Genomic DNA, 72,089 nt, shown 5'->3' with positions numbered 1-72,089 from the left:
TTCATTAAAACTAAATTATGACTGGTGTGTTGACTGCATGCCACATTAATGACCACATTGCCTCCTAAATTACCATATGACCGGTTGCTGAGAAGCAATGTAGCATTTAAAAAGCTATTCTCCTATAACTCCACATAAAACAGTTTTAACTGAATATTCTCTGGTTTAGCTAAAAACACAGAATCTGTCAGCAGGTTAGAGTGTCATTCTCCTACCTAGCCCGTTTGTAACCTGTAGCCAAAACGCTATTTTCACTTGACCTGTCTCCGCTCAGTAGCGGTGCACAATGAATACAGGGGGAACACCGAAATGTACATTCTACTGTTCACCTATCAAAAGTTGAGTTGGAGGATAAAGGGATTGTTGGCTTCACAGTATTACTAGCCATGTGTGCGTAGTTTACATCTGATAAGCCTTTAAACTCTTGGATGCATCATTTCCTGAAGTCATATAAGCTACTGAAACATCATGATCAATGTGCATTTATAGTGGTAAATAAAAATCCAAGACAAAGATTAATAAGATTTCACTGGATCAGATTATGTTTTTAGCCATGTAGCTAACCAGCTTACTTTGACTTCTTCTCTTCTGCTCTTTTAATGTCAATACTTTACAAAGCTGCGTGTCCATAACTGTCCAACAGGCGTGGATCGTTTTTGGACCGTGTGCACCTTTGGATGTCCTTGTTGCAACTGTGAAATCATTTTTGAATTATGAATAAATAAGTACATTGGTTACTATGTTTGTCCCAAAGTACTTCACTGGTGCACAGATGGGCTGATGGCTTGATGGCTTGGCACGTTAGGACTGATTTCCCTCTGACTTGATGCAGGGAAAGCTTCCTGAATTAGTGATCCAGTAAGTTGTTGTTTTTTGGCCGAGATGATTTTCTACCTCCACCCAAATAGTGGACAATTAACCAAGTATGATAGTATGATTAAATAGTCTTGCCTGCACTTATTTACCCCCACACTTTCCTACTTCCAAATATCCCAAAAGGGCTTCAGGGTGTTTGTGTTTGGCCGAGGAGAGGAGGAGGAGGATGTGTTGAGTGGATCAATGAAGGTGAAGTTGATATGGAAATGAGCTCGTCTTTGTAGTGGAGGCTGGGGAGTTGTTTAGTCCTTGGCGATGAGCTGAGCTCGCACATTCAATTATGTTTGGTAAGTGGGGCCTCGCTGTCCATCTGGAAAACTAAATTATGCTTAATCACATCCATTAGGTTTATGTATCCTTTGAAGAGTGAGACGTTTTGCTGTTGAATCCGTTCACTTAAGTCATATGTCACCATTATTTGAGTATATTTGTACTGTTAATAATACAGCTGAGGGTAGTACTCCAGAGGTCCTGGCAATTTGGTTATTGCTGAATAATGTGACATTTAATATCCCTTAAAAAATAAGATGCCTCTTTTTCCTGTGCTGCTTGACCTTCAGACTAAACTTCCCCTTTATTATGATCTGAGGTTTTGTCTTGATCTAGTTCAGATGAATGTCAAAGCTGTTACTTCAGTGTATCCACTTGATTTTTGCAGACCGTACTCATATTATTGGTACATGGTATTAGATGTGCAGTTGTTAGCTGCAGGACTTGATTGTTCTTAGTGAATTAGGGTTTATTGGCAATTAGGTTAATTACATGTATGATGTTTGCCTTGGTGTTTGCCACCTACAATAAACTAATTAAAGATGTTAAAATACAGGCAAAATGCTGCCAGGAACATAAATACAGAAAAGAGAAATTACATTAAATATTAAAAAAGATGATATACAAGAAATTCGATACCAAATATGTACAACACAACTGTATTTGGGTGTGAGAGCTGTTACATTCTATGCACAATGTGCAAAAATATTGATCAGCGGATGTGCAAAAGTTCACAAGTTCACGGTGAAGAGTCAATAAATAATTCAAACGCAAAAATGGATACATCATGACTTGTCAACTTAATTTTTTTTAATATCTACTGTGAGTTTAATTATTTCTTCAGCTCTCATCTAAAAAACGTATATTGGGTATGAATTATTAAGCCCTAAGAGGCAAAGTGTTGGGAGTAAATGTACTTAGAAAAAAAATCTTAAAATAAAAGCCAAATATAGCATGAAATATCTTTTTGCCTGATGTTCTGCAGCTAACTAATATGCTAGAGTAAAATCATTCTTACTTATTACATTTTTGAAAATCATAGCTATGTTTATAGATATTTGAAAACGCTTAAGTCCCGCCACCTTAAAAAGCATTTATCCCAAAATTAACAATATCTAATTCTGACCCTCTGGCTCTTAAGATTGTCGGTTTGACATAAAGTCCTCAGGATGAATTAAAGACGGAGGTAACATCTGTGTTTATGGAATCGCAGGGGGGGGGGACTACAATGACTGCACTATTTTTATCAGGGCATTAGCAGATTAGGCACTCAAACTAACAAGGTCATCAAACTCTGATGGCTGAGAGCAGCAGACCTCTGCTAAGCAGCTGACAGAGAGAGACAAGGGAGCTTTGGTGCGTTATTAGTGGGTTTCACTTCACTCCCTCAGTCTGACTTGTTAGTGCTTTTAATGATCCGAAGGTCACGGAGTTATCATTTCTTTAGATTCCCTACACGAGCGTCTGCATTGTGCTGACACGTCGCTGCGCGTCCTCTGATTTAAGCAAGCGTCTCAGGAACATTTCAATCTGCTTTTTTTGTTGCCCTGCCAAAGTGCATCTACTGAGTAGTTTTCGAGCAGCTTTTAGATTGATTTGATACTCGCTAACAGAGATTTATTTCCAGGTCAGCCTGTTTTTGGCGTGTTCAAGTCATCTCACTTAACTCCCTGGATTACACTCCAAGTCAGCTCCACGCTATAATTATCCAAAACAAGTCATAAATGTGCTGCGCGGATCAGAAAAATAAACCGCAGCGTAGCTCACCATGCTGTGAGACTAATAAAGGATTATCTTATCTCGTCTTATCTTATCTCGCGCTCTTCCAGTGACCTGCCTCTTGAAATATATTCTTCCCCTCCCCACCAGTAAGTGGATTTGTCATAAGGTGGCGAGCTGCGGCGTTGGTTGCGCCCAAAGGTGTTTTTAAGGTGTGAAAGTCTACAGGGCTTTTGAGGCGCTCAGTAATGGTTCGCCATCAGCGTCCATTAAGATAGACACGGTTCAATAGGAGCTCTGTGAGCAGTAGAGGTCGATCAGAGTGGCAAGCCCGAGCTCAAGCAGTATCTGCAGAACAGAGCTCAGTGAACTCCTACACATGTGCACACACACACACACACACACACACACACACACACACACACACACACACACACACACACACACACACACACACACACACACACACACACATTACTACAGCCACGGCCTTAACCTCTGCACCTTTATCACCTGCTATCCATCTGTGCAGCTGAAACCTCTGCTTCAGTTGCCGTGAATGGATTTTTGGAAGCTCATAAAGTGATTCCTCCCGGCTCTAACGTCTAGTTGTATTAGGCATTTTATTAGTGTTTAATCATTTACAGTTGGTCATATTCCCAAATTCTTACTTAATATATCATCCAATATATGTCACGTTGTTTTCACAATCTGGCACCTGTGTTGAAAGTGACAAGTGTATTTTGTGCCAAGTATAATATTCATGGTTTTCTGTTTATTTTTGTCAGCCCAAGTAACACAAAATAATAAGGCATAATTCTGTTTTTAGTTGGTTTTTTTTGGAGAGTATTCATTGATGTGTGTCTTTTGGATTGTCTTTTCTAATGTTTTGGGGAAGGCACCACCCACAGAAAGAGAGCCTCAACACAAGGGAAACAGACTAACGGAGAACAGCTATTAATAGTTTGAGGTTAGGGACTCTGGGGAACTCTCCCAGCCTGAATAACAACCTTGTTTTTTGTAGAATAATACGTGAGACTAGTAAAACATCTTTTTGTTTCATAGATGATAAGGTTGGTGTGTCTAGGAACATTTATTTTAGCTCGAATGCTTTAGGCTTCAGGAAGGAAGGTAGGTAGAGCTGGAAAAACTGGAGTTTTGGGTCACAGCTGTCAACGTTATGATGAACCGTTTGCCACACAAGGAACTAGATTTTCTTTCCAGCCCGATCTCAGAGCCTTGGTCAAAGCCTCAGACTTGTAAGACGTCAAAGAGTGAATCACTGGTGTTTGAGTGGGACTCTGGGTGGCTGAGCTGTTGATGACAGCGTCTGAGTTTGTTGTCAGGTTTCCCCTTGCCGTGAGATAAGGTTTATGACTATGGAGAAGGCTGGCGGGAGAGAAATCCTTGTCGGCTCAGCTCGGTTTTATCTGTTTTTTTCTAGCTGGCGGCACACTCTCTCTCTCTCTCTCTCTCTCTCTCTCTCTCTCTCTCTCTCTCTCTCTCTCTCTCTCTCTCTCCCTCCCAGTCGGACGCATGTGGGTGACCTTGACGAGAATGTGGTTTATTGTTGTAATAGATACTGTTGTTGTCAACTGACCTATGGTCGGAGTGGGAGGATGAGAAATGGGAGAAAGGAGGGGAAAAAGGGAGAGAATCACCAAATGGAGCGTAGCAGAATCAGAATCCGGATAGGATGAAGTTCTCTACCTATTTACAGTGAAACCACAGATGAATTCATTTGTCGATCAACAGGAAATTAATCAGCGTTTATTTTCTTTATCAAACAAACATTTAGCTGCAAAAGTTCCTTGTTTGCAGCTACTCAAATGTGAGGATTTTATGCTTATCTTTATCTTCCATGACACGTATCTCTTTGAATTTTGGACTGTTGGTCGGACAAAAAGACAGCAGCTTTAATTGTGGGAAATTATTGCAGGAGTTTGTATGACATTTTACAGATGATTAATAGGTTGAATAAAGAAATATCAGGCAGATCAAAGGATAACGAAAGTAATCGTCAGCTACAGCCCGTCTTGCCAGTATTCGATGTTGCACTGAATCTTAAGTGTTGTTGTCTCTTGTGTGCGTGCATTGTGTTGCTGAACATCCAGCCACTAACCACTAACTGTCAAACCACAGACAAACTTCTAAACCAACCAGGCAAGAAGAGAATAGTTTAGTTCCTGTTAATAAAGCACAGCTACAGAACACACAGACGCTTCCTCAGGAAGGCTTTCAACACCTTTTATCAGCAGTGAGCATAAAGGGACGCTCGGGTTGCCCTGCTGCTACGTGGAGATCTTTAAGTCCTCATAATACCTCCGCCCCAGTGCACTTCCAACCCAACCCCCACCCTGTCAGCTAACAAACAATACCAGGCGTAGGCTGAAGGCAGCCGGCTGAGCAAGGGAGGGAGGAAGGGAAGGAATTAAGGTTGACAAGGTCAAGCTGAACCAAGACAAGAGAAACGTTTACCGAACCAACGGAGTGTAAGCCAGTCAACCAACCAAGTTCACTGGCCAGATACTCTGAGATAAGCAGGTTTTTTTTAGAAAGGAATATTCCAATTCTTATTTGTCTTGAGATTTACCATTGCCAGAATCAATGGAGGAAAGATGGCGGACTTTTCATTTCGTGCCAACACAACGTTGATATTTGTGGTTTTCAGTAAAATGTCTGGACAACGATTTAATTAATTACTGTGAAAATTTGGTACAAACATTCACGTCTCTCTTAGGATGAAGTGTAACAACATAGTGCTAATAAGCTAATGTTAGCATGCCAACACACATAAGTAGCGTTCTAATTGTGAGGTTGTTAGCATGTTAGCATTACGCAACACATCCTCACAGCGTTGCTAGCGTGGCTGTCGTCCTGTTTGAATATGTGAAGGGAGAATGTTCAAGCTTAAACGGATTAAGTTCCATTTTAATACTCTTTTTTTTATAATACTGTGGAAAGACATTTATAGCTTCTTCTTTTTTTACAACTTGGGTTTTATTTTAATTGCTGAAATCTGGGGACGCAGCGACTTTGCCAACAGCAATACAGCGATTACGAGCACTCAAACAGCCAGAGAGGTTGTAAACAAACCCCCTAATTTGACCAAATACTGGTCCAGTTCCACTTTACAATTTCATAGTTGTAGTAGAGAGAGAGAGAGAGAGGAGTTTTTTATTTATTTTTTTTCCTCTCTGTAACTTTTCTTAAGCGGGAAAATTAGGCCACTGTTTCATAAGTGAGCAAATTGGTAAGCTCCACTTATCTTGGCTCAGTCCTCTTCCCCGCGGTCCCTTGTGCCTTCTGTCTTTTTATGTCACTTTTTACTTCCCTAACCCCATGTTGCTGGGAGCTGCAGGAGCCGTCTCTTGACTAATGTATGTTGTCCTTTTCATCAGGGAGTTGTCTCCACAGGTAAAAAAAACCTCCCACGCTGTCTGAAGAGGTTTCTCTCCGAGGAAGCTTTGTGTACACCCTTTTTTGCCTTCAGTATAATCAACAGGCCGCGGTTGAATAGCGGCTCTGATGAATGTGTCGCACTAAAAAGATATTAAATTTGATTGCTACTGAAATTTACAGCAAATGTGGAAGCGTTCCCCACCGTCTATCTAACCGTTAAAGCTGTAATTCTCAGCTGTTTCCAAAGGGACGCGAGATGAAAGTTTACTCAGTGCGGCGTGCGAAGCTGCTTTTGTCTTACAGACGTTTTTCATGTTTATGTCTCGACTTTCAAGGCTCTGTAGCCGAACGTGGAGGCTCTGTTGCGTCATTAAAACGAGCTGTAACGCTAAGTGCCAAAACGTGTCAGAGTTTCCTGGAGCCATTTAGAAAATTACATGTTGTGGAAAGGTTGAGGTTTTTTTTATTTTGTAGGCTTTAAAGTTAAATACAAATGTGTTTTACATTAATTCAAACTACATATTCTAACTGCTATATTGAAAAATGTGTCATTTATATGCCTGTAATGTCAACAGTCATATGGTAAACTGCATCTTTTTTAGACAATAACTGTTTACAGTGAGAGCCCGGCTCACTCGTTACGGCTCCAAAGAGATTGCAGGTCATGTTTGACCAACTTCATCACCGCTTAGTTTCCTCTCTGTATTATTTATGTGTGGCTACGCTAGCCTGAAAGCACAAATTAGCAGCTAAAACCAAGGAAGAGTTGCCTAGAAACAGAGTGCCTTTTTTTTACCGGCTGGAGTTTCTACAATAGATGTCAGGTGTTCCCGTTTTCCCTTTTCAGTTTCTGTGATTACTCCGAGCTTCAAAGAGAGAGCGAGTGTGGTTTTAAGTAAAGGAATTAAGCCAGTGTGCAGCGTTTGAAAAGAATCAGGGAAGGGCTTTCACGTCTTGAATCCAGCCACTTTACATCTTTTTTTTTTTTTTTTTACTCCGTCTCCCGGCTGATGTAAGTAGTCAAATTAAATGAGGCTTGTGCATTTGTTTTCAATTGTAGCTTAATGCTAATAACCATGATACTTCAATAACACGGCTCACTTGAAAAGCTGATTGTCTGCTGATCTGCACTGCTGTCGTCTGGGCTGCTTAGAATTTGAATGCTGCTTTCGTTAAAGTCTCAGTGAAAGGGAAGTTAGAGCGTGTTTAGCTTCTGTGCTGTGGCATATTCCCCAGTGAAATAAGATATTTGAGCGGTGTGTACAGGTACAAGAGGTATTCAAATATATTAATTTGCATTTTATTGGACAGTTGAAAAGTGGGCGGACTTATAATGTAGTGCAGCATGGAGTTAGAGAAAACAGTGGCTTTATACGCCTCCCTTGATGCTAAAATTAGCATTTTTTGATTGATGGATTGATGTCATAATATTATTGGTTGGTACTATCTTAGGTTAACACACATTATATTTTGTTTTATGAAGAAAAGATGATTGGATTATGGATAGAAAAATGGAAAGAAATAGTTTTTTATTTTTAATTTAATCTTGAATATAAATTAATTATGTGGATTCAACAATGCCGTACAGATTACAAGCCCCCACATTGTTTCTGTGACAGCCCAATAAAGCAGCTTAGGTCCCTTTTTTATCTACCGTTTCTTAGCTGGGTGTCATTTGGTGCTGAAAGAGGCACCGACCGAAGCCGGCAAGAAGTGTAATCTCCACCGGCCTTTGACCTCAGTAACTCACCAAAGATGTTCACGGGGTTCGCCCCCGGTGTCAAAGAGAATTACATAATTGAAGCGAGAACACAGAACTCGGTCAACTAATAGCACTTCAGCGAGGAGTCCTTTTAACTAAATAATGGCCCCTTGTGTCAGGAAGAATTACATTTTCTCCTTTAAAGACAGATGTTTTCTCTCTTTTGATGTTGGAAACGGTGTCCAATTCCCCCGGGCTTTATCAGGCTGGAAAATCTATACTGCTCAATGGTTAAACAATCAACAGGGGCCAATTTAGATCAATTATAGTCTTCTCATACTGCGGTAGGGGAAAACTCTAAATACGCCAGATTATTATTATTGATTAGATTTAAATTCAGATTGCGACAACTCCATTAAAACCGTTACCCATTTCCCGACTTTTTCTGTTTGAGAACATTCAGAATAGCATAATAATTAATATCAGGCATGAAAAGAAACTGACATGAATGGGCAACCCTTTACTTTGAGCCCCCTATTTAGCATTAATAAGCAGTTAACATTTATTAAATGGTTTCAAACACTCCATAATATAAGCAGATATAAGTGTTTTTCAATCACTTTAAATCTTCCAGTGGGAATCCATACATTGAGGCTGGTATACAAACAGAAAATGTATGAAAATGTAGTAAAAGCCAGTCTTTTGTACAATACATGCTCATCAATAAAACACAGTTGACCCATAAAGTGCTATTTAAAGATGAGATGATAAATCCACATCGGCGGTTAATCCAAATGACCCATTGTCCGTTATCTGACTTGACCTCGGGACCCTATTTCCAACTCTGGTTAAAACGCAGGTTTCCATTTTGGTATGAAATTGTAAAAACGCAGACTTCTGTCAAGCATGGGTATCTCTCCTAATGTTATTTCCGTTTAAACTGCATTTCAATCGAGTTGGAAAGCATGAGCAGGCACACAAAATCAGCATGTGAAAGAAAAACTGCTTATGGTGCTTATTTTATCGCTACTGATGCAGAAAAAGCACCAGAAAAAGAAATGTGATTTAATGGTTAAGCAGTGATGTGTATTGAACTGCCGTTGCAGACATAATTCTCTGTGACTTGTAACAGGAGTCACGTATGAAAGGGTAAATAAAGCATGACCATGAACAGATTTATTATCCTGTGTCAAACTTGAGGTTTGTGCATGAAAGGTCTGCTGTTAAGACTGAATGCTGGAAACGATTATATCTGTGTTACACATCACAAGGTCTCATGGTTTTGAATCCGGAGCCTACGTACTTTTAGCTGGTTAAACAAAACCAGTCCAGTGATTTACTAGAAGTCTATTAAAGTCTAATGATCCATGATAACAGGTGTTGGCTCACTAACATGTCCTTTTGTTTGCATTGTTTTTGTCACTCCCCAGTATTTCTATGACTAACACGCTTGTTTTCATGGAAAAACTACCATACAAACAAATCATCAAGGTAATTCCTTGTGACATTATTTTATTATTTTAATGTTGAAGTTTAATAGTAAGTAGAGTGGAAGAGTAGTATTGCAACAACAATATTACTTGTAATACATGGAATAAAAAAACAGATATCAAGGAGTATTCAGTTCTGCATTTCTGCTGATTTCAGTATAATGCTAAAATACAACAAATTGCTTGATGAATTAAAAAAAGAAAGATGGGGGAAATTATTTCCAATATTCTTTTATTGGACATTATGAACATTTATCTGAATACAAAAAGCATCAATTAAAAAAGATAGTTATGTTTTAAAGACCAGTTTATTACAGATACTCTCCTTTAACCCTGAGTGCAATATCTTTTTTGCAATGTAGTTCACATTACTATGACTATTAAAACTAACTATACATTATGCAGCCCCACAATGCATTATGTGGTCAACTGTATTCCAGCTCCACACGAGTACAGCCAAGACAGGTGTCTCCGTATGACACTGCAGAGTAATCCTTTGGTAATCCTCGCCCGAGCTCAGTGCTCAGTTTCTTAATCCCAACTCTAATAAACAAGTTAAAGCCCAAGTTAATGTGTCCAGTAAAAAAAAAAAAGGAAAAAAAAAGAAAAAGTGCAGCAAGTGTCTTGTCCTCCACGGGTGAGTTATTGTGTGATCACTGGAAATCCAGGCAGCGTTCCCCCCCTCCTCTCTGTCAGCGCTGTGAGGCATGCTTGCAGATTCATAGGATTTTTGTCTGTCAGTTCAACATTATTCTTGCCTGTGTGGCTTTTTTTTTTTCTCTCCAGCAGTCAGCATGGGGTTTCAGTTAGGAAAAAGGTTTGCGTGACACTCAGGCATTGTGTGGTTTCGGGGGGAGATTTCAAAAATCCGTTTGTAAAGTCTTGCAAGGAGGGGAAGGAATCGTGGAATTTGGCATCGGCTGAGCAATCGAGTAGAGCCTTGTGTAATTTGACAAGTTGTGTGTAGTTCATTTCGCATGTGGTTTTTACGGAAAAAAAGAACCCGGACAAGACGTCAGGCATTTCACTGTGTGGGTTTACATTCTGCAGCCACAGAGTGAAAGTCCTTTTGTTCACTCCTCCATTGATAGAACTTGGAAATAGAGCACCACTGTTGGCGCACATTGTACACTGGCGATCCTATTCTATTTAATCTGTACNTTTATTTTATACATTATTTATTTATTTATTTATTTATTTATTTATATATATATATATTTATATATATATATATATATATATATATATATATATATATATATATATATATGAGACTGGTTCTTTTTATTGTGTAGTGGAAATAAACTTGACTATCCTGTCTTTCATGGATTGCTTGGTAACAAGGTTAAAGTGGGAAAAAATGAAGTCAAAGCCCATAAAGGAGAAGTTATACTCAATCTGAAAATGTAAGACAAAGCTGTGAAATTCATCAAGATGATTTAATTCACAGAAAATGTATCGACTTCTGGAATATTGGATGAGATTCTTCTGTGAATCCCCAGCGTTCAGTGTTTTTAAATGAAAGTAAATGGGAGAGTTAAAAGGCTTCTCATACGAAGGAAACCAGATGATTCCTTGAACTTCACTCTGCTTGACCACTTGAAGCAAATTGTTTCTTTAATTCATCCAAGTGTTCTTAGCCTCCTGTCATTTTAACTTGGGGTTAATGACTCGTCACCTGGTTATCACAAACATATTGTGACGAGAATGATGATGGCAGTTGGGTCTTTTTATAGTGTTTGGACTTGAGCTGCAGCAATGATTCCATTAATGGAGTACTTGATGGACAGAACATTTGTGATCAATCATTTCAGTAATTTTTTCAGCAAAAATGCCAAAAATTGCTTTCAGCTTTTCTCTATTTTGTCATTGTAATCTGATAAACCTTTATCATTTCAGTTCTGTGCTAGGGCACCAGCTTATCCAAGTGTACTTCCTGTCAGCTGTTGCATTAACAAACATTGTAACAGGAAATACGAAGGGGCCCATTTAGAATGCTAATGTTGTTGAGCCTGAAAAATCTAGTATTGGACTTTTGATTGGACAAAACAATACATAAGCCATTTTTGTAATCAAGAAAAGGGTATGCAGATTTATTGGTTATGAAATAGTTATAATAATAATAATCGTTATTTGCAGCCCTAGCTTTGGCTATAGTCACTCGCTATTAGTGTGCATTTGTTGGAGAAAATACTAAAGGGAAGAAATGAAAGGCTGGTTTGTAAGAGATTTATTTGGGCTTTTCCTTAAGCCGTCTTTATGCGAGTCGCCAACATAGACACTGTATAAATCAAATGCGCTATTGTGCAAGTTTTGTTGTTTTCTGTGGAAATCTGGCAGTCGTCAGCTAAACAATTTCCAGTAAAAGACAAGCAGGCGAACAGATGTAGGCTCTGACCCGACAGCAGATCAACTAAGTCAACAACCCTTCGACATGAGCACTCTATACACCTGGGTCGCCTCTGAGTTTATTGATAAGCACGGCTAAAACTACCAGCTAGCCAAATGAAAAAGAAGGAAATTGACAATGAGCATCTAATAACATGAGCTTACTACCCAACCTAACAATTTCATTAAGGAGAGGGTTATTTCCAGGCCCGTGATTAAGTCGGCCTAAGTTGAGTCAATTTAGAGAAGGCTCTGCGTGAACCTGCGTGCACCTTTCACCGTTGGCTGTCACTCTGAGGGAGGGTTCATTGTGTGGTCATGTCTGCGGCTCTCTGTGTCTGCATAAGGCCCAGGGAACAGTGTGTGGTGACAGCTCGGGTGATTACCTGTCCTGTCTCATTCGCTCAGCCGGCCTGCAGCTTGGCCACATCGTGCATCAGAAAAGTGACACGCGGTGATTACGCCGTCGTTAAGGGCCTCGCTCTGCGTCGCTCTCTGCGCACATTAATTTGCCCGTCCTCTGAGCAACCGGGAGGAACGGGCGCTCTCTCTCTCTCCGAGCTCGTTTTCTGTAAACCATGAAATATGAAGCTTCTGTGATGACAAGTCCTGAGCTAATATTAAATTTCCATCAGGGACTAATGTTTGGTTTTCAAAGCACTTGGTTCATCACGGATTTCCATTTCCTCATTCAGTGATGAATCGGAAATGTGTCGCACAGCGTAATTCCTGGCAGTATTGCAAATCAAATGTTTTGGTTTACAAATCACCATCAATCACATTATCAATGTCAAATAATTCTCGTTTCACTATGACATCAGAATCATATGTTCTCTCAAAATACATCTTAAATGGAGACACAACAGAATGAAAATCAGTAAGATTTAAATGCTTATTTTTATTTTCCATCTGCCTGACACAGTTACTGCTTTTATTTGGAAAGTTATCATAGTAAGTCTTTGCTAGAGTTGCGGGATGTGACTCATTCTTGCACGATTGCAATCATTATGAAACCACAAAACGCTGCATAAATGCCTAGGGGGAAAAAAAGCTAAGTCTAGTCTAAATGCTGCATTAACAGTGCGTGCTAGTGATGTTTGTATGCTACCCTAAATAACATGAAAATGCAGCTTTAATCCAAGTACAGCTGAGGCTAAATGACAGTAGTTTTGAAGGTTTTTGGTCAATGGAACTAAGTAGGATTCGTCATCTGGGAACCATGAATGAAAATGTTGTGCTAGTCAGTCTTGTAAATTCTCGGATTTTTCTCAGGATTCATTAAATATTTGACCTTCTGGTGGCACTAGAGGAAACATCAGGTGATCAGCAGTCACTGGGATACATTTTCTGGAGACCATGAAGTTGTGCCAACATTTTCATCCCCACATTAATCAGAATTGAGCCGCCACTCCGATATATCTGTGATAAATAGCTTTATATCTCCACTTCATGCCCAGTTTGGACCAGTAAGCAGATTAAAACTAATATTTAAAGGGGCGTACAGGCTTATGATCCAATGTGTCAATTATTATTTTGTCTTCTCCGTCTAATTGGATCCAGCATTGGCAGCGTATTTCCTCCGAGCCCTGAGTGGTTTATACCCAATTAATAAATGTGTGGTGTGTTGGCTGCGGCGCGGCGTTCCTCCTGCAGTTCAGTGCTAATGATTCGGAGCGCTTTAATGTCGAACTGCCTTGAATGAAGAGCACTAAGCCTGGTGTCACCGCGGCCCCCTTAAATCACCATTAGTCTTCCTCTCGCTGTCTCTTTTCCGCCTCCACACTTCTCTTCCTACCAGTTGTCTCTCTGGTGTGCTCCCCCCCCTTCACTCGTCTCCCTCGCTTTCCTTCCTTCCGTCCTTTTTCATTTTAAGTTTTTTTTTTTTTTTTTCCCTCGTCGGCCTCTTCGTTGCTGTCACAGTGTGTCAGAACAGGTGGAATCAATTACTGACCCCTTCAGCGGCACCGCTCCCTCGCCACAACTAGCTCTTTAGTCGAGGGGAATTAATGAGTGATCAGCCCGCGAGATGATTCGGTGTCACGGATCTCGCTCGGCGGGCGGCCGTGCGGGGGAAGTGAAAAGCTGGGGGAGGGGATTGTTTGACCAATCCTGCATGACTAATTCCGTCCTTCCACAATGGCACTTAAAGCAGTTCACATGTTCCTCCCCTGCCTCCTAATCACCTCTAAGGTTGAGGGAAGACACGGAAGTATATTACGACACTGAGTGCTGCATCACTCTCGCTCCAATTAAGGTTTTAAGGGCCAGCAGCAAACCAGGATGTCTTCCATCCAGATCCCTCCATTGTGTCACACACTGGCTGCATCTTCACAGAAGCTCTCTATGTGTTTGTACAGTGGTTCTGAAGTGTCTCATGTGTGCTTCTCTCTCTCTCTCTCTCTCTCTGTCTCTATCAAACCCCCACTTCCTTCTTCACAGATGGAATCTCCTGTCTCCACGCCAGCTCCTCCCCCCCTCCACCTCCTGGCCACAGTAGGCAACAGTGAGATCTCCTCGCCGTGTGAGCAGATAATGGTGCGCACACGCTCGGTGGCCGTGAACACATCCGACGTGGCCCTGGCTACCGAGCCCGAGTGCCTGGGGCCCTGCGAGCCCGGCACGAGTGTCAATCTCGAAGGCATCGTGTGGCAGGAAACCGAAGACGGTAAGTGGAGCGGGCTTTTAAAACACGCTGTTAAGCGGCCGTCTTCCACTGTGGAAACAAATGAGTCCGAAAAGGAAGCAAAAAAAAAAAAAAAAAAAAAAGCTACAAATATGTGGGATGTGTTTTTATTTACACAGCCAGTGTGGTCGCACAATGACATCAAAGATGAATTGGGTTTTCAAGGCTTCAGTGAAGTCTCTGTCGTTTAAAAAATAATCATCTTGCTGTCATTATCGTGCATATTTCGTCTGCTAAAATGTAATTGGATATGCCCCGACCGCCTCAGGAGCTGGTGGTGGTACTAATGCGTGCTTTAACAGCCCACATGCTGCACAGTACTGCCAGCAAGAATAGTAGTTGGCAGGCAGTTCTTAGGTGGCCTTGAATTGTTGTTGTTTTGCTCTGGAGTATGCAGACAGGAGTTTGTTGCACACAGATATATGCTCTCTGCAACAACATGCCTCATAACACAAAGCACTTATTTTTTTTTTTTTTTTTTTTTTTTTTGCAAGGCTGCCATTTGGGACTATAGTTGGCTCCTTTCCTGTAATGCAGTCCGAGTGAAATCTCAGAACCCCCCACCCTCCCTACCTCCCAACCTTTGATCGAAGCCACATTCAGCTTTATTTAATTTTAAGATGTATCACTAGCACTATCAGGTTTTTGCTGGGTCTGGGAAAAAAAAAAGAAAAAAAACAACCCTCCTCTTCTGTCGTGCATGTGAGATAATGCAAACACCTAATCTTCAAAGCAGCTCGTGCTCAGTGGCTCTGCGGGCACGCCGAGTACAGATCGCCCACACAGCCTCAGTGCTGCTGGTTGGCTCACTTGGAGGAACTGAAACAGAAAAAAAAAAAAAGGCCCCTGCCTCATCAACATTCCCAAAGCACAGTCGCTGCTATTGAGTGGCTCTCCCCCCCCCCCCCTCTCTCTCTTTCTCCCTCTCTCTCTCTCCCTTTTTGATTTTTGCTCCGGCCCTGGGCTGCGTCAGATTCACCCCTGTTCTCCTCTCTATTGCAACCCCCTTTTTTTCCTGTTACCAAGCATCCAGCAAGTCACCCCTTGACTCTTGTTTCCAAGCAGACTGGGAGAGAACGAGTGCAAGGCAGGAGGGCGGGTTTTTGGGGGGAGGAGGCAGGGAGGGGGAGACAGACAAGGCTACTTCTGTTAGTGACACAAACATGGCTCATTGCCAACACCAGTACTATGTTTGCGCTCCCTCATTCTCTGCCTCCCACCGAGTGATTGACCCTCCCCCTCCGCTCTCTCGCCCTGCCCCCTTCCCCTTTTTCTCCCCCGTCCAAGTCTGTCCTTTGCCTGCACTCCACGCTCTCCAAAGCTGCTATTTTGGCTGAAAGAGGTAGTGGTTTGGCCTGATGGGGCTGTGTTTTCTTCTGATTCTACTCTATCTGGCTCAGTAGGGGTGGAGGCTGGTGGAAGCTTTTTGAGTGGTTATAAAGTGGAATGGTGGAATGGGGGTGGATGGGTGGGGGCACTCTGCAGGTGTAGCGCACAGGTTGTTACGGCCATCAGAGCTGTTGAGACGAGTAGGGTTTTCCAGAAGCTAACCCACTTCCCTCTCTTTGAAGTTCTTTCAAAAAAAAAAAAAAGAAGAGAAACCTCTATCAGGTCGACACAGTCGGCGTAGAAAAAAATCTTGTGATAAAGGATGAAGAGATATATTTGAGACCTGGAACTATGAAGCGTCCCTCAGTTGTCTTTTTTTTATGTTACTACCGTGTCGAGATGCACAACGTGTGCCCGTGTGGCTTTTTTTTGGTTTGAAGACACCACAGCTTGTTCATTGCTGACAAAATCAGTTTCAGTTTTTTTTCACAGAAATCTGTTGTAGCTGAAATGTGTGCTGTTCCACAATCATTACCAGATATGTAATTGTCATTTTTAGCTGTTCATAAACAGCCGTCAGTGTAGTCAGTGCTCCTAAAATATAATATATATAATTGGATCTCTAGTTTCAAAGGAGGCATTTCTCAAATGACCTTTTTGCACACTGCATTGAACAAAACAAAGATGTGTGTTCATTCTACATCGTTTAATGGTACGAGCCCCTAACAGCCCACTGGCTAGTTTTAAAATGAAAGACCTTCAAACTGCACTGCCATTCTGCCGTTTTCCTCCCTAAGAGACCCACGAGAGCAGAGAACCAAATGAGGAAATCAAGCAAAAATCCAGGCAGAGCACCGGTGGAAGAGCAACAAACAGAGGGCCCCGAAGAAATAGCAAAAGGCGTCCTGATTAGCAGTGAGGCTGAGCAGTCCGCCTCACTTCTCTGCATGACAAGTCTCATACAGAGCTGTTTAGGCATGCACTGTGTGCGTGTGCGTGTGTGTGCTCGTTCCATTTAGCATGCCAACCAACAGCTGCTTCATCACCTCCGCCTCTCGGCCTTGTGGGAGTAAATGAACAACAGGCTCCCCAGTAATTGTCTGCGCCTCACCCGGCTCACCGCGTGCCAGAGAGAGAAACAGATGAGGAGGAAGCGGGTGACACCTAACAACAAAAAAAAAAAAAAAAAAAAGCAATCACAAAAGCACCCGCACCTTTTGGTCAGAGCTGACAAGAATCTTGTCTGATGAGGCCGAATCTATTTTATTTTTTTTCTTCACCCTGTGTAATTTGAGCACAGATGTAGCAGCCGTTTCAGCTGAATGTGGATAATGACTAGACTGAATGAGGATTGCAAAGCGACCCATAACACTTAAAACACACACACATTCAAGATGATGTGTTTAGTCCTGTGTAGGAGAATAAATGGATAATATGTGGTGAAGGGGAAAGTGAGTCTGTGTCATTCAAGTCAGTCTGGGGGCGAGTGAGGCGTAGACAGGAGGAAAGAGGGGGGCGGAGCAGAGCCGTGGTATTTTAAGGCCCCGGCATTGACACAAATCCCCTCAGCACAGACGAGGCAGTGGCAGCTCCCAGGGTCGCGTCGGCAGAGCGATGGGCCAACCCTCCCCTCCCCCCCTCCTCCCTTCCCAGGCTTAGCATGCTGATACCTCCAAATGTCATCTCTAAAATGCTGCGGGGAAGTTTATTGCTCTTGAAACGCATCCCAGAACGCCTTGGCTCCCACTCCGGGGGCAGAGGGAACACAGAGGGGGCCCCTTTGGTCTAACACTGCAGCTCCATGCCAGTACACCACCCTCACCCAGACCCCCACCTCCACCCACCCCGACCCAAACTGCCTCACACAACCCCGACCCTCCAGTCCACAGCAGGCTACTCCCCAAAGCAGCTCCCACAGCTTCTTAAGCTCCCTAATAGAAAAATAATACACACTCTTTTTGTGATAAATGTTTGTCTCGTGGATTATTTATGCAACACACATTACATCACTGTAACATTGCAAGCTTTGGCTTTAGAAAAGCGGTTTGGCATCTGACTAGAACAGAGGTCAATCTGAAACGGATATTCCTGTATAAACATTTGAGAGACGTGTGTTATTTTTTTTTTTTGTTGCTATTTTTCTTCAACCCTGTCAGGGGAGTTGAGAAGAGGGAATATTGTATGAAAGGAGCACTTGGCTCTGTAGCTCACTTGCCAGCTATGCCTCCTTGCTCTTTTGAAGACCACCTGTCAGTGGCCTCATTGAAATGTTTTTACAAAGGCGAGCGGTGGCTGCTCCGCGGGAACTCGCCATGGAAACTGTCCTTGAAATAAGAGAGAGAGCATTCCCAGGAAGCCTGTAGCCCTCTGCCCGGCCAATGAGCGAGAAAAGGACTGAGTGAGTCACAAAGTTCTGGTAGCAGTGGAGGACATGTTGAGAAGTAAAGAACAAAAGTTCGACACCTCTATATTCACACTGTAGACTTTTATTTGCCGGTTGCTCAGCCATGTTTACTGTCCTACCAAGCAAATCTTTACCCTCATCAGCGTTCTCTGGCCAATTTCCACAAGGGGAACAACGAACACTCCCATGTTGTAAAGAAATCACCAGTAATCCTTAATATGTGCTTTAAGTACTATGCAAGGATCGTAAAATATACATGATACATTCTTTGAGGGAGGAGACTTGTCTTGTTAGTCACAAATGTAGTCCCTCGGCTGGTGTTACCAAGATGGCGCCTCAGTGAACCCAAATCTCTTAAGAGAGACTCGGTTCCTATTCATGTTAGCCGACGCCTGCATTTTTTCAAGCACTTAAATGGTCTTGAAACGTAAATCATATGCCTCGAGGAACCGCGGTCTTTGCCAGTGGTTGTCATAAGATATCATGTTTGCTATATACACGTCAACGAGAGCTTGAGTAATGCGCCTTTTGGCAGACCTGCCTCTTAATCTGAGCACCATCTCCTATAAGGAAGAAAACACCAGAGGGTTTGTTTTGACAGAGGGATTATAGATTTACCCAGTTAGCATTTGAGGAAACTGCTCTTTGCCCCCCCTACAAATTATTTACAGTAATAAATGCATGTACAGTTAGTAGAGATGTTACATGCATGGCTGCCGTTTTGTGGTCTACTCCCATTGTAAACATGTACTGATTTCTTTCTTTTTTTTTTTTTTTGTTGGAGGGAGAATTGCTGCATGAGGCCGATAATGCTGCGGCGATGTGGACGGCATACTAATGCTTCCCTTCCTTTGCCTCTCAGTGGTTTGAGAGAATTGACCTTCTCACAGGCTGTTATTCTTGTCAGTGAGAGTGACTTTGCACTTTTACCTCTTATGAACCGGAATGCAGCCTGGACTTTACAGATAGGGGCTCAGTGGAACGCTCTAAAATTCAAAATAAAAGCGTCAACCATACTGTCTGTGGTAAACCTATACTTACTAAGATGTGGTCTTTTTTTATGGTATGTTTATAGGATTTTGGTTTTCTTTGTAATACTTTTGCTTTAAAAAGGGCTACAGCTAAAAAAACAACAAATAAATAGATTACAATGCGAGAACACGAAGACACAGGTTATAATCATTGCAGTACAAAAGTCACCAATGGTTAGAAGACAGAGAGACATCTGTTCAAATGTGCCTTCAGAGTGCCTTTACTCTGCGTTTATGTGCAGCAAGCTAAACACGCTCCAAATAACGGTTGAAGACAACAGTTGGCCTTTTGAAGTCTTCACTGAAAGCAGTTGTGAAACTGTGGAAAAAAACCAAACGGCAATTACAAAGCAGAAAAAGATGAAATACCATGTTAAATACCATTACCTACAGATATACTGCCATGGAAGCCTGCCATTCATTGTGGTTGTTATAGCAACAGAATGTCCAACCGAAACCAAAAATAGTTTTGGTCCAACTCGTCCAAAACCCAAAATACAGCAAATCATTTGGCAGCTTTGAGAAGCTGGAATTAGCACAGCTTTGTGTGTTTTTACTTGAAAAATGACTTCAAAAGATAATTTAGTCAAAATAGCTGCCAATCCTATTTATCTTAATCTTATTCACTTCAACTTATCAGCTAATCGACCAATCATTTCCACACTGTAATTTAAACACACACTACAAATTCTGCAATCCACTTTATCACCAGCATCTCCAGTGCTGAAAGTGACTGCCCAGGATTTAGGATAAGGTCGGGTTTAGGACTTTGTATTCTGACTCTGACATAACCGGACAAGCTCGGCTTCATTTTATGCACCACGCGTGCAGTGGCGCTCTTAAAATGGACTGTTAGAAACATGCTCAGACAGTTGAATGCTCAAACGCTTCATTTATCAATGTTATAGTTATTGCTCGTGACAGCACCCGGCTATCTTTTCTATTCTCTCCGTTATAAATACTGGCACTTTTTTTTCTCCTTCTCATTCTCACTTTCTTGTCTACATGCAACTTTGATATGAGTGGTGCTTTGAGTGCAGAGGAAATGGGGATGAGAAAAGAGCTGTTTTCTGGGAGGATACAAAGTAAAAACAAAATAAGAAATCTGTCAATAATTACCGACTGTGTAGAAGACGTGATAATCGCAAGTGCTGGTAATTGTTGACATAAGTGTGATCAAGACTTTTCCTTGTTTTTTAATCAGACACATTTAAAGCTGCTTTTAATTTGGTATTCCCCGAGAGCGGTCGTATAATGTCACACCCAATGATTACACAGAAGTGGGCCGCCATTTTCAAAAGATAACAAAGGGATTTTGACAAGGTCAGTCAGTGAAAATGCCATTAACCCCACTGAATTCCTGTTGAGTTGAAGCAGAGCAGAGGTCAGCCAGTGAACCCGTGGCCCCTCAGCAGCAGCAGCAGAGGACCTGATATTCTGGCCCCACTGCAACCTAATGAAATGTGTTAAGGAGGAGGGAGTAGGAGGGAGGAAGGGGGAGGGGTTCAGGGCCAGAGGGAGCAGTCACCCATGCAGCACACAAACCTACTCCTGACTTAATTTGTCCCCTAACATTGCCCTCTTGTTCAAGTAAACCCCATAGAAGGAGTTCGGTGCATAAGTACGGGCCGCCATTTGTTGTTTCGACGGCATTGAAAAGGAAATGAGTGGTGAAATTACAGGTCAATTCCTCGCAGTAATGTGGGCTTCACTCAGCTGTCATGAGTGACCCTAATAAGGCTGACACAAAGGGGGGGTCGGTGAGGGTGGGTGACTGGGGTTTCTCTCCAAATCAGTCGTTTTTTTTCCCCTTCTTCCCCAGAAACAAACGTAGTGGGTAAAGAGGGAGATCACGGCTCGCACAAACACGGATATGTAACTTCCCCATGTGTAAACAAACGATCATTCATGGAAAGTCATCTCAGTTTCTTGTGTAATTTGCTTGCTGCCACGGGGAAATTTGTTTGGGTTGTTTTGTCAAGAGGCTTTCCATGTTTAGACAGACTTGGCGTTGACATCTTTGTCCCGACAGCTTGGAAATTATTCCTAGGATGAAAGTGAGCAGATAAATTAAAATGTCTCTCAGCCTTCAGCATTGAAACCTAATCTTAATCGTTTTGCATATCCGTGAGCATATTCTTTTAATGATATTGCAAAGAAATTCTATGAATTCACAATCCCCAGCAGTCAAGAGACTTTTTTTTTAAGTAGTTCATTAAAAACAATGTGTTGTTAATTATGTGAAATGTTTTTAGTAAACTAGAAATGTTGTTAATAATTATTTAAAAAGGGTTCCACGTCTGAAAGCATCACATTTTGAATCCCTACCTCCTGTTTCTTTTTCCAACCAATGGATGTTCAATCGAAATATAAATTGTATGATAAGAATCAAGAATTGAGTGATTAATACGTTTCTTAATGAATACCAAGATTGTTTTTGATAACAAAACGACTACGTTTGAAAGGAAGGTGGAACTGATTGTTATACTCCACTTCACTTTGCTCAGAAATAATTATATCAAGAAAATAATCAGTACCATTTAAAGAGAGTCAAGTAGAGATGACGGTATTGCAATAATGATGTTAAAAAATATTTTTTCTGTCATTATTTCTACTTTTGAGAATAATCCAGGCTTTGTCTAGTTAAGCAATGTCATTTGAAAATGAATGCGAGCAGTAAAAACCCTTTTGTCTCAACCCTGAGATGAGGAATATGAAACGATAACTCGGTCTGACGTTTTTGGTTTCAGTAAACAATACAGCATTCATACTCTGAAAGCCTTTAACAGAATACATTTAGCTTTTCTTCTTAAAACAACTTAATAAAGTATGAAGTGCTGCAACATTTCGAGTCAGTAGCCATTTCTTGTTGGGTTTTTTAAGGTCCATTTTCATTTGAGTTAAGATGCACCGCCATTTGAATGTCCTTGAGATGTCCCACATAACGTTCAAGGAACTACTTTATTAGCATTCACAGAAAGTGTTGCAGAGGCAGAGATCTGAGGTGACCCAGAAGCCAAGGACCACTCTGACAGGATTACAGAGCTCCTTGGCTTCAACATGGGTGGGTGGCCAGAAGGACGGCACTCTTAGGGGGGGAAAAAAAGAAAACATGCATAGAGTCTACAAAAGGCACGACAAAGATCCAGTTTGAAGTACAGAAATTGATGAAGTTGAAATTGAGCTATCGACCTATATTATTAAGTATTTCAGGATTTTCCGTAGCACGTTTGTTAGTGATGGTAGATGTGTATGTCCATGGGTGCCCTATCCATGAGCTGTTACATATCCAATATGTTTTATCCAAATAGTTACATTTTAAATGGTGCTTAATGAGTGAGATTAAACATGCATTCTTTTAAAATAGCTAGCAAGGGGCTACTCCTCTGGTTGCAAAAAGAAGTCTGATTGTATAGAAGTCTATGAGAAAATGGCCAGACTCATTCATTTATTACCTCCGTTAACATTTTAAACATGAGTTTATGTTCTCAATTGCTAGTTTCAAGTCTTTTTCAATACATCATGTTGTTATTTTAGTAAATGATGGACCCATTTAGAGTAGAATAGACCATAAAGCAGGGTTTGCTTCAGGGCGTGGCTATCTTGTAATTGACAGGTTGCTATCACGCCGTTGTTCGGTCTGGGAGTTGTCCTTGTTTTTGTCTTACAACTTGAAAAGCCTTCACAGTGTGTTTACAGTTCATGAAAGTTAATTTTAACCCTTTTGGTTGCCTAGAAATGCCTTGTTCAGAGTTTGGTTATAATACACGCTACCCTCTTGTCTCACTTCTGGTTTCAAAAAGCCAAGATGGCAACGCCAAAATGCCAAACTCAAGACTTCAAAACAGGCAGGCCAGAAACCAATGGGGGACGTCATGGTGACCGTGTCCACTTCTTATATACTGTCTATGCAAATTAAGTATTTTGTGTCCAATTATTAAAGAACTTATTTAGAACGTAATGCTTAATAAGATTGACACCCATTTGATAACTTCACATCTTCTCATCACGTTTACATTTATGAAGCAAAGTGTTTGCAACCCTTCTCTGTGGGCTACTTTTTCTAGGGCAGACCCCTGATTGTTGTAGTTGTGGAAAATACAGGGATTTTCCTTTGGAGAACCCGATACAAAGACTCATGTTCCAACAGGACAATGATCCATATCCAGCAGCTAAATACACCATGGGATTTCTTCAGAACAAGATTGTGAAAGTCCTTGATATCTGAACCAAAGGTCAGACCTGAATCGTGTAAAAAGAAAAACCTTTGCAGTGGCTTGAAGATGTTTTTTTGAGATACTCCTCATTCAGCTTCACTGAGCGTGAGTAACTCTGAGTGGCTAACAAAAAAAGCCTGGCTCTCTCTAAAGCTAAAAAGGGGGGGTTAAAATGGGGAGGTAAAAATGTTCTCATTCTCTGAGTATTAATTAAATGCTGAACTATTTGTTAGAGAATAATTTTACTTATAGTACGGGCAACAGAAACACTCAAATTCCATTCATGCTCATCTATTGTCACAGCTACTGAAGTGAGGAGGCAGTCTAATGCTAATTTAAAATCATTAAAAACCTTTAAGAACTCATGGCAGAATTTCTAAACACCCCTCCAACCCCCCCAAGCCCAGAGAAAGCAGGGAGGACTATATCCTGCGCATCATGAAAGACTACTCATTCATTCGCCCTGCCTTGATTTACATCCTGCCACAACCAGCTGCCAGAGCCATTTTGTGTTGGAGTGTTTGGAGAGCTTAGGGGGGGCGGGCTGTTGAAGGCCTGTGTTCTTTTAATGTGACAGAAAGCTGAGCTCGAGAACCTCTCCTCAACGACATTTGCAGTTGAATCCAGCCTCGACCCGGCGCTCATGTTTTTCCGGCCATAGAGCGAAGGGAGAGACGTGTGGCCGAGTGTCAGCAGGTTCCTGTAAACATATATAAATGCCTCATGCACTCGCCCGCTTCACGCCGGAGGCAGCGAGGAGAAAAATGAGGTCTGAACTGCGACTTGTGTGTGGGAGGGGGGGAAAGATTGTAAGCTTGCGGATGGCTATACCGTTGAAAAAGAGGAAATGAGGGTGAGGGTGAAGGAGAGAGGGGGAAACGGGGTGAGCGAGAGAGGTTTCCTAAGCTAATAAAATGCTCCGAGGGACGGAAGCTGCCAGCCAGCATTCCTGTGCCATTAGATAAGTTAGCCCACTGCAGCCTCCAGTTTCTCTGCAGTGCTGAAGTGGCAAGCTGAGGTCACCACCGGGGGACGGAGGAGGGGGGATGGTGGTGGTGGTGGTGGTGGTAGGAGGGCAATAAATTCAGAATGTTTTTGTGCACGGTCGTTGCGCCTAATCCTCTGAAGCTGTTTGGTTGGTGATTTAGTTTTGAATTGGGTGCAAAAGCTGCAAATTACCATTCATCTGCCTCCACCCTGCTTCACACCCTGTGCTAGGCTTTCTTTTTTGCATTGACATGAATTGTATTTACTGCAGTTAGATGTGTTTAAAAAAAAAAAAAAAAAAAAAAGGTGTTGTATTTCACTAGTGTGACTTTGTACAAATATGCATACTTGTGACATTTGGTGTCTAGAGAGTCGTGTGATCTTCTTGAACTAATTTTAGATTTGAAATGCAAGGTCCGGTGTCACACTGAGGCGCAGATCGGATAGTGTAGCTCACACCGAGCACTACCGAATTCACACTAGCCAAATGGCAACACAGAAGCTTCTAAGTGTGACAGATTGCAGCAATACCAGTGAAGTCAAGGAGCTTCTCTTGCACCCTCGGTTACGGTCCGTCAAACTGAACCGCTCACGTCGAATTGGTTTAACCCAGGAGCTTGTTTGTTTGTTTGTTTTTTAAGAAGCCGTAGCGCTAGATACATATTCTCCCCAAGGTAGTACATCTCTGGGCTGCAAAGTGAGATAGAGAACTGTAAAAAAATAAATATTTGCCTCCAAGTGATTCTCCTTCAGGGAAATCTCCTCCACCGTGAGATGGCTTATTTAAATGGAGAGGGTGTTGAGCGAATATTCCCTGGTTCCCTCAGTGTGATCATTCTTAGTGAGACCTTCCACCAGTATCCTACACAGGTTATAAAATACTGACTGCAGTCGAGTCTGTTCCGAGTCATTTAGAAGATATCAGTCAGTCTTGCCCCCTGAGGCTTTACTGTGTGAAGAAGATTAAAAAGGGATCTTTGACTTGTCTAACGGTCTTGCATGTGACACCCTTTAGCGAAGATCAGCGCATTGATGCAGCAGTCACGATGCACTTACTACTCACTGTAAAAACTTTCCTTCTTGTGTAACTATTTTGTTTCTATCGTCATGGTTAACACAATGTAAATGGCCTCTTTGTTTCCTCGTCTCACAGGCATGCTGGTGGTCAATGTTACTTGGAGAAACAAGACGTATGTGGGCACCCTGTTGGACTGCACACGGCATGACTGGGCTCCCCCCAGGTAAGGAGCATTCCCCTGTTTGGTTCTTATTTCAACTGGAGAAAGCAGGGTGACATAAGAAACTATTTAAATATGCATCATCTAATCTACACTTGTTCTATTAATGGTACATCACTCGCGTGGTGTTGCTCAAACTGAAGCTACACTCACCGGTTTTGCAAGGTATTTGCACTTTACAAAGAATTTACTGTCACACATGGTAGTTGTAAATGTCAAGGTGGAGAAAAAAAAAACCTGTCAGGGTTTCCATGAATCATTGATGCAGTCTCTCTATCCAAGCTGCACTTGGTCTCTTAACCTTTTCATATTCCGTGTGATATGAATCTGCTGTAGTACCATCAGCTCAAGGATATACGGCCTAATGCACAAACTTACTTGTCTGCAGCTGGACCTTTCAAAGTACATGTTCGCCTCTATCTGGAGTGTGGGGAAACGGGATTCATTGGCAAACGGCTGGTGTCCCCGGAGGAAGTAGTGGAAATAGAAAGCTACTCTAACAAGCCAGATTGCAGAATCCAATTATTGGACTAATAGCTTTTTCCTCAACACTGTAAAACATTCTCTATCACCAAGGCTGCAGTTTCTTAGATCAGTGTTATGTGAGCAGTAGCTTAAGGTGTTTGTAATTTCCGGGTATTTTCCTTTGTTATGCAAAATACACAGGTTGTGTGAAATACATTGCCAAGCACTTGCTTTGATTTAGGACATCTGCACTGCATCTAAATGTAAATATAAATCTATATTTGAAATGCATGGTTAAGTGCAATAGGAAAAAAAAATTCAAGATTAAAGCATGGCTAATGGAAAACAAGGCGAGGCTGCATCACACTAATGTATCACAGTATATCACAATAATGTTCAGTAAGTGAGGTTTGCTGGGCTTTATTTGGACCAAGATAGTCTTACAGTTTGCAGTACGACTACATTAGGGACACAACATGAATAATTCAGAAAGCTTTCAGCAGACTGAATATAAACTTGGGCTTGTAATGAGTCTAAATTCCTCTACAACTGCCAGACTATGGATGTGTTCACTTCCCCTGCTGGGGTTGAAATTGTTTGGAGAGACTTGTAGAGGAAGCTGTGAGTCATACCAGCCCCGTGTCTCTCTTTGACACAGATTCCTAACCTCCACTGCTGTGCAGAAAGATAATTACATTACTGTTACGGAGAGATAAGGCCAAACTGCTATTTTAAGTATTTGAGTGACTCGCACGTTTGATTACAAAGCAGCTAGAATGTTCACTGCTGTCTTTTCAAATTATGTTTGCATGCCTCTGAGTTGTCATGTAGCTTTGTTCAAAGTGCTTACTCACAAACGGTGTACAAAATATCAGATTAGTATGTTATGAGAGGACAGGGACATTGTCATTCACATTGTTTATTATGTGTTCTGGATTCAGAAAGACTTAGACCCCAGAGTATTGTCCTCTATGGTATTACTGTTATGACTTATTTACTGAATTTCCTATGAGACAATGTGTTACTGTGGCTTGTAATATTGGCATCTCAATGCAGTAAATACCTGTGCATGGGAGATTCCCAGTCAAAATATAACAAACTTTAGAAAGGCCAAGCAGAGAAGTAGCATCTTGTACAAACTGTGCTATGGTTCTGTGTGGTTAGGTAAGGGTCTACACAGCACCTGCGAAACATATCTGGACCTTCCAGATACAAGTGAATTTAACAAAAGATCACTTGTCACCTCTTGATTACATACAGGTGTACTCTCCGTTACACATAAAACAATCGGCTGCACCAATGACAATGTAGGTGTCTAATCTTGGAGGAGTTAAATATGTTCAAGATCATTTCTTGAGATTTGTTGTCATGAAAGACCAATCGTTAGTTGTCAACTAAAATAACAACATTTCTATTGTCGTATTATTCAGTCCTCACAGAAATGTTAATTAAATAAAGAATAAGCAGTTGTTTTTCCATTGTATCATTTAAGACTCTAAACCAAAGCGCTGAGTATGGAAATCAACCATCACTAATTCTTATACGTGATTTATTTTCCGCTACTGCAGATTTTGTGAATCCCCTACAAGCGATCTGGAGATGAGGAATGGCCGTGGTCGAGGTAAGCGAATGAGACCGAATAGCAACACCCCTATCAATGAGAACAGCAACTCGTCAGACAACAAGGGCACCACCAACAACAAGACGCGGGCTGCCTCTAACAGCAAAGGCCGGAGGGGCAGCCAGACGCCATCAGAGCGCCGCACTCCACCCAACAGCAACACTGAGGACATCAAGGCCAGTCCCTCCTCAGCTGGAAAACGTAAGACCAAACCAGCCTCGGATATGGAACCCAATTCCAGCTCAGAGGACACTAAAGGCAACAAACGTATGCGGACAAACTCCAACAGTGGGGTGGGACCAACAGGTCTCCCTATTCCTTCGATTAAGACGGAGCCACTTCCACCTCCCCTCGATCGCAGCTGCCCCTCTCCAGTTCTTATTGATTGCCCACATCCTAACTGCAACAAGAAGTACAAGCACATCAATGGTCTCAAGTACCACCAAGCCCGTGCTCACAATGATGATGACATAAAGTTGGAATTAGATGCAGACAGTGAATATGGAGAGGACTCCACTCTCCACCCTGAACCAGGGAACTGTAATGGAGCATCGATCTCTCAGAAAGGATGTTTGTCTCCGGCTCGTTCAGTTACTCCAAAAGGCAGGAACTTTGATGCTCAAAGTCCTTCGCCATCTCCTGGCAAGTTTGGTTCAAAGCAGAGTAAAAAGAAACTTGCTGAGACCGACCAAGAAATGGGAGGTACCCCGACGGACGGGTGTGAGGATGGGCCATGCCTCACCGATGAGGCCAGTAACGATGGTATGGATGACAAGAGAGGATCAGACAAGTCTAAAAAGGCTGGCACAAAGGCTGATAAAATGGCCCAGAAAAACATGAAGTCACCACGGCCCGTTGGCCCTGGCTCGACAGCATCCCAGCAGATGTACCCTTTTCCTCCAGGAAACCCAAATTCTTCCCCGGGGCTTACCCCAATGATACAAGGGATTCCCAAGAGTCCCCAAATGAAGGGCACACAGCCTAAACCCCCTGCCATTGGAGATCCTGCCTCAAGTAGCTCCAAAGACAAGAAAAAGAAAGACAAGAAGAAAAAGGATGGTGGGAAGGAGGCTGACAGCCCCAAGCCGCCGGGAAAGGGAGGGAAACTGGAGGAAGGGAAGCTTCCATACCCTGAAACGTCTGATCCAGGAAATAAGGGGGAAGGACTCCTCAATGGCTCCTCAGATCCTCACCAGAGTCGCTTGGCCAGTATCAAGGCTGAGGCTGATAAAATTTACAGCTTTTCTGACAATGCCCCTAGCCCATCCATTGGTGTAGCCAGTCGGATAGATGGCAGTGGGATGCCACAGCCTCTCACGCCACTTCACGCGGTGAACCAGAACGGTGCCGACAACTCGTCAGTCAAAACAAATAGCCCAGCATATTCAGACATTTCAGATGCTGGTGAGGATGGTGAAGGAAGAACCGATGGCGTCAAAGTCAGAACAGAGGAACAAGCTGTCAGGGAAAGTGTCAAAAAAGCGCTCTTTCCAACCCAGCCAGCACCCAGCAAAGAATCCCCGTACTATCCCGGCTATGACGCTTATTACTCACCCAATTACGTAAACCCCAGTCCTGGTGGGCCCAATCCAGGCACGCCAGTGGCTGAAGGTCAGGTTAAGATCAAAAGGGAAGAGGACCAGGACCCAGTTGAGGAAAAAGTCAAGGTTGAGGTTCATGAAGACCGCAAACCTGACATCATTACTCCTGGCCAGCAGCAGCAGCAGCAACAACAGCAGCAGCAGCAGCAACAACAACAACAGCAGCAGCAGCAGCAGCAACAACAGCAGCAACAGCAACAACAGCAACAACAACAACAGCAACAGCAGCAGCAGCAGCAACAACAACAGCAACAACAGCAGCAACAACAGCAGCAACAACAACAACAGCAGCAGCAGCAGCAGCAACCGTCAGTCATCCAACAGCGATCCAACATGTACATGCAACCTCTTTACTACAACCAGTATGCTTATGTCCCACCATATGCATACCATCCCGATCAAGCCTACCATAACCACTTGATAAACACCAACCCGGCCTACCGGCAACAGTACGAAGACCGGCAGCGACAGATGGCTGAGCAGCATCGCGCTGAGAAGAAGTCAGACGTAGCTTTAAAAGAACGAGAAGCCTCCATGAAGGAGGAGTGGAAACAGAAGAGCCCAATGCCGCCAAGCCTCTCCAAAGCCCCAAGTCAGTCGGACCTCGGGAAGTCATCGCAGCCCCCAAGCAAATCCAGGGACTCGCCCTCTGAGTCCTCCTCCAAATCCCTTGGAAGCATAAAGGGCGACGATCCAAAGTCCCAGCAAGCTGAGGGGCTAAAGATGAAGCTGACGGAAGGGGGCCACCATGGAAAGGAAGACTCCAAGCAAGCACTGGAGTCCAGAGGTCAGGCAGGGATGGAACAAGCCATGTGGTACCGACAGGTAAACACCAATCTAGTATAACAGTGTTAGACCTTTTTATGAGAGTGTTTTAGATTTATTTAAATATGTAGATGCTGATTTATGCTGACTTGGATCTTCTTTACCGCCTTCAGCAGTACCCCGAGAGCCAGAAGCCCCAAGCAGAAGACGAACACCAGCAACAACAACCTCGATGGAAAGATGAGAGGGACAGAGAGCGGGAACGCGATCGTAAATTAAAGGATGACAGGCCCAGGCCCAAGGACAGTCAGAGTGGGCCCAAGGAGGACGGCAAAGAGGCTAGTGATCCCAGAATCACCTCTGAGGACCACCGGGTCATGAGCAAAGACTCTCGTTCTAATCCCCACATGCAGTTCTCATCACCACTCGCACAGCACCAAGGCTACATGCCCTACATGCATGGTTACCCCTATGGACAAGGCTATGACCCCAACCACCCTGGATACAGGGGCATGCCGTCGGTCATGATGCAGAATTACCCAGGTATGACATTTGAATGGCAATGAATGTATATATGAGGTGGTTTAATACACCTCTATAAGATATAATATGCAGTATGAAAAATAATGTCTTTCTTCCTTTTTTTAATTAGTTTGAACCGATGACATTAGCAAGCTAAAGTCATCCAGTTTGTAATATTCTTCTGGCTAATTAGTTTAATCATTAATTTGGTCATCAGTGGTTTCTTTTGTCAAATACATGCAAGACTAACATTAGCACTGATTGAGAATGGTGATAAAGCTGTTGACCCTATCTTCATTGATAGATGTGTAATATGAAGTAAAGGCAACATACTCCACAAAGACTTTAATATCTTTTTGTTTTTATTTTGCATGTATTGCTTTTTGAGAACACAATGTTTCCAAGGATTTGTCTTTGGAGATTAATATTCTCTCTCATAACTGTATGTTCTTTCAGCAGGATCTCTGTGTGTTTTTTGTGATAATTTCATTCAGAACAGACAGAATGTTCTGCATAAATCTCAGATGTAATTTGCAGCAATTATTTTGTGTTTTCTTTATTAGAAATTGCAGTTATGTTTGAAAATGGTGAAGCAGAAAGAAATCATTAATAATGATGAGGATAATTTGCTGGACCTTGAAGGGGGGGGGGAAACACAGCATGGGAGTAATCTGCAAGGAAGTTGGATAGGTCAGGTCAATCAAGGATTGATTTTGTGGTTCTCAACAGGATTATTATAAATGGAAAATTACATTTACTGAAAAAAGGCATCCTTCCATTCTTAAATTGTGTTCCAGAAATATTAAGTGGGTTGGCAAAATCCTCCTGATATTTGAAGCCCAAAGAATATAGTATCCATGTATTCACCACCAGACCAGGTGTGGCTACCATACTGTTGAAAAATGCTTCTCCCCTTTCCCCTTTGCAAATCAAACGAAAATGCCAAATTCTGCAGATGTGGTCAACCACATTGCAATATTAAGAGTGTTTTCTTTTTCATTTTAACATGAAAATAATCCCATGTATAGATAATAGGCTGGTACTAGACTGTTTAACTGTCGATACCTGGATATTAAGCAGACGTGACATTGCGTCTAGAAGTCAAAACAGACTGATTGGTGACCTGAAATCAATTGTGTTGACTGTTAAGCTTGATTGATGTGAGCATTAATTGATTATAGGCAATAATCAACTGTCACATTTGTGTTCCACATAAACCTGATTTTGAACCATCGATACTCTCCCTCACTCGTAGGTTCGTACCTTCCTGGAGGCTATCCGTTTTCTCCATACGGCAGTAAAATGGCCGGAGGCGAAGAAGGCGGGGACAAATCTCGCGCCAGCCCCACGGTCACCAAAACGGCAGCGGACTCCAAAGCCCTGGATATCCTGCATCAGCACGCCAGCCAGTACAAGAGCAAATCCCCCACAGTAGGCGACAAGCCACCCCACGAGAGGGAGAGGGAGCAGGACAGAGGAGCCGGGGGAGACAGAGATCGGGAAAGGGAGCGCGAGAGGGAGAGAGAAAGGGACGTGGACCGACCACGCTCCTCGCCCTCGCAGCGCATCATGCCCTCTCACCACCACCTGGGATACCCCCTGCTCTCAGGCCAATACGACCTGTCCTACGCCACAGGTCAGTCAGCCCTCCGCCGGCCTCCGTCTCTGCTGTTTTGTCAGTTGATTCTGTACACTAAATGTTATAAACATGCTTAATAAGGCACTATATATGCAAAGTAGATTAATGCCAGTTAGGTTAATACAAAAAAAAAAAAAAAAAAAAGGCCCACAGTCAGAATATTTACTGTAAGTAGATGCAGACTGTTACATTTTGGCAGATGACCAATCAGCAATCTAAATTCAGAACCTAAATAGGAATTTTCCGACTCGCCGTAGGTCTGTCCTCGTCAGCTATTGTTGCCAGCCAACAAGCAGCAACCCCCTCCCTCTACCCGCCACCACGGAGGTGAGAACGGTAAGACCCTCCCCCTTAGTCGGAGAGACACGCAGAAGACAATGATAAAGGAACAAAACACAAGCCCGCTGAGACACAAACTGATGGCAGTGTTTGCAAACCTCGACAAATGCAGGTGGCAGACATCTTGCTTCACATGCAGCTCTAGTTAGAAATATTAAGGTTACGAGTGCTTGCACAGATTGTTGTTCCCTTTGTCCAGGGTTTAGTTGATATGAAGTGAAAAGAACACCCTGCTCTCTACTACATTTACGTTGCAGACCTAGAGGCAGCAACCTGCAAAGAAAACAAATCCTGGCCAAACAAAGCCCTCACTGCTCTGCTGCAATCCGGTATGATATGCAGTGCAGCATTTAGCCCCTCAGCTCATCCATTCTAAGTAGGTCCTCTGAGGACAAGTGGATCACAGTGTTGATAATAGAGATGTGGAGTGAGCCTGACAAGACTCTGAAGCAGAGCAGCCTGCACTGACATCTAGTGGCAGCTCTTTGAAATAACACCTGAGTCTGTGGAGAAAGAAATCTGTGGTGGTGATTCAACTTTTTGATCATTTTTGAAGCATGTACTCTGCTGTTGAGCTGTATTGCATTATACATAGAGGTGTTTCTGTTGTTTAGCAAACCTTTATTGATACAAGCAGGGTGAAACAACTGTCAGTATAGAGCAATACAGCTAAAAAGCACCACCAAATACTTCCTCTAAAATAATCCTAACGTTGAATCCACACCTCTCTAAAGCACTTTCAAGAAAAACTGAATATTATAAACTTCATGAAAGTGCAATTGATTGCAGGATTGTTGTGTTAGAAGACTTTTAGCTAGGCGTACCTAATTAACTAGCAACTGAATGTAGGCTACAGGTCTAGAAACTTTTACCACAAAAATATACTTCAATACAAGTTAAAGAATGGTAGTATTTTCAGGAACATACTTAAAAAACGGCACTAGAAGAGCGATACATTATTGTATATATTATATTATTGTATTACTATTGGGTATCCAATAATGTGTAAACAAGTTGTGGTCAGAGATGATTAAACATTTTATGTATAAAAAAGCACATTTGTTTAGATGATCAAATATTTTGTTAGTAGAATCTTAATTTATAAAGAAACTACTAAACATAGTTCCAAAAAAAAAAAAAAAAAAGCTAACAGAGTTGAAAGTACAATTTCACTCTGAAGTAAAAGTATTAAGTAGCCTGAAATATTAAAAGTACAAATACCTAGAATTGTATTTACGTACAGCACTGCCTGCCTTTTTTTAATATATATATATATAAGTATATAAAGTTTTTATTAAACATCACACTGATGTTATTGTTTCTGTGTTTTATGTAAATGATTTAGTGATCTGGTATTAAATAAGTCTCTCTTTGTTTCTCTCACAGGGAAACCTGACCGCCACACCTCAACCCTGCAAAGATTCATGTGACTGGCTCACATGAGAAGAACAAATCTCCCGGGTGTTACCTTTTAGACATCAGTTGAATGGTGTTTCTATCTATATTTTTAGTTCTGCTGCCCCGAGGCGAAGCAGATTGTCCTATTTTTTTTTTTTTTTGTCCTCCCCTCGTAAATGACCCCAGCGTTTCCAAACCTTGGACTATAAACGGACCGATAATAACCCAGGTTCAAAGCCATCACTCTGCCGCAGCACGCAGAGGAAACACCAACCCGCTGATTATCTAGTCTTTGCACTGTCAACAAATACAATGCAAAAAGAGACTAATGGACTGCCGAAACAGCTTTTTTTGTTGTTGTTTTTTTTTTTTTTTGTTTCTTTCTTTGACTGCATTGTTTTTTTGTCACACGCAGAAGGAAATAAATTGGCAGGGGGACTTTGATGAGTCGGGTGGCTGACGGGAAAGGGGAGTCAAACTAAATTAAAAAGACTGAAAAGAAGAAGAGAATCATTTTGAAATGATTTCTCCTCGACGTCTTTGGCTTATCGTATGCCGTGAAACAACAGTATATCCTTAACTTGACAAATGTTTGGCTATATTTTGTGGGGGAGAGGGAATATGGCGACAGCTGCTTTCTTCAGAGACTTGAGAGCCTGAGACTGAAGTTCTTCATTTTTCCACCATCATTGTCAATTCCCATCCTCTTTGAACCCCTCAGTTCTTGTTTCAGGGATGATGTCGTCATGTTTTTTTTTTTGGTTTTTTTGCGAAGGGACCGCACACACCTCAATGGAGAATAAACACTATTCATGTTTTCTTCTTTTCTCGGTAGTCCTTCACTTCTGCTCCATATCGTTGTGCTCATCCTTGAATGTGTCTGATGCTTGTTTTTTTTTTTTTTTAACCTCACAATGAAAGGGTCACATCTGTCGTCACACTCAAAACGGTGAAGCCACAGCAGCAAGCGATGAATTCACCAGGCGATGTCGTCACTGCATTTGGCCGCTTGTTGGGCTTTTGGTTTTTTTCTTACCTGAAAGATTGTGCTTCATTCAGCTTCTCACTTTTCAAACAATGTGAAATGTCATTCAACTCTGCTGTAATATAGACTTTTAGCCTACTTTTCTGTGCATAAATGTTTATATTTATCCCAGCAAGCCACTTTTTCAAATCTGTCCCTGTTTAAAAAGCTTCGGCCCTCGCAGTGTTTAACAATATGTGCTCAGATCATTTGTTTCCTGGACGTCTGGCTGTGCTTCTTCTTTGCTTGTCTTGCTGCACTTTTGTTGGTTTTGTTTCATTCACTTGGCTTCTGCAACACATTCAACGCATCACAAGTTTGCTCCACGCCTCACAACCATCCCAACATGTAGAATGCAATTGTCATTTTTCAGTGATTCAATGGTGACTCAAACTGACAGATTTAGTTTTAAAAATATGTCAACAGGGCAAAGATTTCTCTTGGTGCTTCACTTGCTCATGTGGCTTCACCATAACAAACGTTCACCCAGGACGGTTAGCATGGGTTTCCAACCAGCGGCTAGCTTTAGAGCCAACTGGGCCGATGAGTCTGGTACCTCAGACGAACATCTTTCTCTGTTCAGTTGCTGCCTGTGCTTTCAGATCAACATACCGGCACATGAAGCATGACATGACCCCAATGTTGAATGAAAATGAAATGTTACACGAACCAATGCGATGCAGACTATGAACCTTAAGGACCAGTGTGTAGAGATTTAGTGGCATCTAGTGGTGAGGTGGCAGATTGCAACCAACTTAATAACCCCTCCCTCTCCAAGCATGTGGAAGAACCGACGGTGGCCTTCAGGTGCATTCATAGCATTAAAAAAAAAGAGGCCCTCTCTAAAGCCAGTGTTTGGTTTGCTCCTTCTGGGCTACTGTAGAAACATGTATGTATATATGCAGGGCTCATGCTAAGCTAACAAAAACACAATGACTCTTAGTTGCAGGTGTTTATACACTAATAAAAACATCTTAATGAGTATTATATACCATTTCTGCTAAGATCAGCCCTAAATCATACGCACTGGTCCTTTAAAGAAGAAGGAGGGTGAGCCAGTGAAAAGCTACACCACGGTTCAAACAAGTGAAACGTGACCTTGATCCCGCACACGTGACAGAAGGAAGAAAGGCTCAGAGTTCAGCTGAGAAGAAGCACGTTGCTCTGGGGCTTTTCTTTGGATCTCTAACTGGTGGTCTGTAAATTCTCTTTAAAACTACAGGAAAAAAAACAAGTCACATGACCTGTTCTACCAGAGGACCCTCTTGGTTTTAAATTACAGTCCTGTTGTATCTCAGGGGTTGTAAGTGAAATTCTATCCAGATCCGATTTGCATTGATTCAAGAGGGCTTCTGTTTATGGGTGTGAAGAAAAAGAAAAAGCACATTTCCTGCTCTTGAGCTGGAAATATGCTTCTGTTGTGGTTTCATTCATAAATGACAAATTGGCTCAGCACGGGGACTTGTTAAAGGTTTAACGCCACACTGTTGTGGGTTGTGTGAACAGTCTTTACGTTTCCTCTGACGCATCGTAATGAGAGCAGAATATTGACCGTGGTGTCATTAAATTAAACTTTATTGATTTTGGTTTTTACACTTTGAATGATCCCATTGTTGTAGTTTTTTTTTTTTTTTTCCTCATTAAATACTGTTTGTGATCAAGACCATAAACCACCAGTTGACCTAATGTTTAACACCCTCTGAAGTTGGATGTTAGCTGTTCTTTTGAGACTCGGCACTCATTTTTTATGAAACTGCTGCAGTTCATTACGAGGTTCTCGGACATTCCCAGTAAATAAGTCGCAGTTTTCACGTCCCACGAAAGTTTGCAAGGATGGTTTATCTTTTGACTTTTGACTTTTTTTTTTGCGCAATTTAAGGAAGAATGGCTGACATGAAAACGCTGAATGTGGTGGTGTTTGACTTGTACTTAATCTGTGAGGGTGATCTAGGCAGCTGTGATGTTGTCATTAAAGTCAGTGGGTTTTAGTACCAGCAGACTGCATACAGTACATATAGTTTTATCAGACAATGGTTGTGACAAGTGCATTTGTTCTCTCTCTCTCTCTCTCTCTCTCTCTCTCTCTCTCTCTCTCTCTCTCTCTCTCTCTCTCTCTCTCTCTCTCTCTCTCTCTGACTGAGAGTAGTAATGTTATCTCAGTAGTAAAGCAAAGCCCAGTGAAAATCATATATACTGAAGTGTATGAAAAGCCAGAAAAGTAATGTTTGCTATCAACATATTGGAAAGTGCTTGGCTCTTGTATTTTGCAGGACTGTATTTGTTTCATGGTGAAGAGTATATTTATTGGCCAGCAGTTGTCTCAATTGGTGCCTAGTTGAACATTCTTCTGTGAAAAACGCAGAGACACTTGCTCGTTTGTCCTTTTTCCCCCTCGACCCCCCCCCTTCTGTCTCACCCCACCCCCACCAAACCCCCCAACCCGACCCCAAAAGTACCGGTTCTGGTGCTTGCAAGGATGTTTACAATGTCTTCATTTTCTTTCAGTGTGAGCTATTCAGAACTCTTCACCCTCTCCTCCTTTCTCCCTCCCTTCAGGAGTTTGTGTAAAGTGTACATTGCCATGGTTCTTTTTTATACAATACTCTGTAACTTGCCTTTGTAAATTTGGGCTGGAAAAAAATAAATCTTTTTATGAGACAATCTGTCCTGGGAACTGCTCAATGGCTTCTGCTCTGTGGAGAATAACAATACTGTTAAATTATTCACATTTTCACCTACTTATTTCAACCACCAGTAAGGAGTCCAGTATGCTTGTGCAGATGTTATCTTGAAATCAACAAAACAAAGTTAAAGTAATTATGTAACAATGATTTTACTTTACAGACTATTTTATTTTAAATAAAAAATTAGGGGTTTTAATAAAGAATAAATAGTTTGCCACACAGGTGGATCTCTGAGTGAGTCGTTGACATTAGACTTAAAATATCCAGAATGTGAGTTTACAAAATTGCTTATTAATTAATATTCCTTTCCGAGAGAAGTTGGATATGAAGATGCTAAAAATGCACATTATAAAATGAAAACTGCACTGTTGCATTTGTCCACAGGAGAGCAGTGTCTCTGAAGAGGCCACACAAACAATCTCAGCTGTGTCAAATGTCAGATTGAGTCTGTTTTAGTGAGTTTTACTGCTGACTAACTTCCTGTACCTGAGCAGGTGTGGTTTAACACAATATACATGCCATTTATTTCACTATATATGCTGTGAACGACACATTTTCATCTTTGTGAAATATTAAGATGTTTATAAGGTTCCAGGTTGAGTATGTAGTTACAAAAGAAAGCGACACATCTGATAAATGAATCTCGTAAAAGGTACAAGATGTGGAGCATTTCAGTTGCCTCTCAACGGCTCTCAACATGGCGAAGGCGAGTCGGCAGCTCAAAGCTAACAGTGCTAACAGTGCTAACAGTGATAACCAGAGGAGGATGGGTGCTACTCCTCGTGATGACGACGTTATCAGATGTAACCGCCACAGGAGAGCAGAGCATTCACCGTTAGCTGCCCAGTGAGGCGTACCAACATGCACCAACATGTAGCGCCCGACTATGTGAACAAAGCAGGGAGCAGCTCTGATAACAACACTGGAGGGCTTCATTCTCTGCTCATGTAGACATTACTCCACTTTATATTTACATAAAACATTGTTTGATGCTATATTTATACTCTAAATGTTAAACACAGCTCCCTAAAAGTCCCATATTTTCTCTAAATATGTGTTTTGCTTATTGTAAACTAGCCTGTTTTCACATTCATCTGCTGAAGGAGGAAAGTTTCTGTGTATTTCTAACCTAAAATCATTTTCTGTTTCCTCGAGCTCTAGCAAACGCTTCCAGTCTGTTTAAATCCTTAAGACATTAGCAAAAGCCGTATTTTTTAATTCTGCATGTTTACCGGCTTGCAGTCTGCTTCATCCTTTCTTTGCTGGTGCATTGCAGCATATCTTAGCGTGTTATGGCCACCTGCTGATGAGTGAAATAGCAAACAATACATACAATAGCACAACTGGAGGTCAAAAGAACACCACAGGGAACCATTAAATCAGAGTTTAACACGTGTTTGCACAAGCAGGATTCTGTGAAAGTTGTCGTTCATATCAGGGTGAAGGGTAAAATGTGATTTTAAGAGTTTGTAGATGTAAGAGTATGTCTAAAATCCCCATCAGACAGATTATTACGAGTGGTATTTCCATACGTCTTGAAACATGACTGTGGGGGAACTTTTAGTCCATAATCATGCAAAAATGCTGCAAATCTGCTGGCACAAGTGTCTCAAATGTAAGGCTTTGTTTATCATTATGAATATCTTTGAGTTTTGGATTGACAATCAGACAAATAAGGACAATTTCCAGATTACCTTAAACTCTGGAAAACTGTGGAGAGCATTTTCAATTTGATTTATGGCAATTTATAGACTGATATAAATTTATAAAATGGTCATTTGTTGCATCAACCCTAGCAGGGCCAGCTGTCAAACAGTCCGCTCTCTTCAGTTCATCATTTTAACCTACATACCGTTACATTAAAACTATCTGCATCTGCTGTGGCATTGACTGCCATCAGTTAGTCAGGATATTTTTAAACTGCCACTAATGCTCGTGAACTGAGTGCGCTCTGTGCATTAGCATAATGCAACATCGGTGACAGGGAGCAGGATTACTCCAGGGATGATTTTGTTGAGTGTAAATGTGAAATCTGATTATCCTCTATGCTCTCAGCTCGGCGGAGGGAGGAGGAGGGCCAGAGAGAGAGAGAGAGAGAGAGAGAGGGAGGGAGAGAGGGAGAGGCTGGCTGGAGGAGAGAGATTCAGAGGGAAGGAGGGGTTAAGACAGCAAAGTGCTGAGCCAATGGCTTTAGCACAGAGCAGCTGGCTGGCATCAGGACAGGACAGGCCGCTCGGAGGAAGGATACCTTGAGGACGGCTCCTCTCTGCTCGCTGTAGGACACTGAGGGCGACGTCCAGGAGGCGTTCATGGGATGCACTATCTACGCAGCCAGCCCTAAGGCCCTGCCTGCCGACGAGGCCCCAGGACAGGACAGATACTACCAGCTCCCCCACTACCGCCTCCCTCATGGTAACTGCAGTCAGAGGATAGCAGCAGCCGGCAGAGCCAGGTCAGTCGATGCACCGCACAGCGGAAGTGCACTGAATGTTTGGCATGCTTGTCATGAGTTACACTGATGAGGGGGGGGGTCCAGGTAGAGGCCGTTTATTCAGTTAATGGTCCTCGATCCAGCTCAACCAATCAGAGAGGAGATGTGGAGAATGAGAGGGATGCTTGAACTGGGCAACTAGATGGGGAAAGTAACTTAAACATCAGGAAGACGTTTCTTGTGATGTGTTTTTTTACATTCAGGGTATAAGTCTAGAAAAACGACTAACAATTATATAAAATTAAATCTAAATATATATGAATTAAAATATACAAAATTAAGAGAGAAATGCACAAGGAGATATTTAACTCTGAAGTCAGCAAAATAAATGTTTCTCTGGAGTGAAATCAACAGATTTTATTTAATTGTTTAACAGTATTTGTTAGGACGTCCAGTTTGAAGTTTGCAATCAAGGCGTTTTTTGCTTCTGGGTATCAGATTGATAAATGCATACAGGGATTATATAATGAATAACAAATGAAAAGCCACCTCTAAAAGACGGGATTAAATCGGTGCTAAGGTGGGTCGTTTGGGGCGATGAGCCAGCCAGCTGCATCCGTTGGTTCTTCTTTGTCAGCAGTTTGGGATATTTCAGCATAATGTTTTCAGACTGCTTCTCTTCTGCATAATATACATTTTTGGGGCAGTTTTTCCACACCTGCAGTTTGGACACAGTGGGTTTAACTCATTATTGGAACTCTGTCTAAAAACCACCAAGAACTGTGACCAAAATTGATGCCATCGGACTTCCTCTCATTCAATATTTTAAGACAACAAAAAGACACTTATAATATTTACAGATTTTTGTTACCAACATAATTATGGATCCTGCGGTTTTGTTTTGGGTGCCTTTTTTTCTTCCTCAATGTTAAGAGAATGGTGTCTGCATTATTTTTGTGCATTCTCTAATTATCTTCATATTACTGTTGTACATTCACCAATAATTCTTCATTCATATATTCAGTAATCATTTATGCATTTATACTGACTCCACTCTCAAAAATAATGTTTCAACAAACAAATAAACACATAAAACATCAGAAAGAATCAGGTTCAGCTTTATTGGCCAGTTAAGTGTAAAAATACAAAGAATTTGACTCTGTTTTTATTGTTGCTCTTAATAAACAGAAATAGACATACAGCTAAAAACAAGGACATCAAAGATGAACAAGGTATAAACATTTGTCTTATCTACAGATAAAAATAAATAATTTAAAAAGTATCTATATGTTTTTATTAAACACACAATTAAATATGTAATCATTAGGACTATAGTGCGATGGTGTAGAGTGCAAAGGGTGCTGCAATAAATATGGAATGATTTATGTAACAGGTGGCTTTATAAACAAGAGATCGGTGGTTATGACAGTCTGTACAGTAGAAAGGGTACTTAACATTTATATTTGAAGGTGATGAAATTTACATGTTAAAGATACGAAATTACGAAAGTCAGAGCTATCTGGTGGCAACAGCTTGCTGGTGGCTAGCAGCTAACGGTGCAAACAGCGGCAACAGTGCTGACAGAGCTAACAGTGTTAACCTCACAGGAGACCCAAGGTGGGCGCTACGCTTCTGTGAGACCGATGTCGGCCAGGACGCCATTATCAGCTGTAACCAAAAGCTAAGAGAAGCTTGAATTAAAACACACGGAGGGAGGGCGACTTGATTCTCTACATTACTCGACTTTATCTTGACATAGCAAATAGTTGTTTGCTGTTTTATTAATGCTCTGAATATGTATGAAGAATCTTTAAAAAGGTTTTTAAAAAATGCAGCCCTTGTAACCAATTTACCCCAATGGATCAATAAAGTGTTTCTGATTCCGATCCAAGATCATTTACAGCTACAGTCGAAGTTAGTGTTAAAATTAAAAGTGTTTTAATAGCGGATAGATGCTGATAATTGGCGTTGTGGACCCAATAGACCAAACTTTGTAGCAGTGTTTCGATTTTAATTAAGTCTCACAATAATTTATCCTCATTAACAACAAACTCGAATCCAACAGCCTCCTTTAGTGCCTCTGTGTTTAAGCTGTGTACCGAGTAAAACTACCCAGCAGTATATAAAGTAAATTAAATTAAATTAAATAAGCCCCACTGTAGTGGCCATTTGTAGGAAAAAACAAAAACAAACATAAATCAAAGTGCCACTGACACACCAGGAGTTTTGTTGTTAACGCAGGCAAAATAATGCATTTTCCATACAGGATTCTGTGTTTCTCATGATTTATTTATTTTTAAAAAAGCAAGCAAACAAAGGAACAAAGAAAATCCTGTCGCTGCGTCTCCTGCTCTGGTACAAAAACCATAGGCCCACCCCGGTGCATGCTGGTCTTAAACCTGCCCACTCCTATATATTTAACAGCAGGTGCCCACAGTGTTACCCAATTCATAAACAAACGAACAACACAAAAAACTAAGTATACTAAACAACAACAAAAAATAATTAGAATAAACGAAAGAGACTATCAAAAGAAAAAGCCATCTTAAGTTATCAAAAGAATCCAACCTAAATAATCAAACATCTAGAATAATTAAACAATACTACTTCTAAAATAAGATAATCCTTTATTAGTCCCGCATCGGGGAAATGAACAGGATTACAGCAGCATAGGTTATAGTGCAAACAAGAGACACAGTAAAAGAAAAACAAGATAAAAAAACAACTATTATAAATAAGCAATAAAAACAGTAAAGAATCCACAATAACTTAAATATTATATATACAGACAGAAAACTACATAACTATAATTGCACAGTGTATTGTATTGCACAGGTTTTTAGTGTCATGTGTCAATAGAATAACTAAAATACTAACATCAAATAAATAGTTCCTACACTCACAGTTACACACTAATACATAAATAATTAGCAAGGTAGTTCTCCAATCAGAAGGTCAGTGGTTCGATACCCGGCTTCGGCAGTCGATGTGTCCTTGGGCAAGACACTTAACCCCAAGTTGCTCCTGAAGGCTTGCCATCGGTGTGGACTGGATGTTGCATGAATGTTAGTTAGAGTCTGATGGTGGCACCTTGCATGGTAGCTGTCATCAGTGTGTGAATGGGTGAATGATATGTAATATACCACTGACTGTAAGTCGCTTTGGATAAAAGCGTCTGCTAAATGACTGTAATGTAATGTAATGTAATATAACTTAAATCATTCTAAAAATTGCTACTCTGCATAATAAGTACCTTTTGATACATATATTTTATAGATGATAGTATATTTTGATGCTTATACTCAGATGTAGAATGTATCTATCTAAAATTTTATTTTTGTGATTAAATAAAAGACTAATAAGATAAGATAAGATAATCCTTTATTAGTCCCGCAGCGGGGAAATTTGATAGTTTTCCATAGTAATAGAACACTTTGAATGGAGCTATTCTGCATAATAAGTAGCTGTAGCTTTAACTTGTACTAAGATATAATATATACTACAGGTGTATATTAAGTATCTAAAATTTTATTTTTTGTGATTAAATAAAAGACTAATATAGTTTTCCATAACAATAGAACACTTTGAATGGAGCCATTCTGCATAATAAGTAGCTGTAGCTTTAACTTGTAATGGGAGTATTTTTTAAAGTATATTTTGGTGGAATGTAAGTTAATTTACTTGTACTGTACTTAAGTACAATTTTGCCATACGTGTACTTTGAGTATTTTTATTGTGTGCTACTTTATACTTTTATTCCACTGCATTTCAGAGGGAAATGTACTATTTATTCCACTATATTATTTGACACTTTGTTATTTTTCTACATTGGAGAAATATATGCTATGCTTATATGATATGATTCAGCATTATACTAAGATATAATACAGTACCAGTTAAAAGTTTGGACACACCTTCTCATTCAACTACTTTGAAGAATCTAATTTGTTTGTTTACCACATCATTCCATATGTTCCTTCATAGTTTGGATGTCTTAAATATTAATCTACAATGTAGAAAAAAATAAAAATAAAGAAAAACCATTGAATGAGAAGGTGTGTCCAAACTTTTGACTGGTACTGTATATATATAATATAAAATAAAATAAAAATAAAAATAAAGAAAAACCATTGAATGAGAAGGTGTGTCCAAACTTTTGACTGGTACTGTATATATAAAATAAAATAAAAAAAAAATATAAAATAAAAATAAAAAAAAACCATTGAATGAGAAGGTGTGTCCAAACTTTTGACTGGTACTGTATATATATAAAATAAAATAAAAATATATTTGGTACTATATGGTACTGTATATACTAGTTGTATATTAAGTATCTAAAATTGTCTCCAAACTACAACACTAAAATGCTTTATGTATTTTTTAGTGATTAAATAAAAGACTAATATAGTTTTCCATAATATTAAAACACTTTGAATGCATAATAAGTAGCTTTAACTTTTTTCTACTTTTACTTAGTTAATTAACAGTGGGTCAAACAAGCTCTAATGGGGGAAAAAGCTCCATGACAGGGAGAATTTGTGGAGTCAATTGGAGTCTATGGGGAGAAAATGGCCGCCGGTCTAATCCCCTGTCAGTGTGTCGACAGCGGGCTGAAGGTAGGCTCAGCCCTCCTCACACAGGACACACTTCTGAGGAGGTCACGGCTCCGGCAGCACCTCTCTCTCTCTCCGCCTGCTCTCATCGGCTTTAGAGCCCCACACTTGGAGCTTATTTGTTTGTTTTTTTATTGTTTATGTTCGTGGGTGAACCGTATAAAAATGCTTTGACCGAGAAATGGAGCGGAGTGTTGCGGGGAAACGAGGCGACGACGCGGCGGAGAAAGTAGAGGCGACTCGGGGAGCTACAGGTAGGACGAGCCGTTAGGAGCCGTTAGGAGCAGTTAAGCGAACCAGCGGAAGAGAGGGGTGGAGATTTCAAAATAAAAGCACCAGTGACCAAACAGCAATATTATAGCAGAACAGAAATTACATTAAAAAATAATAATCAATATGGAGTAATGTTTTGTAATGTAGTCAAACCAATTATTGATTTGAGTTAATACTGAAAAAAAATGAATTCATTTAATAATACTTTAACAGAAAATGTATATTTCTCCTGTAAATAATTAAATATAATATGTGAATATAAATACATATTGCCACTTATGTAGACTATATTTAATGCAAAGAAAATTATTATATTATATAATATATAATTGAAACTAATTGTTTTTTTGAGTTAATACTGAAAATGTATATTTCTCCTGTAAATAATAAAATTAATAAATTAAATATGTGATTATAAATGAATAATCAATCATGATTTTTTGCCACTTATGTAGACTATATTTAATGCAAATAAAATTATTATTATATATTTGAAACTAATTTTTTTTATCAATATGTAGTAATGTTTTGTAATATAGTCAAACCAATTATTGATTTGAGTTAAAACTGAAAAAAATTGTCAGTAATTCATTTAATAATTTAATAATATTTAATACTGAAAATGTATATTTCTCCTGTAAATAATTACATATAATATGTGAATATAAATGAATAATCAATCATGATTTTTTTTATGTAGACTATATTTAATGCAAAGAAAATTATTATATTATATAATATATAATTGAAACTAATTTTTTTTATCAATATGTAGTAATGTTTTGTAATATAGTCAAACCAATTATTGATTTGAGTTAATACTGAAAAAATTGTCAGTAATTCATTTAATAATACTTTAACAGAAAATGTATATTTCTCCTGTAAATAATTAAATATAATATGTGAATATAAATGAATAATCAATCATGATTTTTTGCCACTTATGTAGACTATATTTAATGCAAAGAAAATTATTATATTATATAATATATAATTGAAACTAATTTTTTTTTATCAATATGTAGTAATGTTTTGTAATATAGTCAAACCAATTATTGATTTGAGTTAATACTGAAAAAAATTGTCAGTAATTCATTTAATAATACCTTAACAGAAAATGTATATTTCTCCTGTAAATAATAAAATTAATAAATTAAATATGTGATTATAAATGAATAATCAATCATGATTTTTTGCCACTTATGTAGACTATATTTAATGCAAAGAAAATTATTATATTATATAATATATAATTGAAACATTTAATAAATTTTTTTTATCAATATGTAGTAATGTTTTGTAATATAGTCAAACCAATTATTGATTTGAGTTAAAACAATTAAAAAAACTGAAGAAAATTGTCAGTAATTCATTTAATAATACTTTAACAGAAAATGTATATTTCTCCTGTAAATAATTAAATATAATATGTGAATATAAATGAATAATCAATCATGATTTTTTTGCCACTTATGTAGACTATATTTAATGCAAAGAAAATTATTATATTATATAATATATAATTGAAACAAATTGTTTTTTTTTATCAATATGTAGTAATGTCTTGTAATATATTCAAACCAATTGTTTGATTTGAGTTAATACTGAAATTCAAACCAATTGTTTGATTTGAGTTAATCATAAATGCAGCGAATATTTGTCAGTAATTCATTTAATAATACCTTAACAGAAAATGTATATTTCTCCTGTAAATAATTACATATAATATGTGAATATAAATGAATAATCAATCATGATTTTTTGCCACTTATGTAGACTATATTTAATGCAAAAAAATATTATATTATATAATATATAATTAATTTTTCGCTTTTATTTTGAAGAATGGTTGCTTTTCCACATATTAACCTGGCTTCTCCTGACAAGCTTTACAATAGTTTTTTCTATTGATATTACAAGGCAGTTTATTTAAAAAAGCAGATAGTTTGAATGGTTATACTTTTCAGGAATAAAATGTGTCTAAAGTTATCTTTAAAGTAGTAATTTAGTGGAAAATGTAAATAAAATACAATGTCCAGTATTGCTTTTTGTTATAAGACAGTGGCCTCCAAAGCAGTCTGCAATTTTACTTAAACTATATGTGTTATGTGTACCTGCTTCTTCCCAATAGTCACTTAAACTACAAGTGTTATGAGTAAAGTGTAATTGTTCATATTTAAACATTCAACAGATGTAATGAGACACACAAACACTTAACAAGAATTTGTGTTTTTGCAAAACTATTCCTCCATAAAATCCCATTTTACAATTTCACAATAAAGAGTAATTATTGTGCGCCATGTAGTCTTCAGTAAAAAACAACCGTTGGAGCCTTGTGCCGTCTTAAAAACACACTTCGAGCATCAAAGGCTGTTTTGAGGTGCTTGCACAATGGGGAGGTTATTTCAGGAGGTCTCAAGCAGTGCGGCGTGCAGAGTCCAAAGGCTGTGCCTCTGTTACACCTTCATAGACTGTCTGTGTCTGTAAAATACCAGAAGACTATATTAAGTTAATATACAATAGGACAACTGGCACTAAGGGGAAAAAGAAAAATCCTAATAATGACAAATGACGCGACAAAGCTTTGACAAAAAGTATTTTAAAAAGTGGCATTGTCATGTTTTTCCCTTTTCGTATTTATTTTTGATTAGTTTATTTTTTTATAAGCACGCTCTTGTTTGAGTCTGAACCTACACACATGAAAGAAACCCGCCATTTGGAGACAACTTTAATTTTCTCATAATAAAGCAGACAATCAAACCTTTGCAATGACACACCCACTATAAACAAAGCAGACCACATTGCTTACAAAGGGCTCTCGCTAACAATAGCATTAATAATAATGAACTTTATTTATAGCACATGTTCAGCTCAATGTTTACAAGGTGGTTTAAAGGGTAAAAACAACAACAGAATCATAAAAGTGTTCAAGCATACCGACATGAAGAGATGACCATTACAATTTAAATTATTAAAACAAATGGTCTGGGAAGGTAAAATAGAATATCACTTTAAAAGTGTGTGTGTTTAAGAAGACTTAAATTAATTTCTCCTCTGGAAGATTGTTTCAAAGTCAGGTGGCACTGATTTCAAACGCTCTGTCGCCTTAAGATGTGTAGACTTTACAATCCTGTTCATAAAAAAAGAAAAAGTTCTATATTGATTAGTGTTTTTTAACTAATTTGTTTGCCATGATACTTTGCAAATCTTGGGAAAGTCATTGATGGACAACAACTCAGATGCTCAGGGCAGCGGGGAAATGAGCGTCCAGTGGCAGAGAGAGTTCAGGGATTCCTAAGCAACAATCCCATTGGCTAGAAACCTTAACAAGATTACAGTTTATTGGATTGGAAGATGTCTTGTGACAGAACAAAATGTTTGTCTCCTGAGACAAAAAATAAAGGACACGGAGGAGGAGAGGTGGAGGACTTTTAGTTAACAGTCTTAAAAAAAAAAAGGCAGTTAATTTGTAGTTTATTATACCTCCCTCTCTGTTCCAATGTTAAGTCATTGGTACTTGTTTGTTTCTGAAAACAGTGACAGTGCAAACATGGTGTGTCATTTATAAATGTGTCTGTTGTCTTAGGCAATAAGGCAAATATAACATCTTAGTCCACAGGGCGTTAGGACTGTTTAGATGATGTGCTGGTCCTGCTGCTGCAAAACACATTAACTAAAATTCTTCTTTCTTAAGATAGAATAAGGCTCTAAATTTTCCACATAACTGCACTTCTCCTGCTACACTGGCTCCCTGTTTGTTTTCCAGTCTAAAGGGTGGTGCTGAGAATGCTCCTGACCAGTTAAGGTCAAACCAGCCTAACCACTGTCTGCCCTGCAAGGCTGTTTCACCAACGGGCAAAACGGGTACCTGCCCCAAGGCTCTCAAAAAACCCAATGTTCATTATGTGGCAATTGGCTTTTGGTAATTAGATTAACTGTAATTGAGCCTAGAAAAGCACCACTAAAGCACAATCAACTGATATGATAAGGGCCTTAATGTGGGCCCTGCTTTATCACCTATAATGTTAAGACCTTATATCAAAATCTAATTGGATAACCTTCATTTATAAAACATTTTTCTATTAATTCGTGATTTTGGACCAGCAGCTTTGAGAAAAGCCTTTGTAACTTTTTTGCATGGGGAATCTTATGGTTATATATTGTAGGAAGCAAGACTTTAATTATTGGCATTGAATGTAATCTAAGGTTTGCAAGATCTGATGATGGGGTTTGATCTGATCTCTACACTCAGAGAACCACGGTCACATTGTAACTTTAGGTGGGAAGCCGTGTTTGGTGCTGAACAATTAAGTAAAGGAATCTGTATCAAATAGGATCAACCTGCAAATTAGGTTGTTTGTCAAATAATACTAGGAGGAACCTCATCAGGATGCTTTTTGATGTATTTTTCTGCAATAATAATGCACTAATTTACCGTAGTAACTGGTCAGTTTGTTATAATCTGAGAGGGAAATCACAGGTTGTGCTGTAACAGACGCAACATTTTTTGTATCTTTTTGATCATTTGTTTAATTCCTCTTCCTGGAAACCTGCACAGACTTACTAAGTAAAGTCTAAAAAAAGAGTTCCCCTCACAGAGAATGTTTATCCCAGCGCTGTTTGTGAACTGTGTGACCATTCTGTGTTTCATAAGTTTTTAGGCTGTAAGCAAACAATTTTGTGAATGAGGTCACCAAAGAGCCATCCAAAGTCTGTTTCCTGTGCCGTCAGACAAAGTGGACACAGTGTTGTGTCAAAACAATTCCCAGCTGTCAGGTAAAGGGTCATAAAGCGTTTCTAACTAAAAATAAGCTGTCCAACTGTTTAACTGCAGGCTTATTCTCATAAAAAATACCATTAAATGTCTGGAGGGCAGAGCTCAAGCTCAAAACAGTTATATAAAAATATGTGATTTATTTATATATATACAGTATATATTTTTTAAACATGCAAAGCTGGTATGGTCATTGATAAATTATAAAAAGGTGTCGAGGCAGAACACAATTAAATTGCACAAAACAATTCAGATTTAAACTCAGGAATATAATTTGATAACCTTTAGGAAATTAATCATTTAAAGGAACAATTTTACAGAATTCGTTGGTCAAAATATGTAAGAATGCATCTCAATGTTCCTTTTTCTCAAAATTGGTTTCTTAGAGAAATCCTTGCTTACATATTCTCCATGCCCTCAGCTACTGATCCTGGGAATCTGATTAAAATACTCCTTGCAGAGAAACGCTGAGTGAAACTACAAGCAGCCCCTTTGAACGTTGCTTCTAAGTGAAGTGAAAATAGCACAACGAGGCTCTGTTTTGCCCTCAGGCTCAGATCTGGGATCAGATACCTCTCCTGAATCCCTTTAACCTCCGGCTTAAGGTGAAAGGACCCCACAAACCTTTTCCTTATCTATAACAACATCCATCCCTTCACATCCTATTCAACCCTCTGTGATCACAGATGACCAGTCAGACTTTAAACCTCTGGGAAGCCCTTGTTGTTTGAACAGGTCAGTGGCTGACGTGAAGCTTCTGGCCAATTAGAGATAATACACTGGAAACTGCATGCAGGAGCCTATTTCCATCAACACCTGTAATTATAGCAGGGCAGGTGGTAACGACTCCCTCTCTCCCAGAGGAAAATATGGCACAGGGCAGGTGGCTGTTGATGTGCAGATGAGAGGAAGAGAGGTTGCCAGTATTTTATGACAACGTTGCAACGCATTTAAAGAATAAAACCAGCTTTTATCTTCCCTAATGGGTATATGAAGGCCTACTGGGGGATGAAAGGGGGAGCCTTCCTGGAAGATTGTGGAAAATTCAGATAATTTGAGTAATTTAGGATTTTGTTGAAAAGCATATCCATGTCTTTGTGTTCAGGGAGAAAATAAATAGCCAAATAGGATTACACATTGCTGATCTTGGTATATATACAATAACTATAAGCTACCAGCAGTGATATGCTGACTGCAAAGTACATTCACCAACCTGAGACAGTCGTAACACATATACACCACGTATAATGGAGAGTACATAACTAATGATAATCAGACAAACAGAGAAGTTGAGACAGTTAACTAAAAGTAATGGATACATGTTGTTAGAAAAAAAAAGTAACAGTTAGTAACAGTTTGCTAAATAATGAATAAATCATTGAAAATGCTAGGTAACCATCTGTCTATGGTGGAAATAGACATTTAAATGTACTGGATTTATACAGGCAGTTTAAATGAGCAGTAAGCTACAAGAAGTAAATTGTGGAAAAAGTTAACTTCGAGTTTAAAGTAGTCTTTTGGATGAATTAAAATATAGGGAGTTAAAAGTAATGAATAAACATAAATTTTTTTGCTAAAAGAAATGGATAAATAGTTAAAATAGTGAGCAAACCTTTGATAAATGTCACATAGTTATTGGAAGCTAAAAGTGATGGATGAACAGTTGAAATTGTTAGCTATAAGCGATGAATAAACAATGGAAATAATTTGATTAAAGTAATGGATAACTTTTTTGCTAAAGTTAGCAACAATGGATAACAGTTCAAATAATTATCTTAAAGTCATGGATGAACAGTTGAAATAGTTAGCTAAAGGGATTAAAGTATTGTTAAAATAGCTAGCAGTAATGAACAGCTACTTAGACATTGTCAAATCAATTGCATGAAAGCATTATTGTAACAATATAAAAGCACATTTGAAACATGATGGGGGGGTCAATCGGACTGTGGAGGGTGACAGGAAAGGCTATCTAGTCGAGGGATCATTGCTTTAGTTGTCTCTTTGTAGATGGGGACTAAAAGGCTTGTTTTCACACAAGATATTAGCTGCCAGTAATTTTGAAAATGCAAAACAATTTAAACAATCCATGAAAATGGGAAGTTGTGGTTTGGTTCATCAGAGTTTCAGTCGAATTGTTCATTTTAATGTTAGTGTGAGTATCGTGCTTTGTTCTACTTATTGTAAATCACCACCAAACATCTCACATTAACACAATTTATGGTAATTTCCTTGGTTTCTTCTTCTTCTTTGGTATGAGTAATAGCTCATTTAAAAGGACATCTGGTGCTGAAAAGTTTCAGAGTGTATTTGTATAAAATGTTTGCATCAGCTCGCAGCAGCACATCAGGTCAGCCATCTGCACAACCTCTGAGGTGCTCTGTTTCTTTGTAGACATCTGTGAGAGCAGACAGTGACCCCATTTACACAATCACAAGAACACGGCTTTATTTTGCTTTATTTTGAGTGGAGGTTATTAATGTAGTTTAAACCAACAGAACCAGACTTTGAATGTTACATCACAGCGGCGTCGATTTAAAAAGTCCACTTGGTTGCCCCGTAAACTTTTTTTGGGTAAGAGCTCTATTTTTGAAGCCAAAACTGGAGACAAAAACAAACATCCACTTTTTTTACAAGTGTAGAGTACATGACGGTCCAGCGGAGAGGTGCCTGCTGTTAACATAGAGCTGTGTGTTTGTGTGTTTAGGGCCAGGAGCATGACTGAGCAGCAGGAGCAGAGCGAAGAAACAGGCCTGATCGCAACACAGGACCTGGACCACTCCAAGGACGACGACACACACGGACACTTCAGGTAAATCTCACACACACACACACACACACACACACACACACACACACACACACACACACACACACACACACACACACACACACACACACACACACACACACACACACACACACACACACACACACACACACACACACACACACACACACACTCTGCTCTGTAACACTTGCTGTCTTTTTTCCACCCCACACACCATCTGTATCCTGTGCATGGTCATGGGTTTATTATCACAGCATTCATTTTGTGCTTTTATTTCATCTGTATTTGATGTCAAACAATGGTCAAACGTGCACATACACGCACACAAAGAGACAGCAAACAATGTAATCATATGCACAATGTCTGTGTGTGTGTGTGTGTCTGCAGTCTCGAAAGGGTGTGTGTTATATAAGAAGGATTCGAGGCCGGAGCAGTGTAATCCTGTGGAATCTGTTCTGGGATGAGATTTAGCGCTGAAGCATGTTAGTAGAGAATGGGAGGGGCTTAATGCACTTGACAGTCTTGAACTGGCAGCACCGGTAAGCCATGTGTGTATCTTTAGATGTATCCTCTAGCAGCACGTAACTCACCTCAACACTCCTCTGTAACTGTGTGAAGTATTTCAGGTTGTAAATATTTGTTTACATAAAGTATTTAAAGTTATATTAATAGATCAAAACAAGCTGGTCTCTATCAACTTACACGTAGCATCTGGCTCTTTTACTGTCTGATGCTCCAGTATGTTCAGGAGCTTGTCGCTTGGAGCTGGTCAGGTAGCGTACAGTGGGTTTATCAGAAACAGCTTTCTATGGATGTTAATGACACTGAAGGTTAAATTAAATCTGCTTTAAAAACCAAAAATACGAGCTAAAAGAGGCTAAAAAGATAGAGCTAAAGAGTTAGTTGATAATACACTGTGGGTTTGACACTATAAGCGACCACTTTTATATTACACAGAATCATTTGATTGAATGGTCATATAAACAACCTTAGTGAATACAAATTTAAAGGCCAACATAAACGCCATGTGGGTCACACAGAATAAAGTATGGTTGTATTTGAAACTATTTTCTGAATTCAAGCGCTCTTACTGAGTATTTGTAAAGCAGTGCTATAATTATCCAGTGTAAGGTTTGCATGATATATGTCTTTCCAATGGTCAAAATAATCTAAATTATTACACATTTAAACATTTTACAGTGATTTTCTGTGACGCAAGTACGCAAAATCCCAGAAAATATGGCCTTTTTTCTTGTTCCATCTCCTAAACATTTGAAATAAACAGAATAATCCTTTTTTACAGCTCAAAAAAAAGCTTTTAAATATTCATCAAGTTGCTCTAAACAGTTTATGCAACATTACCAAAAGTGTCCACCAGAAACTTCCAAAATTTCCTCACTGACAAATTTGGGGTGGTCTGATTGTTTACATATCGCCAATAAGGAAATTACCAGACATGTGGAAGTCACTACTGAACCTTCAGTTACACCGTATCCTAATATTTGCCTATAAAACACTCATGATAACGCTTTGATAAGATACCAAGATAAACATGTTGTGCTTTCTTTAGATATGAAGCTGATTATGAACATATGATTTCCTCTGATATTAAGATACAGGTGTGTTTTGGTTCGCTGTACGAACAAACATTTCAGCTGACGTGGGGAAAATGTACATAATTGTCACATCTGTATGAACTATTTCTTTATAAAATATTTGTTCAAAACGGGATCTCTGATCTATGAATCTGATACTTTGATATTTAAACTCAGGAGACATTTTGAAAGTTCCTCTACCTCTCTCATCATGCCCATCTTTTCCTTTTAGTGAGACTCACTTCTCTCTGTGCCAAATTCGTCTCCTCCAGCTAAATTATTGACTGGGAGTCCACTCCCACTCCATCCACCGATGGGAGGTGTTCGCTTTCTAATTTAGAATTCAATTTAGGATTCTTTGAGCTTGTAATTAGTTTCACTACTCAACCTGACTGCCAAGGGCACTGAGATACACCGGCAAAGGCGCATGCGTACACACACACACACACACTGATATAACTTGATACACAGGTTTAGTTTAATTTCCAAACCACAGCTTTTGAAATGATTGTCAATTTAGGGGTTATTACACTTTGTTATATCTTATGTGCTGGACTCAGACATGTGATTCACTGTCCACTGAGCCTCCAGGCAGTTGGAAAATACCAACATATTTCTCTGCTGCTGCTGTGTGAAAACCTTACAAGATCTTGATTTAGTGATTTTTATGTTTTTACCTCAGCTGGAAAACTTGATGGTTCCTCCTGGGCCTGGGAATTCATTTCAACCCCTCTGAATAATAACCGAAATAAACCTTAAGTGACATTCTGGTGAAGCTTTTATCTTTAACTGTCTATCATTTTCGCACATGTCATCATCCCAGCATGACCTTGTTTATACCCCTTTGTAAAAAAAAACCTGCACCACGTTCACAGCTCTCCTACATATCGCTGTGATGGGAATTGCCTGTGGCGTTTTCTTTTTTCCTTTGACACTCACCTAGCATCTAGATGTACCGGCAGTATTGATTAAGACCTGGATCTTGTGTAAGAGCTAGAGACAGATGGAGAGCCGGTTAGTCCCCACAGAGCTGCCTGTGTTTTTAATAATCACTCTCTTCTCTCCACCTGGGTGTGAGGAGCCACTGTGGAGCCTATTTATAGGCAGCAACCGGCAGGCAGGACGAGCAGCACACATGCACTATTGTTCATAACATGGTCACAAGATTAAGGCCAATCTCTTCCGGGAGGATGCTTTTGATGAGGAAAACCATGATTTTTTGCACATCTAGGACAAACTGCATAAAATAATTAAATGGTGGAAAGAAGCTAGCTTTCTTTTTTTTTTTAATAGCTTTTAGCTTAGTCTTTTATGGATTTTGTATTGGATATTCTCTTTTCTACACTCATAAATGCATTGAAATTATTTAGGAATTCTGACCTTTGAAGGTTTCCATTTCAAATGTATTTTGGGACACTATTTTTTTATTTATTCAATGTACAGGATATGTACATTTTGTTATTTAATACCTCACAATTATGTTCTAGTGGATGAACAAAAGGTACCAAATGTGAAACAGTTAAAGTATCATAAAGAATATCTTCACCTAGAGCAGGAAAGGGACCACTTTGACATGTCGGATGGGTGCATTGTGGATTTTCTTACCTCTGTTTTGAAGATAATAATCACCATCTAAAGTGTCACATCACATTAAGTGTCTGCAAGTCGTCCAGCTGGAGAGCAGTACAGGGCTGTCACAGCTGTACTGCTCTGCTGTAAACAACAGCCTCATCCTGCTCTTACACAAGCACACACACACACACACACACACACACACACACACACACACACACACACACACACACACACACACACACACACACACACACACACACAGACACACAGCAGGCAGCTTAGCATCTGTCAACCCCCTCAGCTCTCTCTGACACTTTAACCCTACTTGGGTCTTTTTTCAGCCTGAGTTGTGGATGATTCAATTCACTTAAAACCAAATCGAAGTGGCTTAATTGGCATTAAAGTAAAAAAAACAAAAAACATTGCCAAAGCATCACATTCCTTCTCTGATTCTCTAAATGAAGGAGAAGATGATGGTAGAGTACCAATAGAGACATGAAGATTAATGACCTTGAAAAAAACATAGCCAGGTAGCCTATCTATTTTTCAGGGGCTTTCAATTACGTCTCACAGTTTACATCAGCTGATTGGAGTTTGCTTGGTTGTCATGGAGATTCATTTGTTTCCATTTGAGCTCAGTAGCTGTTTTCATCAGCAGCACTCTTTAGGAGTCCTTGTCTTTTAATTTATGTCTAAAACAGACAAGAAGTCCTAAAAGTTATATGGGTCAAACCACCACAACTGAGCTGGCATGACAGCAGATCCATTACCATGACAACAGAGCCAAGTCAAACTGCTGATGAAGTCCTCTAGTTGTAGACTTCATATAGTGTTAGTTGTGTCTTATGTTTGCATGTGTAATTTTATGCCTGTATTTTTTTATTTAATAAACCCAACTGTGTGAATTAAAAGTCCTTAATTTAGATTAGAAACATATTTAGTGGCAGGAAAAAACAGTCCAAGCATTCATTTTCTTGTTTCTCCACTCCACATTGTGCTTATCGCTTTAGTGTGTGTGCTTGTTTTTTTTTAGCATTCCTTTGCTTGCATATTTCTGTCCGTGATAAAATCACACCATTTCTCCCAACTGCCTCTCTCAACCCCATCTTACCACTTTTTTAAAGTCTCCTCTCTCGCATAGACTGTATATAAGAAGCTCTCTCACTCTTTTTAAGTTTGAAACTCTCACCTCAGGTTAAATACTACATATTCGTACATAAGGCTGGGCTATTATTTAATATTACCGTAGGCCATCTTTCAATAAAGTCATATGTTTGGAATAATATCATGATGATTTATAGTTAGTTTGTGTCGGTTAAGGCAAAAAGACACAACAAAATAAAACCCCAAACAAATCTTGTAATATTATTCAATAATAAGTAAAAAAAATAATCCTTCCATAAAGTACAAAGTGAGAATCTTTAATTCCTTAGAAGATACTGATTCAGATTGATATCAAATTGAATTATCACATTGTTGCTTTTTTAAATTGGCCCTCCTATGGCTTATATTTTAATTTATTTAATGGCATGAAGAGTTTGCCACAAGTTTCGTGATAAAGGTCACGCTGTCTTCTTCCCCAGAGGAGAGTCTCTCATCAGAGCAGGAACACAAACAGACCTGCTGCTATTAAGGCAACAGTGAGGGGCATTTTAACATAATGGCTCCTTGCTGTACAATACAATGAAGGACTCTGTTCAAGGAGAATGCAAATGTGGAGCTGTTACAATAGATGTTATAAAGTTCCTGCTGAATCATGAATGAAATATTAATCTGGAGGATGAAATCCAGGATTTTTTTTGTTGTCTATTTACATTTACACTGCGTTAACATTAGTTTAAACCAGTTTAATTAGATTAAACAGACCTGTGCTAACAGCTGACAGCTAGCTAAATTTAGCAAAATATCCAGTCAGATGTATGTAAGCAGGATTGTAAAGCCAGCTGACTTGAACAGCTATGCATACTGCATAGTTTGTAAACTAGAAATATTGTGTTTTATGTATAATTCCTAATCTGAAAGGTGTTTATAACTGTCTCATAAATGTAGTGTTATAAAAAGTCCAATATTACCTCAAAATTGTGTTTAAGTGCATTACCGAATTAAAAGTAATATTACTTAGCTACAGTCCACCTGTTATTATAAGTATGATACGAACAGTACATGTCAAAAGGCTTTGAGTACGAGGATTAACCAATGTGTTTGGCAAATGTAACCGTCTTACTGTGTCACATTATTCCCGTTGGACTCTGGAGGGTTGAAGATATAAAGGCCTACTTTCCTCCCTTCATTTGATGCCTTTCTCTGTTGAACCGTATGAAAATGGCTTCCACAGAGTGAGATAATCCATCACAATAAACATTAAGCTGCAATTTGGTTTTTGCCAGAGCTTCTGCTTTATCAGTATCTCCTTGAGCCGGAGTGTTTTTCATATCAGCTCTGCGTTACGCCGTGCTCTGCTGGCTGTCAATCACCTAGCACCCACTGAAAGATACAAGAAGAAAGGGAAGTCTCTGTCAGAAAATAATCCCTCAAAAACATCTGGCCTTTCAGAATTTATTGTTGCATATACATGACTTCTTCTTTAAAGCGCCTTAACTGCAGCAGATTAATTCAACAATATTTTCCTTAGAGGGCTGATTATACTACATTTTAGCTGCTGGGTGGTTCTGTCTGCATTAGTAATAGATATGAGTATCATGCTGTGACATCTGCTGCACTGTTCTGACTGCTCCTCCTGAGGCGAGCTTGATGCAATGTGTGTGTGTGTGTGTGTGTGTTGTGTGTGTATGTGTTCATGCATTCTGACTATAAAAAGAACAACATGGATAATCTCCTGGCATGGTCACTATTTGTGTTTAAACAACTCAATATTTATCTTTGATTATGTTGTTTAGTGACATCCTCCGTCTCGCTGCAGTTATGCACACACTGATGATTAACTCGTCATGTGGAAGCTTTGACCCAGCTGGGATTTTCACGCAATGTACACACACACACACACAAATACACACATACTGTACACACGCACACAAGCTAACAACCATTTGTCACACTGTCTTCATGCTAGATGAAGGCATCAATCTGCCTACAAATGTGCGATATATATGTTTATCAATAGTGGTACATTGAGAAGACTTGTTAATGTATGGTATATTTCTGTATATTTTGCCTATAGGAGAGTTAATATGACTGAGATGTTAACATGCATAACACAATTTTAATTCTAAGTGTATTTTTCTTGCATTACAGGTTTCAGCTGATTGAAGACCTGTCCTATGAAGATGTGAAGAAATGTTACCGGGGCTCGGTGAGTTCGGTCTCTCTTTTGATCCTGATCATTTATGTCCAACAAGTCCAACCAGTTGAATTCATTTTCACCTAAATGCTTAAACTATGATGAAAATGGCACTCCCTTTTTACAACTTCCCCTCTGATTCAATGAGTAATTCCTTGACTCAAAGGCATTTCTCTCACTTTTGTACTGCAGTGTTGAAATATATTTGTCAGATCTAAAATTGGATGCAAAAGTTGAAAAAAGGGCTTCAACGAATATATGACACAAACTAATTGCAATCCGAGGCTTGTTGTTTATTATTTATTTATCTTTTCTGAATCATATATGATGTCATGTCATATGATGTCTAACTAGCTAGAAAAAGGAACAGACTGCAGAATACATTTGTGAGAAATGACCACATTTTTCCTGTCACTTCCCCAGTAATGTGAGATTTCCTCAAACTCATTTATTATTAAACATCTTAAGACTCGATGTCTAAAACTGAACGGCAAACACATGATCATATGATCATATGTTTATTGGCAGGCTCAGCAGTGCTATATAAACCTAAATAACTATCATGTAGACCTGCTGCAATCCTCCAGACAAACTTTCAGCCTCAATAGGAGTCAAATAGATTAACAGTATCATCATCAGGTGGAAGTATTACAACCACCTCACAAACTAACCATTCAGTCAGCAAATTATTTACATTAACAGTTTACATTAACTCTGGGCTTTCCCCCAGTGCCAATCGAGCCCTCTGCATTACTGTAACTCAGTGTAAGCGCCATATTCCTGAGGACAGGAGCTGCTCTAGTGTGAGCTATTAATAGCAAGACAAAAACAGGAGCAGCAGACAACTGCGATAAACTGAGCTGATAGGAGTGGAAGGAAAAAGAGACGAGATACAGGACAGGGCAGGAAAATAGGTGGTAGATATTTAGAGCTGGAGGGGAGCTTGAGCTGCGAGGGAGGAGAGCGGGGAATGAATGAGACCTCTTGTGTGTTCAGATGGGAGGAAAATGTATGATTTTCTTTGTGAAGTGAGGACGTTTGGGTGTCACTGCAGAGGCAGAGGAAGAAGCGGCTTCAGCTAAGAGAGTAGTGAGGAGTACCTGTGTGTGCGTATGTGTTGTTTTTTTTTACAGCTCAGAATGATGAAGGGCAGAGTGTGTGTATGAGAGTGAGGGAGGAGGAAGGGGAGGGAGGGTGTCAGCTGGGAGCTGTAAAGTGGAGAGTCACTGGAGGTGTATTTGAGACAGAGAAAGGGAGCCTTTCAGTTTGGGAGAAAGAGCTGAGGCGTTGCTGCTCTAACTCTGTAGTAGTGTTTGTGTGTCCGTAGCTGTACAAATTAGAGCCTGGTGTGTGTCTGTAGGTGGATGTAGATTAGAGGTAGACAGTCCTCCATTCTCTGGGCCCCAGTACTGACCTACGACAGCGGCACAGTGTGTGTCTTGCAGCAGCTTGCTCCAGGCCTTGGATGTACGAGAGTGTGTTTGTGTGTACGGTGCCAACGTGCTGAGCCTGGTGCAGAGTACGCGTCCTTTGAGGGAGAGAGTGGTGTCTGCGGCGAGCGGAGCCAGAGTGGCCGGTGGTGGTGGTGGCGGCGGAGTGGCCGGTGGCGGTGGTGGCGGGGTGGCCGGTGGTGCTGTGCAGGCAGGCCGGTCCGCCAAGGAGCTGCTCATGACTCTGCCCTGTCCCTCTGCACAGACTGTCAGCAAGTACAACTCGCAGTACCACAAACTGTTCCAGTGTGTGCCCAAGGATGAGATCCTCATGAAAGGTAATGTCCTTTTTACCACCAGAAAACTGTTTAAGGAGTCTGTTTTGTACTGCAGCATCTGTTTTATTAATAAACTTGTTAATATTATTGGACATGTTATGTTTCAGCTTCACTATGATTTGTGTATTTAGCTCTTCTTCCAAGCTGCTGATGCACAATAATGTGTTATGAGACTGATATTGGCCGTTAATCAAACACCAGATATTGGCTAGAGCTGACATGATTAGTCAATCTATCAATGACAATTAGTCAATCGAGCCACCACTTTGGATAAATGATTCATCATCAAGTAATTTAACTGGCAATAAACATAAAAAATGCTAAACTTACCATGTTGCAGCTTTTCATTTGAGGGGATGTACTGCTTTTCAATTTTATATCTGTGTTATGCATTCAATATATCTTTGGGATTTGTGTCGTTAACAATTTTGAGAAGTCATCTTTGGCTCTTGACAATGTGAAGGCTAAATCAATAGGCTTATTATAACTTTTAAGTCAGAAATATGATCGATAGTGAGTAGTTGCAGCACAAATGTGACCCAATGTTGATATGATGGAAGCAACATAAAAGAACATGAAGGCAAATTAAGGGGTCATGTAAATCTGAAAGAAGTGTCCTGTGGTGGTTTAAACTTAGTTTGATTATGATTTTACACTCATACTATAGTCAAATTGTGGTGAATACATTCTAGGTTATGCATGATATTATTTCAGAATCTATAAAAAATACAAGCATCTTCAATAGTCGCATTTGTGCTTGGATACCCAAAGCCCTATAGAACCAAAACTGGTAAAAAAATTGCACTGTATAATCACTATTTATTTTGATTCACTTGAAGTAGCTGTCTTTTTTTGGCACTGTGTCCATCTGTAATGTGTCTTGCTCCAGTGTTTCTGCTATGTGTTTAATCTCAGAAACATTTCCAGGATGACCAACTTCTCCAGCACAGTATGAACTTAACATAAACTCCTATGCTATGTGCAACCTTTCAAAATGTAACCAAACTTTAAAGATAGATTTTTATCAAAATTTAAAATGCTAGTGAAACAGTAGTAGGCTTTTGAGATATTATGTTTTGATAAGCCTGTATGTTTCCTGTATGATCCAGTTCCCAATTGTAGAATGAGTACGATTTAAATAAAAATGTATTTCTCTTCTGTTCTCAGTGTACTCCTGTGCTCTTCTCAGAGATATTCTTCTACAAGGCCGGCTCTACATTTCCAGAAACTGGCTGTGTTTCTATGCCAACCTATTCGGCAAGGACATCAAGGTACCAAAGACTGACAGACCGCTTAATAAACTCAAACTGACTGACAAACACTAACCCAGTGTCTCCCCGTCTCAATCTGACAAGCTGAATATACAACATGACAAATTATTTGACTGAAAGTCATTCAGGTTTATTTGCTGACTTTCAGTGTCACAGTCTCAATTCTCCCACATAGAAGAACTCTCTCTCTCTTTATGTCTGCACTGTGGAATTATGTACCAAGTAAAGGTAGACTTACTGAAACTTTAACCTTAACCAGCTATGCGATATTCTCTCTGTTGTTGTGCACTGTTCCCTTTCCTTCATTTCCTTGAAACCAAGACCTTTCCTGACATCTGAGTGACAATAAGCTACTTATTCAGACTGCATTCCTCACATTCTGACTGAAATAAGACACGTTTCATGTCCACCACGGATATTATCTGGGTGTATTTCAGTGTCTGCTCTCCCAAATCACATTTTTGTTTTTGTTTTTGTCTTACCTTATCATTTTCTCATCATCTTGCTTTTAAGTTTGCCTTCCTCAAATCTGAGTGACTCCTTATGAATGTTACTTTCCCTCTGCTTTAGGTGGCTATCCCTGTCGTTTCTGTGAGGCTGGTGAAGAAGCACAAAACGGCGGGCCTTGTGCCCAATGGCTTGGCTATCACCACAGACACCGGCCAGAAGGTGAACACTTCCATCCCAGTCGTTGTGAATTCAAAATACTTATACTGATTAGCGTAGCATGGCTGGGTTTTCCAGGAGAAGGTGTGATGGAAAAAAAAACCCAACACCATGCTATAGATAGAAGCAGAGTGGAGTCAAGGGTTTTTCCATCATTAAGGCAACGTTCAGAGGTGATTCTTAACTTCCACACATCAGCCTGTCATCAAGTGGTGTTTTCAAAGACATAATGTTCTTCTCACCTTCTGTTAAGGCCCCAACGCCCCACGAATAACGATAGTCAGCATGCCTCAATGGTTAGCTCACATCCGCCGCTCTGCACTCATCCGGCAGTTACAACTGATAAAGCCGTCCAGACCGTCAGGGTCTTGGCGTAAACGTAGTACTCACTCTCCAGTTGCCCATCAGGCAAACACTGTTAGCTCTGTCAGCACTTTTGCCATTGTTTGCACCGTTTCTTGCTGTTACCACCATCAGCTGTTGGAGGCGATGGAAATTTTCCCAGTCTCGTATCTTGCACCTTTAAAATATAGGACTATAGTTTTCATTTATCGGAAGTATGTGAGCATTTTAGCTCAAAACCATAAAGCCCTTTTAGTTGTCCATTGTATCTGTATGGTAGAATGTGGCCGACACTAACAATGATGTATTTAGCGTTACACATATTAGGAACATTGGAAGGTTGACAGGTAGACAGGATTCTGTAGATATTCAGTGAATTTGACAAAAAAGTGGACTGGATAAGAATCACTCTCTTGTCCCTCTGTGTAATCCTGTTTTAACAATTTAGGTCCTGAACTGAGCTTAATGAAAGGACAAACAGTTATTAGGATTTTTTCGCAATATCAAACTAAATTTTTTAACTTGATATAATGTCAGACAGGATTTTGTAGTGGCTACATTTCTATGCTATTCAGGAAAGTTTGTAAAGTATTTTTTGCTTTCCCACAGAATATTCTGCATGTTTCTAGTGGTAGCACACACATACCATGCAGACTGTTGCCAAAAAACACACACACACACACACACAGAAGAACCGGCTACTCAGAGATATGGCAGTCGTCACAAAGTTCAGAAATAGCCCTCTGTTTTTAAGTGCTCCGCAGGCATTCATACATACATACACCACAGTAAATGTGTACTCTACCTGGTCCATCATTTATTCATAACACAAATCGCTAATTATTAATAAAGAGATTACCAGATAAATGCAGAAGGGTTAACTTACTATCAGCACTGAGGTCAATTAGGTGTTTATTAGCTAACACTTAGTTTTCCAGATGAACGCAAAATGTCTTATCAGTAGTCCTCAGATATGGTGTCTGTCTTCACCTTCAAATGGTCACATGCTTCCCATCGCTTTCTTTATTCAAAGTAACAGCGAGTCCAAGCACAACCCAGTATTATAAAATAGTTGTTTGCATTTTCATTTGCGCAAAAACACTATTACTAAATCATACATATTGCTAGAAGACAGAACATGGATCCCTTCAGAACTGAAATATTACACAATTACTTTATATTCCAACCAGAAATACAGAAAGTCTGATTCACTGACGAACACAGCAGCTCAGATTAAAGCAACAACCTTTTTCAAACCATGTGAGACATGTAGCATAGTGTGTCCCACACTGTACAAGGGCAAATATCCTTTACCATATATGTCTGCGTGATTGTGTAACATGCGTTACATAACCATGTGCACATACATGGCTCTGTACTGTCCAGGTCTATACTGCTGAAGAGGACTGAGGCTGGGTCTTGTGTTTATGAGGTAAAGAGTTCACAGCTCGTGTCTGTAAAGACAAAGTCCAGGCTTGTTTGTAATTTTTCAGCTCTTTCACCAACACGACTGTGTCAGGAGACATACATCAGGACACACAATAACACAGTGTTTCAAAATGCACATGAATACATTCAAAGGTGCTTTTTTTTTTACATAGCAGTGATGTTTATCCAGGTCAGAGGGATATGTGGGTGAGCTGTCACTGACCTGTCATTCTTAGTTTTTCATGAAAGAATAGACCGGATCACATTTTTGATTAGAGAAATATCCTCTTTGTGCACCAGATTATGAATCCCTGAAGTGTTGTTTTCCCCAATCGATTTCCGTTGAAGTTTGACTCTTTCCCAGTTATGTTAATGTATCAGTATATGATTTGTATGGCTGAAAACACAAATATTCAAACACATTTCAACATGCCTTAATGCGCTGATTGTATACTTACAAAATGAGCAGACCGTTGTAAGATGCAAGTTTTGATATTTCAGATAAAGCGACCAAGACTTTGACTTCAAAAGCAGGCTGAGACGTGAAATAGAAAATCTTCATCTATTTCTTTATTCAGTTTCCCCCTCAGGGCTCGTCAAAGTTTAATATCGTGTCTCATCTAACCTCATTTTAGTATATGGCTTATCCCTGTTGTTCAGTAGACCTATTTTTCAACTGTATCAATATACATTTGAGAGAATCACTCCGTTTTAATGAGCTCAAATTGTCCGCTATTAACATGGTTATGTTTGTGGATAAATACAGAATAGTTTCAGGGGACTATTTTATTTTTTCGCAGCTTTACAAACAGAATATCAACAGGATTTTTACATTGCTGTTTCTCTTTTTTATTCCCTCAGTATGTATTTGTATCTCTGCTATCAAGAGACAGTGTATATGACGTCCTCCGCAGGATCTGCACACACCTTCAGGTCAGAGGACTTGGATGCTATTGCATGCATACTATTAATTTAGTCCATGTATTGTGCGGTGTGCTTGTCAGTTAATGAGGTTAATTCCTTTTCCCTCTTCAGGTCAATGGGAAGAGTCTGAGCTTGAAGCAGTTCATGGAGGAGCCGACCTTATCGCTGGTCAGTCTTGGTTTTCATAAGCCGTCGTTAAATTATAAGTGGGTTAAACGTCAACATCTCCTAATCCACAGGCATTAAAATAACTTAAATTATTCCAAGTTGTGTTTCCTGTTGGTCTAAAGTTCTCCCAACAACTTTTACTTACAACTACCCCCGACCTGAAGGCGGATTTACATTCTTACATCGACCGCATGAATAGATCATTTTGTTGCAGCTGCAGTCTTGCAGTGAATTGTCCTTCAGGTCCGCAAGATTCTATCAGAGAGCCCCGTGAAGTCACCTTGTGTGTGTCTGCACACTGCAGGCCACTGCCCCACAGAACAGCTTTTGTATTAAGTTATAATTAAGTTCTGTTAACATACTGGTCCTCGATCACACTGTGATCTAAACTGAAAGTATTCAAAGAAAAGAAGGGCGTTTGTTCATGGTGCCAGCTTAGTCCATGGAAGCTTTCGTAGAGCTTTGCTATTATCTAACATAGAAAATGTTAATAAGCCTGATTTGTGGTTAAAGTTCATAATCAGAAATGTTATATTATATAAGTAGCGGAAATATTCCAATGTCAAGAATAATTCTTGACTTTGCTGAATATCTCTTTTCATTGTTGCTGCTGTAAGATTTAATAGCTAGACCTTCAACCTTTTAAAATAAATGAATAGATAGCAGTAACACGATTTATTAACAGTTTTTAAATAATTTACTATCACTTGTAAGCCATTAACTAGAGCGATATTTAGGCTGCAAGGTTGTCAAAGAGCCATATGATTTGTTGGATTGTACCCGGAGCAAAATGTGTTAATGTGTTATATTTAGGGGTCACAATATGAAAATATGATTGAAGTCAAGATTTTCTTGCTTTTTCATGTTTTCTGGCTTTTGAGTCATTCAAATAAAGAAATCTGAGACAATGTATTAAGGCAGTTATGTAATCTGAGGTCCAGTGTAGACATCAATGTATTTTAAGGGGTCACAAGCAAACAGTTTGGGAGCCAATGATATTGCTAAATGTTTGTAATCAGTCCATTTACCAGGTTTTTCAAACCAAGCAAGCAAAAGAAAGTGAATAATAAGGTGATTTGTTAACCGTCTCAGGTTTAGATGATGAACCACTAGAGTGCTGACAGACTCCTTCAGTTTAGATAACTATCTGTTGCCGTTGAATAACCATCTACGTTCTCCTCTCTCCTCTGTGCCACAGGACGAGTACCCAGTTCCAGACGAGTTCCCAGTGGTTGATGAATTCCCATCAGTGTTAAAGTGGAGAAGGAAACCCTCTGTGGTGTCTGTGTCGTCCTCCCTTCCTGACCTCCTGGGGAACTCCACCAGCAGCCTGAGCCCCCCGGACACACCCTTCAAATCAGAACAGCCGCTGGAAGGTGAGAACACGATCCGTGTTGGCAAATTTAGGAGTGTCGGTTGTTAGAAAATATCCACAGCACTGGTTACTACTGTCTGAGGCTAGTGAGCAAAATCATATGGGATAAGAAAACCTCACTGCAAAATATTTTAGCATTAAATCAGTTATCGTTGATACTTTCAGTTTTCAACTCGTCCTGCAGGATTTTAATAAATAGCCAATTTCGAGAAAAATCTGCCTGTTCCTGTGGGCATTTTAGTTCCTGTACACCAAAATGTAAGTAAGTTTATTTTGAGTGTGAAATTATTTCTCTACATTTTTCTTAGACATAGTTACTGAAGATGATAACAAAGTAGAATACTTTAAATGATATATCTCTTATAGGCTGAAAATAAGCAACAAAACCCTGAATTTACACAATTCAACTTTAGAATAGGGGGAAAATAATTAACATATAATCAATTGAAAAATCTTCATATTGTTTTCCTCTCTGATTTGACGAGTTACAGTATAAAGCAGTGGAGCATGATGAGAAATTGCCAGCAATCGATTGGCTATTAATCTTAAGAATACAGAGAGCCTGGATTATGTAGTTAAAGTGTACGGGGGGGGGATAAGGAGTTCTGCCAACTTAATATTGATGGGTGCATCCATGAAGAGTTTTTTATGTAATAAGTAAAGTAAAAGTTTGTTGTCTGACTCAGGTGAAAGAGCAGGTCAGTGAGCTGAGGACAGAATCTGTGTTACATCATCAAAATGTTACTTCCTTCATAGGATAACAGTGTTGACACCCTTTATGTAGATGACTTTGTCTGTCTGCACATGTGTGTCTGCACATGTGTGTGTCTGTGTTTTTAAGCTTTCAATTGAATTTCTTGTGTCTGTGTGTGTGAGAGCGAAAAAAAGAGATTAATTGCTTTTGGATGGCAACATCTCTCTCTTACGCAACGAGACATAAAGCTCCAAATGGAGATTAAATCGTGCGGGGGTTTGTATTAAAAAGCTTCGGGCGGATGCAGATTAAGGAGAGATTATCTCAAACAATGTCTGCTGTCAAAGTTGTCTGAGGACAGTTTGACGGCTGTATGCTCAAAGATCATTTCTCAATACTTACCTACATTAATGTTGTACTCAATTACCTGATCGACATTTGATCAGCGTGAGCTCTTTTGTGTACATTTTAATTACAACTCACACGCGGAGTGGAAAACTGGAAAATAATGTAATTAAAATCTGTAGAAGGCTTCTAGATAACTTGAGTCAACACCTGCATTGTTGTAGTTTTACATCACATGCAAAGGCACATATAGGATCTGTGCTAGCATACAATAGTCGTAGACACCTCAGGGTACAATAGTCGCCTCATGTTTTTAAATGATTCAGACAATATAGTGTGCACTGTTTACTATATTTAAAATCAAGATAATTTTTTATTTACTTCTTTTGATATAAAATTTGCAAAAACGGTGTAATCAGTTTTTATACCATTTTTTTGTTTCGTACAATGTTTTATCTGGGTTTTGTACAAAAAGCAAATAATCTCACATATATATATGTATATATATATATATATATATATATATATATATATATATATACACCTGATAGAGTAATATATATATATATATATTACTCTATCAGGTGGGCCAGCACTGTTGAAAGTGAAATGTTTAGTATAGCCAAGCCAAGTACTGTTAATGGTTTTATGTTATAGAGTGTGTGTGTGTGTGCGTGTTTTACAGAGCGAGCTCTGCAAACAGACAGAGGTCTTTTATCAGAGCCACTGGCAGAGCTGGGCCAGATGGAGTACCAGCTGCTCAAGTTCTTCACCCTGCTGTGAGTATACGGAGTGACACACAGACACCAACAACACCACCTTCACCTCCTCCAAAAAGCTGACTCACAGCTACACACACATGCTGCGAGCATTAACACGGAGATATAAATAGTGGGCGATGGGGATCAGACCTCCTATGAGACGAAACTTAATTAATGAGATTCACTGCCATGCATCAAATAATTTGTCTAAGTGAGCATCATGCTCTCCTGACTCCACCTGCCCTTTAGCAAAGTAGGGCGACTCAGCAATCAGAGAGACTGACCTCCACCCAGAGGTCATGAAGCCTTAGTGATTCCCTTTCTGCTCCTGAAGGTCCGTCATATTGCTGACGGTGACCTCTGACCCCCATGTCGAGGGCAAATATTCTCACTGTTATGTCACAGATTATAATCCATATAAATTAAAATGAAAACTACATATACATTTAGGCTTTAAAATTCAATGCTTGCATACTTAGTAACTATTGAGTGAATTAAAAGATAAATAAATGTCACTCTTGCATTAATTATTGTCATGTTATGATATCATTGTGTGTTAAGACAGAGCAGGTTTATTGTAGATAACCTACACTTAAACTGTAACAACACGCAACGGTAGTTTAAAATGAATACAAATAAATCTAGGCTTAATTTTCTCTGATTTTTTAAACATAAAATAAGAAATAACTTTATTTCACCTCAGAAATGACAGGAATCCATTGGCTGCTTGGAAAGTAGACACATTTACAATTTTGAAATGTTGCATCCCTACTTGCAGGGATGTTCAGCAGTAATTTAAAGTGCAACATGATTTGCAAAAGGTGTCAAAAACAACAACAACAACACTGCTTTGGTCCTTTAAGACAGATTTAGACTGTGTTGCTCAAGGACAGTGAGGAGCTGTGATATGTTGACAGAAAGACAAACGTCGCCTCCCAGTGTTCATCAGAAGACATTACAGCTCCCATCCTCCACATCACCAGAGGATTCCAGTGTCTAATGCCACAAAACCATCCAAAACTTTCTTTTTGTCACTAAACTAATCTGTGTGTCTCATGTTCTTTCCTCAGTATTATCCTCCTCATCCTGTCATCCTGCTACCTGGCCTTTCGTGTGTGCAGTCTGGAGCAGCAGTTGTCTTTCCTCAGTAACCCAAATCTGCCTCTGAGAGAGAGGTAACGCTGAATCAGCTACATCTGTGGTCCTTTATAATATGTATATATATTTATAATGTCCATGAAAGTTGAGATGTTATGACATTGTTATTTAACAGGAAAAATACTGATAAATACTATTACATCAAAATAAATACATGTACAAGATGTTTATAGATGTCCCTGGCTGGGCATTTAGATAAGTTTAAGTAAAACAAATGAGGTTTGGGTGGAGGTAGTTACATGCAGTTAAATTTACTCTCCATTTAATCCAGAGAGCCCATTAACCTGGCTGCTTTCTTCTCATGCAGGTAACCACTGCTCTCCGCTGTGAAACATCGGATTGACGACTGTTTTCTCTTCTCATGCTTTGAGCTGATGATGCCCATCCTGCACAGATCCAGGACCAGCATTAGAGCCCCGAAAAGATCAACCAACATGAGAGGAACAACATCAGCCCGAGCCCAGGCATCTGACAGACCTTCCCCTCTGCAAAATGACTTCCTGTCTAGTGATCACTTCCAGACTATGCAAACAGACTATTTATTTCTGAATTTAAAGTAGCTTCTACTGTAGATTATGATTGTCTACCATTGCCTTTCCCTCTCACAGACATTTCATCTTTTATCACACAACTCTGCAGCGTAAATCTATCTAAAAGATATTAGAATAGTGAGCAGATTGCAGTTGAAGCTGCACTGATGACGTTTAGGGGTGGTGGTTGAGACTAGAGGCGAGGATGGAAAGGTAAGAGATAATCCAACACATTAATTACTTGAAAAGACGCATAGAAAAAATATATTTCAGGTGAGTTTTGGTTTTAATATCAAACATTTCTGACTGACAAGTTGACTAAACCAAATGTTTGTTTGTCTTTCTGGTGAGAACTTTCCATAGCCATCAGTAGACGGCTAAAACAAACTACAACAAAATGCACTTTTTTAAAATATATGTCCACATTATTTCAAATGTATGTAACTGTTTTAAGAGTTTAGAACTATTATTCTTGATAATAGGTACTCAGTTGTCATTTTTGAGGGTTTTTATGGAAGGAAGTAGTGTTATGACCGCAGACACTTGACTGATTGAAGTCATTTAACTGTAATATACTGAAGCGATAACACCACTTGTGGGAGTTTATCAATAATGTGAATGAGATGGTTCGGTGACATCATTTCAGTTTTAGTTGTAATAATCTGCTGTATGAAAGGAGTTCACAGGATGTTTTTATTTTATTTTATACATTTTAATTGAAGTCACCAAAGACTTAAAAAAGACACAGTGAGGTTCATGTGATTATATCTTTGTCTCAAGATATATGCAATGATTTTGCGGACATGGGTGGAATGTAGTCCTAGACTAGTCCTTGTGAATTAAATTGGCAAGAAAATGTAGATGAACAAAAAGTGTTTGAGACTTTTATTTTATCATATTGGCGCTTCACACGGGACCACCATGAAAAGCTGAGACTCCGACAGCACAGTAAAAATTAGGTAACCTCTTCAACTCACCCTGAATTATTGAAGCTGGAACGCAATGTTGGCAGAAGCACTTAAAGCTTAATACATCACATATGGAGCGTTGGCTGTTCACCAGTTGCATTTAATAACTCTTTACAATGTTTTCATGGATTAAATGTGTATATTTTATAAAATATCAGCCGTTCAGAAGCTTCAAAAACTAAGCTTGACTTAAATCAAGGAATGCATGAAAACAGATAAACAGTTGACATTATCTGACTGTTCGGGTTTTCAAAAGGCTCCATAAACTCAAGAAGCTGGAGAGTTTTCTAAATCCACCGAGAAACCATGTGACCCTTAAACTGAAATGAAGCCAGCTGGAGTTACAAGGTTTCACAAGACAACAGTGGCATTCAGTTATATTTCATACTGTAAATGTATGTCGTGCAGCACTTTTACTAATAAACACACTAAGATGTTGATAATCGATGACATTAGACCCTGAGGGCAGATTATAGAAATAGAATGAAAGTAGAATAGATATTCCCATTCTAATCAACATAGCAGGATGGTCAAGGCGGCGGCCATTTTT

The 72,089-nt window shown here is 39.7% G+C and overlaps 2 protein-coding genes across 6 annotated transcripts in view; both read left to right on the top strand.

The window, feature by feature from the left end:
- The window catches only part of LOC129102632 (zinc finger protein 609-like), a 72,334-nt gene extending 34,827 nt beyond the window's left edge, over window positions 1-37,507 (top strand). For 3 of the 5 annotated variants that reach the window (XM_054612880.1, XM_054612872.1, XM_054612863.1), the window contains exons 3-9: window positions 14,287-14,512; window positions 25,652-25,739; window positions 27,770-30,248; window positions 30,362-30,731; window positions 31,966-32,346; window positions 32,607-32,685; window positions 34,075-37,507. In XM_054612880.1, coding sequence (XP_054468855.1) covers window positions 14,287-14,512; window positions 25,652-25,739; window positions 27,770-30,248; window positions 30,362-30,731; window positions 31,966-32,346; window positions 32,607-32,680 — 3,618 coding nt within the window. In that variant the 3' untranslated portion in view covers window positions 32,681-32,685; window positions 34,075-37,507. The remainder of the gene's footprint in view (window positions 1-14,286; window positions 14,513-25,651; window positions 25,740-27,769; window positions 30,249-30,361; window positions 30,732-31,965; window positions 32,347-32,606; window positions 32,686-34,074) is intronic. The other 2 variants (XM_054612887.1, XM_054612895.1) reach the window with 2 other exon arrangements.
- A 7,360-nt stretch (window positions 37,508-44,867) lies between these two features.
- gramd2aa (GRAM domain containing 2Aa) lies at window positions 44,868-71,871 on the top strand. Its single transcript, XM_054614009.1, has 12 exons — window positions 44,868-45,092; window positions 52,590-52,694; window positions 59,096-59,153; window positions 60,837-60,909; window positions 62,077-62,180; window positions 62,751-62,849; window positions 65,478-65,549; window positions 65,652-65,708; window positions 66,907-67,084; window positions 68,808-68,901; window positions 69,954-70,058; window positions 70,349-71,871. Exons 2-12 carry the CDS (start codon window positions 52,600-52,602, stop codon window positions 70,350-70,352), a joined length of 939 nt encoding a protein of 312 aa, XP_054469984.1. The 5' UTR covers window positions 44,868-45,092; window positions 52,590-52,599; the 3' UTR covers window positions 70,353-71,871.
- The last annotated feature ends 218 nt before the right edge of the window (window positions 71,872-72,089 follow it).

The sequence above is a fragment of the Anoplopoma fimbria genome, chromosome 2 (genome assembly GCF_027596085.1).
Source record: "Anoplopoma fimbria isolate UVic2021 breed Golden Eagle Sablefish chromosome 2, Afim_UVic_2022, whole genome shotgun sequence".
Lineage (NCBI taxonomy): Eukaryota > Metazoa > Chordata > Actinopteri > Perciformes > Anoplopomatidae > Anoplopoma > Anoplopoma fimbria.
The sequence above is the reverse complement of the archived record's forward strand: the minus strand, read 5'-3'. Positions and strand labels throughout refer to the sequence as shown.

What these genes read in the sequence shown, in the direction of transcription:
- gramd2aa (XM_054614009.1), top strand. Translation starts at nt 52,600, where the DNA reads ATGACTGAGCAGCAGGAGCAGAGCGAAGAAACAGGCCTGATCGCAACA. An exon ending in ATCAGAACAGCCGCTGGAAG is followed by an intron (nt 67,085 to 68,807) that starts GTGAGAACACGA and finishes CGTGTTTTACAG; the next exon opens with AGCGAGCTCTGCAAACAGAC. An exon ending in CTCAAGTTCTTCACCCTGCT is followed by an intron (nt 68,902 to 69,953) that starts GTGAGTATACGG and finishes TTCTTTCCTCAG; the next exon opens with TATTATCCTCCTCATCCTGT.